This window comes from Coturnix japonica, chromosome 12 (assembly GCF_054131305.1).
Source record: "Coturnix japonica strain WE chromosome 12, WE-NBRP24, whole genome shotgun sequence".
Classification (NCBI taxonomy): domain Eukaryota; kingdom Metazoa; phylum Chordata; class Aves; order Galliformes; family Phasianidae; genus Coturnix; species Coturnix japonica.
The window spans coordinates 16,562,003-16,634,091 of NC_140674.1; the positions used below are offsets into that span (position 1 = coordinate 16,562,003).

Below are 72,089 nucleotides of genomic sequence, written 5' to 3' on the forward strand. Positions count from 1 at the left end.
TATGCTGTTTATCATCAATTTCCTGGTAGATTATTGGACTTTTAGGTGTAACAGCAATAAAATTATAAAGGGGAATACACCCACAGCAATATGAGCATCAAACTTGCTATAATTAAATAATTATTTGTAGAATTTAGTGGAACATCAGAGGGTAGGAATACAAAAAGCATTCCAAGGTGGTTCGAGCTTTTCATCCAGTCTCCATCAGGAGAAGAAACAGTGGAGCTGAGCAGCAACACCCAGTTAGAGGGATGCTGTTGGTTACATTTTCCGAACATCAGTTTCTCATTAGTAAAACCTGGAATGTTCTGAGAGTGATAAAATGTAGCCTGACTTCAGAAGTGATGTATCACTACTTGTGCGTCCTATTTCACATCCGTTGTTATTCTTTCTGTAGTGGGAAAAGGCCCAAAGGAAATACGCATCTCATCTTTCCCAACTTTGATCTCCAAAAACTTGAACGGGACGGCTATCTGGGCTTCACACAAACGCAATGAAGCTTCGATTTCTGTATTTTGTGATGCTGCTGCCATCTAGAGTGTGACAGTAATACTGTGTCAAGCCATATCAGCAGTTTCTAAGTAATAGATTTTATATTATCAGTGAGCAAGTATAATCACAACCATACATTTTTCTCTATTTTGTTCCACTGCTGCCATCTAGAGTTATAAAAAAGTACATTTTACTTTTCTTTTTTTTATTTTTTTATTTTTTATTTTTATTTTTTAACCTCAACTATTTAATTAGCAGCTATTTACATTTGTGGGCAATATCTTACTTTTTCATGTTTTTGTCATTGCTTTGGCTTGTTTCCTTGTTCTGAACATCAGCATAACCCAAACAATCCATCTGATGCTCCTTTTTAAAGAATTAACAAAGTGGTCAGGCCAAATACTTAATTTGTTTTGATTTTTGGCTTTTAAAGGGAATCTTCAAGTAAGCCTATTTATATAGAAAATATCTTAGGTAAACCTGACATTTTCCCTGGTCACAGGATACCATTCATCATGAAAACTGGACTTAACATTCTCACAAGAAGCCCTGATCAGAATTAAAAAGGGAAAAAATAGGCTGCCATTGTCATAACTGACAGTCACCATTACTCCTATAACAAAGAACAAGATTTTACAGAACCTTTTTTTTTTCTTTCTTTCTTTTTCCCGTGATAAAGAGAGCAACACACATGCCTTGGGGACTGTAAAACAATCAGCAAAAGAAAATAATGAATAATAGGTTACCAAATCTGCAGTCACTAGTGCATGTGACCTCCTTGTATATTTGAAGGTTCAAAAGAAGTACCCTTTGATGCCTAGTAGGCAACTACAGAAATTCCTGGAAGAAATCCTAGGCATTCTTGTTCTTTTAGCCTATTTAATTTTTAGACAGCTTTGGATGACTGCACTGGAGGTAACAGCAACCCTCCAAGATCAAACATCCACCAACGCTTTACCTGGATTGTTCCTTCCTCTTTGCTGATGTAATCACTTTCATTATCCCTCTTCAGGTGGCCTCGACAGCTTACTTTGTTGGGAATCCTTAGCTTGTCATGTCTAGTGGAAACAGTAGCACTTTCTATATCTTTGTTTGACAGCTCTATTACAGTGCCTCAAAACTAAGGAATTTAATACATAGGCCTCCTCAATATCTATAATGTCAAATTTTATGGGGAAAAAAAACCCACACCTTTTCTTGAGCACTGATCACAGACCTTTCTCCAGCTGGTTGTTCTTGGTTCCTAGCTCGTCTGGTTGTGCCCCTTGCCTTCTTTCACCTACCTATGAAGTAAAGCTGATGTCCTGGTTTTGTCTTTTCAAACTATCTTTATGAAAACTAGTCATAGCTCTTGTCACAATGGCTTCACCTTAATAGCAACATGAAAGTCACACATGCTTCTGTACACTCTCCAAATAGCTCACCCCAGGAAGGCTACTGCAGATACTGTTGGTAGTCAAATGAAGGAAGGTTTTGTTCTCAGGTTGGTGTCATTTGTCTCTTTGGTCATATCACGGAAACTTTAGGATAATACATCCAATCAGTTCCACAATATCTCAAAGAATGCCCTAGGCATAAATGCATAGCTATTTACAGATTTAAGAGGAATCAAATGGAAAAGAAAGCTAAACAGGGAATATAGGAAACTCCAGATATAGAGCTGGCAGAACCAGAAACTTCAATATGCTCTGTAATTTTCTACAGATCAAAGCTATTAACAGCATGCATTGTAACAACTAAATATCTCATCTCCGCTTGTCTTCTTATTGAAGAAATAAGTAATAATGGAGTGAAAGGCAGGTCTGGAGGAAAGAGCCACAGGAGCCCAGTATGTGTAAAGGATGAAGAGCAAATAGTGTGGGGAGGAAAAGAGCCCCTATGAGGCTGGAAGACAGGACACAGACCTGGTGATACCCATGCACTGGGAGGGCACATTCAGTCTCACACTGTGAAGAGAGAAAAGCTTCAGGGCATTCCTGAAGATAGAATAGCAAAGTGGAGGATAGGACCTTAGCAAGCTAGACAGACAAATATAAAAATTGCTTTGTGTAAGAAATGAGAGTGGCTGAAAAAGCATTTTCTGAAGTATTCATCACTGTAAATAGTTATTACCATGAGATTATATGAGAAGAGCAAGGCTAGAAATAGCCTTTGTATTAAAGGTATGAAGAAAGTGTTGGCAATAGGTTGTTGTTATCTTCTAGCCTCACTCGCCTCAGCTGTATCTGACTAACAGTAAGAAAACAAGTTGTGTAAACTACATAATCCTTACTTCTGGTAGCTGTTATCACCTCTTGGCCACCCTGAATTTTATCTAAGCAGTTTCTGTCCTTCCTAAAATTGATCCGGGGTAAATGGTAATACATGACTTCTGTAAGAATGGACCATCCATTGCCTTCCTGAGTTAGCAATCACTATTCAGAATTGAACTTCTTTATGTTTTTCCCCAGTTTGAAGTAGGGATCACTTGCCATCATGTTTCATTTGGCATTGACAACATATTTCTTCTTCAACCTCTAGGTCTTATAGCCAATAATTTTAATAAATGTTATTCTCTGCTTAAGAAAAAGGTACTACACTGTTGATACTTTGGGTTTTTTTGCTTTAAAATAAATCATCGTCTCAGGTATTTATGTTGCTTTTTCTTCTACTATTTGTTACCATTATATATAAAATATGAATGAGAATTGATCAGATGACTGCACCGCTGGGTGATCATCCAGCAGAAAGATTCATTCCACATAAGCTTTTTGAAGGCATTTTTATTCTGTTAGAATTAAAAATAATCAATAATTTGCTCTGCAACTTCAGTAATTTCTTCCCCCATGCCAGTCCATTAGACTGTCCTCAAGCTTTGGCCTGAGCAGAGGATGGTACTGGTTGCCGCCCAGGTGCTTGAGCATCTACTTGTTCTTTCCAAAGGCTCACCCTGCTTTATGCAACTGCCCATTCCTTTTGGTGTGCTGATGAATTTGCCATGAATACATCTTTTATGCAGTTAATTTAATTAATCCTTTTCTGACATTTGGTCTCTTTCATGTATAGCACAATTTGTCTCTCAAAGTATAGGACAAACTAGTTTTATTTCAAATAAGCAGCCCAGAGATAATCACTCTTTTTCTAGAACTCCTAACTGTTGGGACTGGTTTATGGTTAAAGCAGAAATTTGGAAAGAGGAATTTACCCAGAATAGAGGTAACAATTCTGAGCATCCTTTGCTATGTTGGCCCTACTCAAATGAATACCTTTAGTTTTTACACAATACTCATCATATCTGCCACTGTGTTTGGATCTCTAACTTTTGTTCTCATCTCTTTTTTTTCCCCCTCAACAGGGAAGTTATAATTACCTTAGTAGATGTCTTAATGTACTCAATACCTACTATTTATCCACCGAACTTTCTTTCAGTGTTAATTGTTCATCACAGTGAAATTCATATCAATGTGTTATCTTTTATTTATAGCATATAAGGAACTTAACAAAGTTCTTAAGAGATTTAGAAAAGCATTTGCATCCTGTTCAGCAGACAGTGTGCACCCAGTACTCACAGATGATAGTTTGATTCTGCAGCTTCCTCCTCAATCCAAATCCACATAGGATCCCTGTTGTATTGCTTCAAGTGTTATTTTCATCTGCTTGTAATGTAATTCAAAATGGTTCAGACATAAGAGTTCCCACTCTGTTTACATTATTAAACAAGCACAGCCTTTGCTTTTGACAGTAAATGGTCAGGCTCACAATGCCCCAAGTAATTATCTTTCACTGAATACCAATATTTATATTGAAATTTACATTCAGGAACTAATCAGTTAGAAAATCCTGCTTTGAAAATGTATTAACAGAGAACAGAGAATTGTTCCCTTGTGAACACAGCTTTGTCCTCAAGCTGTTTGTTCATATAGGTGTGTTTGCTCTTATACATTAACAATTTTTCCTGAGTGGTGCATGTTTGCATTATATAAGCAAGGCAGAGAAAGGCAGTACAATTTATCAGACCAAATGCTATAGAGGGGAAAAAGCCATGATTTCCTGTTGCAAACTCCTGTCTTTAGGTTTGAAACAGATACAGCAAAATGTAAAGTAAGGTTTAACGTGATTAGCATGTTAGGTAAGAGCAATATTGCATCCTTTTCCACAGAGCAGATTTGAAACATTTTACAGTTGAAATATTTCATAGTTGTCCTATGTTTATGGAAAACAATTTATTCTTGTAAGCTGTTGGTCTGTTTTCTGTAGTTGTGCTAAGGTATATATTTCTAATGAATGCATTTCAAGTCTGTAACTGCTATCACTAACATTTGGAAAGTCAGTATATATCACAACACAGGAATAGTCAATTTGCTGCAAGAACTGCTTTGGACTATTTATTATTTCGGCAACAAACAGTTGGTCAGATCAGCTTCATGTAGATTTGTTAGCAAATCATGATCCTAATTACCTATGACCTTACAATAACAAAAGTATTTTTGCCAAGTAATATCATTGATCAAAAGACTGTTGAAATGCATTCCCTTTGAAAACTATTGTACAGCCAAAACTGTGTTCTAACTCTCATCTCTGGGACTACTTTGATACTCCACCCCATGACTGACCATTGGAAAACATCGAGTCCTAGCAACAATGGCTTGAAAAGGAACTGCTGAACCAAGGAATCACAACCACCCATCCTTCCTCTGGCTCTGCAAATGTCTAAACCACAACAGCCTCCACTGGCCCAGGTACTTCACTTCTCTAACATGTCATGCAGCAGCATGGATGGGCATTTAGGATATACCCATCTCCAACATTAGGTGGAAACCACATGCTGCATCTGAGGAAATTTTGATAATTCAGACCCATTCTGAAAACAATGAATAGATTATAAACCCCATCAAGGAGAGTTCATCTAATGACAGTTTGTACCATGAATTGTATCAGAACTGCAGAATTTATTTTTTCTAGGCAGCAGAAAATAACGTCAATTCCCCTTCCAAGCAATTTAAATTCTTTAAATCACACACAGCTCTACTCTAAAGCACCAGATGCAGCACAGTATCATCAAGTTTGTCTCCTTAAATGGTTCTGCCAAAAAGAATTTTGTACAACACATCCAGCAAGTTTATACTTAAACCTCCTGGTTCAGAACTGAAATACAGAGCCCATGAAATGCATGTATTTATCAAACAGCATCAAAGCTTAGGTTTGGTGATTGGCAACTACACTACTTCTAAAGCAGCCTGCGAGAAATTCGTGTTTTTCCAAGCTGGACTATACATTCCTGGAATAGCCAGGAATTCAAAGTAACAGTCTGGAAAGCAAACCAGCATCTAGAAAACAAGGATTGCTACATGTGCAATCCTGTAGTTTCTTCCTACAGCACATTAAAGAGATGGTGCTGCTCCAGAGAGGAAAAAAAACTTGATGCACCTGTTTAAAAAGTCCAGACTCTGAAGTGTTGAAATGGGATCCATCAGATAGCTACCATTTAGCTAGCGCAGAAGATTTTCTGTTGCTGGGTATTTTATTCTATAATAATAATAATAATAATAATAATAATAATAATAATAATAATAATAATATTCCAAAAGAATTGCTGTTATTCCAAAACAAAGAATTTATTTCAGAATGAAGTCACTTGTAATGTAAAAGAAAGTACTGACACTTGAGGTGGTTGGTAGAGATAGCAGCAAAAGAGCAGAAAGTGCATTAAGTTCTACATTTGGATGGCTACTTCCCACATTATTAGCTATTTCTACAACATCATCATCATCACTGTATTGTTACTTAGTTGCACTACTAGAAGTCTGGAGACTTGAATCAGGCTACTCTGCCAGTCAATGCTCAGGCAGACTTGATGTGGCATTCTATTCCCAGCAGAATTAGATAAAGCAGATAAGCAACCACAGAGCAGCAGTAACTTCAGAAGGTGCTTACATGGCAATTACCCAATAAAATCCCAGGACTTATGCATGAATTTAGAATCAAATTGCCCGTTTGTTCTTAAGCACAGGCCTTTTCCCTATTGCACGTTTCATTTCTTTTCTATCTGATTTCACTGTGAAGGCATAAAACCGAACTTGCAAAATCACAGCCATTTCCATGGCAACAACTTGTGATGTTTTGAGGTCCACTGTTGCAGCAAACAAAAGAAGTGACCGAGCTGTTGGGATAAGGAAGCAGTGAAGGTATATATTTTTTAACCATAAAGATTCATTTCCAAAATCATTTCTGGTTAATATCATATTTACTTTGCAGACATCCCCTACCACCTTTCCTTAAGACCACAGTCTCTTACATAAGTTCAAATGAAGAGTTATAGGGTTGATCTAATAAACAGTAAGGTCAATGGAAAGTCTGCCGTTCTTCTGGGAAACATGGTACAGGAGAACATGCCACAATGAATATGATCTAGATAAGTAGCATTATTCCTGTATAAAGGGGATGTAAAATAACTCAATTCTTTGTGATTTATCTAGAATCATATACAAGATATCTGAAAGATCTATCATGGGACTGGAAGATTACATAATTCCTGCACTATTTTTAATACATCACAATCTGGCTTTAAGATTCCATCAACTCTTCAGGTTTGTACCTGTCCAACAAGGTGAATTCTACCTGGAAACAGTGAGTCTCCATTTTCTTTAGGAGAGACAATCATTCTCAGCATTATGAGTTCAATTAAAAGTTGATTTAAAGTTCAAGGTTAACATTTAAGTTCAAGGAGTATGTTTGTATTTCCACAAACTCCATAGAAATTAGGATTTAAAAACAAGTAGGAGAAGAAAAATGGATTCCGCTTTCTTACATTTATAATACAATTAAATACAACAATCTGTAGAAATATAAATGTTAACTTTAAAACTATGGAGCTCAGTTCTGCTGCCATTGAAGCCAATGGAGATTTTGTTTCAATCATCCCCACTGTCAGTTATAGTTAAAAATATATATATATATATATGCATATATATATATATAAAAGAGATATATATTATAAAAGTGCCCCTTTGATGAACGGCAGCAGCAGAATGGAATCTCTGAATAAGCTCTTTGAAGCCTGCAGTTTTATGAGCACGGTGCCTTCTGAAGCTTCTAAAGTAGTTATAGACAAACGGAGACAGCTAAGGCTTTGCACGCTTACTTCAGACATAGGTGAGTGCCTAACTTAGAATGGCCATAAAAACTTCAAAGGTGAAGCCTGACCTGATTATTACTTGTCATAGCACAGAATTTATTAGTGAATGGATCTGATCAACTATTGTTTTAATTAGAGTTCTCTCCACAAAATGCCAAGTTCACAGCTTAGACAAATTGTATCTTGGACCTTCAAGCACGTTGTAGTTATTTGGACAAATTACATGCATGCATAAAGCTGGATGGAACCCCAAAGTTACCTCTTACTAGTCTTCCAGAGAGACAGGAAAGTGTGGGAATGCTCGTTACTTTTCTGGAAGATTATGATTTTGATAGAGCAGTTACAGGGTGCTTGGAAATGATCAAGCAAAGCATACAGCAGCTACTAACGGTGGTGACATTTGGTAAAGAACACTGAGAATTGCTGCCACAGCCAAAACTAATTTCTCCAGAATCCACAAATCTTACATTTTTAAGTGTTTTATTAGAAAATGATCCATGACTGCATATAATGTAGAAAAGAAATATGTTAAGAAACTGAGAATACCAGTCATTTAAGTGGTCTGAAGTGGAATTTAAGGCTCTCTGCTGCAAATTTTTGTTCCATTACTAGAGGAAGTTCTCACAGTTTAGAAAATAAACTATCTTTAGAATAAAAGAGGATCCTTTTCTCTTCAAATGAGTTTTCAGCCCCTCCCGTTAGCTGTAAGAAGCCTTTCTGCTTGTCAGAGTATCTACAGGTATGTCAAGTCACCAATTTTCCAGCTACCAGCAATGATAAACGGACACATTTCAGTTAGCGTTTTAGCAACGAAGATTCCATATCATTAAGAGAATCTGAACATTGGTGCAATGGCATGAGTTTCTAAAACTGATGAAGAATAGGGAAAAGAAGTTTAGAAAACACCTAAAATGCCAACATTTTCAACTGTATGTGGCTCACACTGGAGAGATGAGTTTGAGAAGATGTAACACAGAGTGAGCATTAACAAATTTAAGCTCCAAATTCTATGAGACAAAAGCAACAACAGGCAGCTCAGAGAGCCAGCTACAAGTAATGTTTGAGAAATACTTTTGTGAGGCAAAGTAGAATGAAGTCAGCCTCAGAGGCTAAATTGTCTCAAGAGTTCCTAAGTGAGAATTGGGAAGAGAGTCTTGATCATGGAGAATTTCCCCTCTTTGTAACGATTACCCTGGGCCTAATTCTCAATACAGGAACCCAAGAAGAGGAGCAGTACCACATTTTATTGGACATCTGTTTTTGAGAAATAATTTTTGATCTCATGAACATAATATATGTTCAAGTTAATGAATTACTAGATCATTTGGAGTCAGTTATCCGTTTCAAGCTGTGTTGCTTTAATGACGATTATCAGAACCACATTTTCAAAAGCAAGTAAATGTGTTATTTCAGCCATTCATCACTCAATGCAACTGTTTATCTCCTTCTCATGCCTGAAGAACAACTACCTCAAAATCTTCATAATTCAAGGAATTCCCTGTAGAGATTCATACTTTCCAGATACTCAAAGACCTAGCTTAGTTTCTTTCCTGCAATGCCCTTTCAAACATTCCTGCCTTAATTTAACAAAAAGCTGTGTGTATATGGGTGTTGTTATATTTAGATGTGTGTGTACATCTATACAGACACGCAGATTTATAATTATGTCAATATACGTGCATACATACAAAGATGCAGGGATTGCTTGAGATGCTCGCTCGGGCCATGCACAGTAGCTTGGTGTTGATGTATAATGAAGCACCACTAGACAGAACAGTCACTTGTGGCAGGTAGCTAAGAAATTTCAATAAAGTAAACTCTCAGTATTATCAAAATTATACATTTGGGGCTGTTAGCATGGCCTAGAAAAAGATGAGGACAGGCTCATCTCATTAAATGAGAAGAAATAGTGGAATTAGCTTGAATCTAATTACAAGCCACACTATCTAATGTAAAAACATGACTGTTTTTTCACTCCCATTCATTTTGGCTAGTAATTAGTTTTGGCCTCTAAAATGCCACCCTTTAATCATCCAAACACAGATGTGATTTGCTGTGCAATTTAATCTTGCTTTAATGAAGAACTAATGGACGCATCGCAAATTACTTTCCCTGTTGGAGAAAAATTCTATTTCCTGCTTTTCAAAAGATCAAGAGTATCTTGTGATAATAGCCCAAGCGGCCCTGGCAGCCTCGTCGCACAGAGCAAACAAGCTCTTTTACTCAACTCCCAATTCAATGGAGAAAAAGAGGCTACAATTAGCAACAAAGCAGGGGAAACGCGGCATTACTGCCGAATCACTTTCTGCAGCTCAACCCCCAGCAACCACTGCCTTGTTAGAGCCAGGTCTAAAGTGTCAGGAGCGAACAATGTGCTGTGATAAATTACTCTCTTCAAACAGCTGCACTGCTAATTTTCAATTATACACACAAATGGCTCTCAGATTGGAAGAAAATGGAGTGCATGGGGAGAACAGTAGTAGATTTCTATGTTTGTTTGGTGGTGAGTGTGGAGGCGGGAGAGTGACATCCTGAAAAGAAAGCTGAGGCGTGTGGAGTTGGTATTTCAACACCAGATGATGAGCCCTCCCAAATCTTACAGAACCTGGTGGCTTCCTTTTCACATCTATGCTGGGCTAACAGAGAACAAGAAACAGAACCAGTTATATCCACTTTTAGAGTAAGAAACTTTGATCGCTGGCTACGTAGATAGGCAGCCTTAGCAGCAGATGCAAGACATCTGACCAAACTGGAGACAGAGGTTCCAGTCCTGACAGAGCTGACTCCTTCCCTTTCTCAGGTTTTCAACAGAAGAACAGAGGATTCCACATGTTATAAGTGGGAGAAACACTGAAGTATGTGAACTTGTGATTCTATGCAGACAGTGATAAAATGAAGTCTTTTGTAAGAGCACAAATTTGCCCATAATCAAGGTCATACTTCACCATACAATCACCTGCTGCATCATATCCTGATGCTGTGGGATTCACATGACAAATTCTGCAGAACTTGTTTGGGTAAAACATGATATTGAAAGTAAGAGTTTTATTTAAGTTACAATTCCTGCTTTTCAATATTTAGGATGAAAAAGCCAATATGAAAGTCCACTTAAGATTACCGTGATCAAGATGTGTCTCAGCTTCAATAAACCACGAAGAATCTACACTCATTTTTCTCTTGCCTTAAAAAACATCACAGTCCCACTGAAGACGAGTAGATTTGAATTTGGCTCATCATAGTGAAGTTTCGATTACGGCTTGATAATGATTTGTTTTCTGAGAGATGGGAAGCAAATATTAGAACTGCAAAATCGAGCAGCTTGCACTGAGGTAGAATAATCAGATCATAGAATCATTCAGGTTAGAGAAGACCTCTAAGATTATCAAGTCCAACTATATTGACCCATCCCCACCATGGCCACTGACCACATCCCTCAGTGCCAGATCTCCATGGTTCTTGAACACCTCCAGGGACAGTGACCACCACTTCCCTGGGCAGCCTGCTCCAGTGCACGTACAAGTTTCACCAAAATCAGGAAAAAACACGTCTGTTTTGCTAGCACTGTTTTGCTTAACTTTAATTTTGGTGAATAACAGCTTTCTTCCTATTATTCTACTGGGGGGAGGACAGGGAGGAAACAAATTTGGTTATATGACAAAATTGAGACAAACTTCAAAATCAGATTTCTTAAAGGTTTGATATTCAGACACTGAGATTCGACTGTGGATATCAAATCTGAACTCCAGAAAGTAAACACTTCATATTGTTTTTCCATTTTCATAAGAGCAAGGAGAGGAAAAGCCATTTTGGCTAATGGGAGTAGTGAGTCCAGTTTGGAAATGGCAATGCTGCCTGAGCCAATGGCAAGATTCCTAAAATCCTTTACTTTCAGTCTAAGATTGGACTTTTGCCAAAGATGGCTATTTAGCAAAGCTCTCAAAAGGCAAAGGAAAGAAAATAACCCAGCATATAAAAGGTAAAAATGCAAAGCCAGATTCTCAACAAATGTAAGCTATTGTAGTTCCTTTGGTTTCAGTACGAAACAACAGCACTGTGATTTACATCCTCTAATGTTCTGAGTCATAATGCTTTCTCTTTGCACACCTTCATTAACATCATACTGACTCTAAGTTCAGAGTGAGTTTTGAAACAGATTTTATGGTAATTGCAGTCCGTAGTATCCCTGAGACAGTCAAATACGACACAAAGCTGTTAAAATGTTTATGGAAAGGGTTGGCAAAGTCATCAGATTTGTTTTATAAATAGCTATCATTTCAAATGAAATGGGCAAATAAAATCTAGTTGATTTTAATACTTTTCAGCCTCGCCTTTTTTTTTTTTTTCCTTCCAATAAATGCTAACATTGTGTCTCCTAATTATAAAGCACATTACCATACAAAAAGGATTATTTTTAAATTTAAAAATGCCAGTCACAATTTAAAATTACTTTTCTCCAATATGGCTCCTCAGAGAAGCGAAGGAGAGAAGAGAAAGTGAGGGGGGTGGAGTGAGAGGGGGAGAGGGAGAGGATGCAATATTGAATTGTAACAAGACACTTTTATTTTTTTGCTGAAGTGGGATTTCACTCCCTCTAGTTTATAATCGTTACAGAAATTTAAACCTCAAACCATTTCAGTCCAAGCTTATACTAAGCTTGTTAGTGGTTTCTGATGCTGCATATGATAGTGCTACAGCATTACCATAAATCAGCAGAATTAACTATGATCTTCAGAAGCATGCCTGAAAGTGGGTGACAGAAGTCTGCAATTTGGCGCTCTGAATATTATGATAACATTCTATATTAAATGTTTATAATCTACTTAGAGCTGAGCTTCGAGTATATTTTATATTTGTGCTTTACCCAATATTAGAAATCATGGGCTATTATGGCCTTCCATGCCTATGTTGTCTGCAATATCCAAAATTAAAGAAAATACAAAAACACAAGGCAAGCGAGAGTTTGTTTTCTTACCAATGCAATGTTATAAATATTAAGAAGTAAAAGTTCACATACAGGTTAGCAAATTTAAATGCACCCTGGAATAAATATACCTTACCCCTTTCCATTCATAAATAAAATAATCTACAGCACTGACCGGATTTTAGAAACTCCATCCTAATACAATTTAGAAACTCTCTGCTGGTGTTGGAGATACAGACTCAATTTTCCTTTCAGTCTTCGTAAAAGTAACATATCTAAATTATTCATCTAAGAGTAAATAACGACGATGATTTGCAGAGAGTGAAATCACAAACTCGACAGTTTTGCCAGCCAGTATAAAAATCAAGGTTGCTACGTGACATAAAGACACATTCTGATCCTAAGCAGGCATGATCCACGTTTTTTTTAAATACAGCCTTGTCTGTACTGGGCAGAGGATCCCAGCGCTGTTCTCTCAACATACAAACACAGAAAATTGGAAGAGCCAGTATTTTCTTACATACGTACATAATGACAACTGGCTGCAGGGCAGTAGGAGTATAAGCTTTTTTATCAGACAACTGATGGATACGATAGTCTTGCTGCATAAACAGGCTTGAGAGACAAGAAACTACATCCTCACTATTATAAATCAATACATCTCTGTGCTTTCCAGTAAAAGTAGGTCGACTTTACACCAGCTGATAAGCTAAATACTGACTTTTCAAACAATTCTGAGCAAGAGCCAGAAAACAATGCTGTCTTCAGAGTTGAAAAGTATCAGAGCAGCTCACTTCAGATGTAAACTACCCGAAGTATGAACTAAGCAGTAAGCCTGCATTTTGTTTTCTGAAAGGAACAATATATACAAACATCAGCTGTCTGACCTTGCTGTGTTGCTACCAGACAGGGCAGGCAAAACATCTTGTTGTGCCATTAGATCAATTAATCCTGATTTCAGAAAAACAGAAACAAGACTGTTGCTGTTTTCTACACCATTGTTAGGCTCCAACCTGCCCACCATCTACAGCAACAAACAGCAAACAAACCAAAACACAACCAAGATAGTCTATGAGGCCTGTGCTCCTGTGCATGCCCAGGTTATCAGCTCCCTGCCCAGCACATTGCTCACAAGGAAGGTGAAGAGAGCATAGGAGACAAGAGGACTGTGTTGTGTTTGGGGCTGTTCTAAAGCTTGTTCTTCCAGAGCAGCAGCCAGGGTTCTTGGTGACAAACTCTTTCTATAAGTAAGCACATTCTCTTAGCTCACACCAATTCTTTACAATAGACCCAGGGCATCTTATGATCCCAGGTATGACTTTATCTTGCTGCTGCAAAGATCTGAAGAACTGAAAACAACACACAACTAAACCACATTGAGTTCTCTGTAGTTTAACTCGGTTAATTAACAAATTACCTTGAAAGTTCACCTTTGAGATTCTTGTCAGTGAACTGCACCAATGGGAATACAGCTATGCACAATAATATATAGCAGAGAAGCAAACACCACCTGTTCCTTCATTACTTTAGTTTCCACTGTAGACTATTTTGAAGGATCTTATTCCAAATAACCTGAATGGTGGATGAAACCTCCAGCGAGCTGGTTTGCTCTAAGTTTTATTAGAGCTTTTAAGTTTCTTTAAGCTGAAGCATTTTCCAAAGTGAAGACTGAGAGCAGGGATTTACCCTCACGACATCTACTGAAATACACTTTTCGTACTAGAATGAAGACTATGAATTAGCATATTGTGGCGTTCCTGAAATTAGAAGCCCCATGAACTAACCACTTTATGATATTTATGCTTTGCTTCATAATGCATTCTCCACAGATGAATCAAAGGGCCAAATGCAATTGCTGTTGTGAGATAATAAAGCATGAAGTGGTGTGCTTGGAATTAAATTTACATAAGACGAAAGATGGTGGGAACATTTATGATGATAGTAACAATTGGTGAGCATACACCGTGGTTCTGGCTTCTCAGAAATGGCTCAAAGTACCGCATCACGAGCGTGAATAATTAAAGCAGTATCTGGGGATTCGATCAATTCAAAAAGGAAGAAGGAAAGTTTTCCTCTATTTTCTTGGCTTTTATGATCAGAGCTGTCTAGGACACGTATCAGAGTTATTTCCCCAAAATGGTATCATACCATTGTGTAGTTTGCTGTTCCTGTGTTTGCTTCTCTCACAAAGGTGTGTTTTATAGTTAGCAGAAGGACTGTTGGATAAAGCTGGGCAGAATCCCCCACAGAACACACAGATTCAGGGCAATCCACATTTTCAGCCTTTCATTTTCCACCTGTCCACTCCATGAGTGAAACAGCCTTGTGTCCTCAACCCCTCTTTGCTGCTCTGGAAAGTCACTGTAAGGAGGCAGCCACCCTGTCACCCTGCAGTCATTGATTGTGTCATAGTGTGGTGAGGGGTCTTCTGCCTGTCCCACTGCTCAGTGCTTTAGAAGTCCTTAGAATGGAAAAAAAACCACAGTAAAAACTAATAGTGTTTACATATTCAAAGTGTCTCATAGATACTAGCACTTGAGTAACCTTCTTACCCTCACATCATCCTGGATGTACCTGGGGGAATCTGAGGCATGGAGAAATTAAAATATTTCAAAACTAGCTTTTTCTTTCTGGAACATGAGGCCTCTGACTTCAAAGACTTCATAAGTCTGCAGCTTTAAGGTGGAGTTCTGTTCAAGGTATGGAAATGCTTGGGCCTTTTAAAGGAACACCTAAATGTGCACAAAAAAATCAGACATCCTCTCAAAGAACAAGTAGCTCCCAGCTTTGTGTCACCTTGGTTGAACAAATAGGACTGGAATTCATAGAATCATAGAACTGCTCAGATTGGAAAAGACTTTAAACATCATCAGACCCAACCGCAACCTGACCATACTACCCTAACTCATGACTTCTCAACTCTTAAATCTCTTCAGCCATAAGACCTACTTAAAATAGTTATTAACACCATTCCTGATCCCGTAATGTCCATTTGCCAAAATGGAAGCACCCACAAGTCCCCAATAGGACACAGTCACATAGAGAAAGCCACGTTTGCACAGTGGCAGCATGAGGCCAAGCTGAGAGGCTGGTGACTTCATTAGACATCATACAAAACTGAAAAGTTAGACTTCTGTTAAGTTCCAAATAATATCTGTTGAAACTTGCTTGGTTTTTCTCAAGGGAGCAGTGGTAAAATCCTCTAGAGCATGGAAGCAAGTGCAAGCAACCGCCAGCAGTACACTAGCACTGCTCTCCTCGTCTCTGTGAACCCAACCCTTGCTGTCTAAGGGTGCAGATGCAGCCAGCAGAAGGGGGCTGAAAGGAACACATACTTCTTAGAAGTTTGAAAAAGCTCTGCTACATTGAAATCACATCAGTGCAGTTGTGAGAGATTTTTGGCCTGTTATAAATCACAGCCCATTGGATAGCGTCACTGAAGGACTGGTACCATGAAAGCTCATCAAGGCAAAGTTTTAACTGAATACTTTGAGGTTGCAAAAAGAGAAAAGTTTCCTTTGGCTGATGAGAACAAAGGCAGATTTCTTTGGGTTTCTACCCTATGATCAGTTATACAACCTCAAGGACAATGACAAATGCACACATCTCATTCATTAAGACCTCACTGAGTTTCAGAACACTCTGAAGTTGGGAAATATCTTCAAATGTATGTTTCGTAAAGAGATTAGAAAGCAGAACTCTAGTCAGCTTTTGTCTGTCTGTTTTGCTGAGGGTGTTATTCTAAGAGCATGCAGGAGATGAATGATCAACACTGAAAACCTTGACGCTTCTGTAAATGTCTTATGTTCATTTTTTAAGAAATATGACAGCAAGAATTAGTACTGGCTCTTCTATTTCAATAATGGCAGTCATGTTGAAATGACAACAAACATCATTACATTTACATGCACATTTATGCAGACAAAAATTGTCATTACTTATTTCAGTGGAACATTTTATAATTTGCCCTATAAACAAATAAAATCTGTTTAAGCTGTTTTTAGCCCTCAGCAGTATGTCAACACAAGCAACTTAGAGTTAGACTTACTGACACTGGAAAGTATCTCCTTCTGTTTTTAAAACGCTTAAGATTAAAAGTATATTATTTATTTTTCAGTTTTTAAGAATATAGCAAAAATACTTTTTGATTGTTGGCTGCAAATTTAAATAAAAAGGGGGGTGGAGGGGAATGAAGATGTATCCATGTGCCTGCTTTGACTTTGATGTTCTAAGTAGGTAATAAAATATGGCAAAACAAAAAACAAGTTTATAAAAAAGTACACCTGCCTTTAGTCCATTTGCAATGAAAACCTATTCTAATGCTCTTCCACTCATTATCTGCTTCATCTGATCTCACCTCTGTCCTTTGTCTACACTCTTATCGCTGTTATACTTGACATAGATACTTTATACAGAAATCTTATGGTTAAGGTGAAGCGCTTGGTACACACATCTACTAAGCATCAGCATAAACTGAAATATTATATAGGGAAAAGCATTTCCTAGCATTTAAGGACCTGAACTGGCTTTTTCTAAATGGTTCTTGTTAAAATGTATGACTGGATAATGCCAGAAGATTCGAGGAGTATCCAGGCAGGTTATGGAAGAGCAGGACAGAGTTCCAGGTCCTCTATGCAGATCTTCCATGACTAACATCAAATTTAAAACAATGAAAACAAAAGAAGGTATTTGTCTAATTAAGATTAAAAAGATGTCAGATGATGAAAATTGCTGTTAAATTTGATTTGCCATGAACATTTCTCATGTAAAGAGGACTTGGATCAGCTTTCCAATAGAGAAAGTTGGAGCAGAGAATCTCACCTTAAGGGTGAAGTTTGAGACGTGATCAGAATCAATTGTGACTGCAATAAACAGATTTAGCAGTCTAAGATATTGTCTTGTCCTGAGTTTCTATACAAGCTGTTAGCATCCTATAAAAGTTAGCACCAGTCAGGTCTTCTTATACAGAGGTAGGTACAAGATGGCAAAAAAGGAAGAACTGATCTGGAATGAGAAGCTGTCTGTCCTTTATTGCCATTGAGTTCTCTCATGCAAGAAGGAGTCAGAATTCAGCAGATGTGGCTGCAAAATGTCTGTGTGCTTCAGTACTGAAGTTTCAGACTTTTCACATGTATCTTCAGTTACCTCTTCTCTCTCCTTTACACACTGCAACAGGGGAGGACTTCCTGAAACAGTGTGTACAGAGTCCTACAATCAACATGACTGGATGCAACCGTCTCTATTCTAGTCCTTACTATTTCATGCACAAGCTGAGTGCTTGTCACAACAGCCAGTTTATGCTGAGCAAAGTCTGAAGGAAACTGATGGACTTCAGCAGAACAGCTCTGAATACGCCTCAGAATGGCTGAGATCAGCATCCTCAACTGAGGAGACAACTTACAGCTCTCTTTAGTATCAGGGCTGTTTTCAATATCGCATGTATTGGACCAAACTCTGCTTTTTAAGTTGAGCATTATACACCCAGATTAGCTTCACTGAAGTAAACACAGTCATTCTACATTTATGCCCATACAGTTTACCCAAGGATGTTATTTTCCTATTTCCTAGGGCATCTGTAGTACAGATAGCTGAATATGGAGGACAATACAAACTTTGCTATCAGAAAGAAGCATGAAGAAAGTCACTTAATATAAAAAAGTCATGTAAGTGTGACATACATGAGTGCTGATAGAAGCAACTGAATAAACAGCTGAAGAACAGCTGGAAGCAATCACCTGACCTGAGTTAGGGTTACAAAGGGACACTATCTCTGTCATATGACTTAGGTCAGTATTATTGGTTCCAACAACAAGCCACATCTTTCCTCTTTTTTGAAATTCAAATGTGAACAAAATGTATTGCCAACTACAAAGAGTCAGTACAAACTAATAGAACCCAGCAAAGAGGTGCTTACTGGTAAGTCCTGGCTGCGACTACTATTGCTTTTTGAAATAAAAAATGAAAGAAAATGGAAAGTTACACTTTGACACAAGCTTCCTGACTGTTTCCTCATCCTCACCGTAATGCCTAAGCTAAATGCACACCTTGGATGATACTGTACAGAGATTTAGTCCTTCTTGCCTCAGAGAAAAATACTATGTGGCCAATACCATTTATTGTTAACAAACAGTGAAACAGACCCTTAAGAAGGATGTGCTATTAGTTATCATAACTAAAAGAAAAACTCACAAGTTCTATGAGTAAGGAAAAGCAGGGCTCTAACAGATACAGTCAAATGGCTGTAGTGTATCTGATATCTGATGCTGTTTGAATGATAAGCTATGGATTGTGGATGTATTTGTTAATGAATGGTGAGACTAGAGCAAGTAGAGAAATATGCTTCTATGCCTTCATTTATATTGGAAATATGTGGTTTGCTTCTATGCCTTCATTTATATTGGAATAACAGACTACATTTATGTAGTTTCAGCATTGTTTTCTTCATGAAGATCTCGCCTCCAGCTGATAAAGTTGGTGTATACAACAGATTCAGTATCAGTAGGTGAGATAGTAAGAGGAGCAATTTCTGTACAAGCTTTTCTAAATACTGAGGAAGGGAAACCTAAAACTAAAACATATTCTCATGAGGAGAAAAAAAAATATATCATTTAAATGCTTGTCATAAATGAAAACAATTTACTTGTGCCGGTGTCCTTAAGTGCCACAAACTCTTCTGCCTCTGCTGCTACATTCTCTAATGATATTACTGCATATAGCACATCTCATCTAATCTGTTAGTAAAATCCTAAAGTCACTTATGTCAGTCTCTAATGCAAGCCAAATGAGTCTTCCCAGTAATAAGAAGCTTCGCAGAATTAGTTTTCGTTTTGCAGAAAATTGCCATTGGGGCTGGCACTTTTATCTAAAAATTTCACTCGTGCATAAGCAAAAAACTCATATATTATTTGGTTACATTCCATCAGTATGAGAAATAACATTGTGAGAATTCTATGCATGCTAATGATATATAGAAATCCACCTGCTTTCAGATAAAATGAGTTTAATTTTCTGTTGCCCACTGCCTGGTTGGCCTTTCATAAATTACTTATGCACAGCTATTATTAAAATAGAGGGAAAGCAAATTAGAAAGTCCTCATATCTCTCCACTGGATTTAACCAAGGCAGGGCTGTGACAGCCAGAGTCAGCGTTTTTGAAAAAATTCTGCTCTCTTGAAAAATTTTGCATCTCTATACAATTCTATGCCACTGTTGTAAACGTTCTGACCTGCCTTCTTACCAAATTAACCTAAATCCTTTCTATTTTTCAACATTAATGGAATCCTCTAGAGTCTTGCTGATATATATTAAAATATATTTATTGGTTAATTTGAATTCCAGCATTTTGTACCTCATTTCCCAGTACTTCTGTTATATCTGAACAGCTTGGAGCTTTAGCATTAGAAACTTACAAATTAAGATAAATACATCTGACAATTATCAGATCAAAACAACTTAACTTTCATTGGAATATATGATTGCAAATTTCCTTTCCTGATGAAAGAGAAAATGAGGACTGTCTGCTTGAAACAGTTAATTGGATTTGAAAGTACTGTACAGTTCAGCAATCGGTGCAGCTTTTGGTTGGTCAATGACTACTTGACCTCCTGATTTTCCAACAGACAATTGGTTTTCATTTCTTGAGGGTCTTTTAAGTCCACAGTTCATGGTGACTTTAAGTTTAATTTTCTGTTAATGATATTATTTTGCTCTCTTAGGATAAAACTTTCTTGTGATGTGCTGAGCAGCATTGGCAATCCCATTACCGCCTGAGGAAGGACACCTCAAACCGCATCCATCGGTATTGTCTACGTTCTGTTCTAAATGTTATTTTAACATTTCTGCTTTGTAATTCTTGTGCATTTAAACTACTCGCTATTCTTCTCCTTGAAAAATAAAAATTAAAACATTAAAAAAAATAAAACAAAAATGGCCACAAAGCCTTTGTTGTCACCCGCCCAAAGCTCCCCTTTAAGTAACTGGTTCCTGATTCTAATCAGCTACTAGTTTAATACCTTCCACTTCTGTACTGACTGCTGATTAGTGGTGGTGTGGGTTTGTTTGGGCCAAGGACGTGCCCTACAGGTTTCAGGCTCAATCTCTCCATTTTCAAGCCCATTAAATTTGCATCCATACCATATAATAGTGCATTAAGCCCATCCACACAGCAGGCAATTTTCTAATGCTAACAACAATTTTGTCCATAGCTGACATCCACAGCACTTTGCTAAGCCCAGCCAATCAATGCTGGCACTGCTAAGAAGTCTCTGCAGTTCCTCTACTAAAGCAGTTTTTCTGATGCTGAAGCAATTATTTCTGAGGAGTTTTTGACTACATATATGTAAAATGCATATTTCTTTGTTATCTGCTATAGGCATTGTTTTATTTCATATCACATTCTCAGCAATGATGACAGCCATACAGATTCACCCTGAGGCTGCTCCTTCCCACCTGAGCCGTGCAGATCCGACAGCCACCTGCCACACTCAAGCCAAGGGAAACCATCCCAACTGACGTGTAAGCTGTATATGGAGTAACAACAAAACTGGGCTCTGAACTACTAAAATTAATCCATAATCTATGCACTTCAGTGACGATGACAAAATAGATACATGTGAATCTTTTATTTCACCAAGGAAAACATTTAAAGCCCAGCTGCCAACTGGCATTACCACTGTTGCTCACTTGACTTTGAATGGAATGACAACTGCTGCCAAGTGAACCTGGTATAAAGGGACTCTAAGAGGCAAAGCATGCAATTCAAGCAAAGAGTGACAAGGAACCATTTCTGGGGTCTGTTCCTCACTTTGCCATTTTCTCACTTCAGTAAAACCAATGCAAGCTACAAAGCATTACAGAACGCTGCAGGGACGCAGTGCTCCCCAACACCTGGACTTTCCTTTCAGTTTCCTGTCCCTCCTGACAACTCAATGTGAGTCACACTTAAAGCCTGAGCAGTTAAACTTCACACTGAGGTCTTCACACACACAAATGCAAAGGTTTTATACAAAGTGATACAACTAATCTGTGATGAACTACTTTAATGTAACATATATACTATGGGAGGGCACAGGGATCCTTGTGTTACCACAACAGATGGCAGACAAACAGAAAAGAATGCCATCCTTCCTGCAGAAAGCCTGCAATCTAGACAGCAGTTGTAGATATATCACTGAGTACGATCATGGACTATATAAGTAGCTTATGAGAATTCCATAGACTGAAATACATTTTCCTAAGCCAATGACAGGTATTTTTGAGCAATAACAAGGAATTGTTTGTTTTTGAGTTGGTCTGTTGGCAGCTGTTGAACAGTTCAACTTCACTTGGTGTAACTTAACCAGATGTAGCAGAAAAAATGAGTAAAAGCCTTTCATGAATTTAAAAAAACCACAACTTAAAACACATAAGGAACACCAAAAAACTGTGATTTTTTTCTGTACCCTCTCAAGTACAGAGTGTCCTGTGCAATAGTAGAGGACATTTTATACTATAAGACCGTTGAAATGCTATAATTAAAGGTCTGTCAGACTTTCCATTAAATCCCTGATTTTCAGGGTTTAATTAATAATAACAGTGAAAATTAATGTGAGTAGAATTAAAACCACTGTCACAGCCCTGCTGCATATTAATTCCTGATTTTAAGTCTCTACAACATGTGGGACTGATGCAACTCCTTTAGGCAGAGCTCCCATCACAGGGAAAACCTCTTTGAAGGTAAAACTGCTCTTTGGAGATGGTGGATGTTTGAGCACAGACAGTGCGACTGGGTTCTGAAACACCTACGGCATTTGATGGTAAGTCAGGTGAATGTTTCAGAAACTTTGGAGTTACAGAATTGAGTAAAGGAAGAAAATTCCCTGAGAATCAGTGTGTTATTCATACACCAAAACCCACAAACATTCAAAATCCATCAGTTAAATCCTTCTTACTGACCAACTCAGTAAGCTTTGCATTTACTTAAAAACTATTTGCATTCTCGATTACTGCTAGTTTTTCCTAAGCAAGAACCAAGGGATTTGTCCCATAGTGGGAGACATAGACTGCATGTAAATACTCAGAAATGGGCTTTCCCTGGAAGTATGAGAGTAAAACCAACGTTCTGGTACTGAAACAAAACTACTGCCGCTTCAGCAGTTTGGAACACAGAACGGAAGACAATTCCCTGAAAATAAGGGCCAGCAGCTTCCCATACAACAAGAGGAAATTAAATCTTGGGCATAAAAAGATCAAATAAAACTATATCAGTGTGGAAGTGTGGAGAGGGACCTGGCAGAATACTAGAGGATATTCAGCTCCCCGAGAAATAAATGGTATTACAGCTCAAAAATGGGAAAGCATGAAATTTTCTCAACATTGCTGTGAGAAACAGATCCAGAAAGATCAGGGATATGCAAAACATGGCAGTGAAGGGTGGGGACAGAACATTCAGGAATTGCTGAAAACGTTACAATATTTTGTTTCAGACAAAAGCACCTATTATAAGACTGGTCCAGATTCCGAACAAATAGCTGCCATCAGTTTCTCTTACATTAAAAATATACGTTGTAAAGTAAATCTCTGCCTCATACTGTAATGGTCAACAGACAGAAAAGGGTTCAAAACTATTTGCTGTTAAGTAGGTCAGGGAAGTTCACAAGTAAAATCTCCATCTCATAAAGAAAAGTTGATGTTTGAAATATAACATAATATAATGGAACCTACTGCGTCTCAGACCAAAGCACTATCAAAAAGTCCACCTACATAAAGATGGAAATCAAGCTGTAAGCAGCAGCAGAAACATGATCTGTGTTCATTAAAGTTGGACACATCTGCAGCACAACGCAAACACTGTGACAGAATGTATGCAATCAAAACATGCTTTAGCTACTCTAATGCATCTACATTTTTGGCTTCACTTCTTCCTGCAGCTGGAGCATTTTGTTCCAACAGCTCTATGCTGTTTTGCAAGCAAAGCTGGCAAAATATCACAAATTTATCAGAAACTTTGAAAGGGTTTGTATTAAAGACTTCTACTTTCCAATCAGCACAGCCTGAACTAATAACACTGCTACTAAACGTAAACAGGGACATTGTACAAACATAAAACCCAGGAAAATCTAAGTCTTTTCTGTGCAGTTTGAGATAACACCTTGCTCTGTCCAACCAGGATTCAAAAAGGGAATGGAGAAAAGATAAAGATGCAGCTGGAGGAGTGAACATGCATTCAGGCATCTGAAATACTGGCTAATTCTGCAATAAGGTTTTGATTCCATCAGAAATAATAAATGGGAAGAGATCACAAAGCACATTTACAGTGTAAAAGGAGGAGAGGAATTTCTAGTATGTTGCATTTTCATAGTCTGGACTTTTTTGGCTCGCCATGTTTCACAGCATCTCATCCCTACTACTAATAAATAAAAGACAAACAGTATTTTCTGTTGCGACTCAAGTGATACTTCAACATGCCCGTAAAACCAGACGTCCTACTCCCATAAGCCCATCTTCAGGCCTGTGTAAATAGGCTTTGAGAATTCTAACTGCATTGTATTATATATCTCTATATTATAGAGATGTAAGATATTCTAACTTTTGCCCGTTGAAGCAGTAGAAATTCCAGCAGTACTACATAGAAAATTGCTTGGGTTCTGCCCTTATGATAGAAGGGATGTACCAGATTATGACCATTTCTAGCACTCCAGCAATGATGTTTCCCATGCTGAATTCATGCAGATCACTGTCCACAGCAGACACAATTTAACATAGTTCTGTTGGTTCAGATGAGACACTGAGGATGTTTGACTGTTTTTACAAGTTTGTCCAGAGTGAGAAACAAAATCTCCTTGTAAAAAGTATTAATAAGAACCCAGTTGGTAGTTTAGACCCAAAGAAGTCCTTCTTCTGGAGTACTGAATAGTATCAAAAACATTAATCAGAAGGTTCCAATTGCTAAAAGTTCTATGTACTAAAGAAAGCCAAGCTCACTTTCTGCCCCAACACACTAAAAACATGTGATTTATGCCAATATTTTCTATGGATATGTACACGAGAACAAAGTGAAGAGAAGATCATCTTGGGCCTATAAATTTATACCTGAGACAATATTAGAATGTTTTTGTCTGAAGCATGAGCTCCATTTCATTATGTTGCACTGTATGTAACTTATCATCCCTAATGCATAAATTGATACCATTTGAAGAAAAGGGACCACACACGTTTATATGATGAACAACAAAAGACCTCAGTACTCTGGAGGATGTTCCTGCCACTTTTCCTTCTGCTGTTCTCCATCAAAAGCTGTTGCCTTGACAACTGTGGGGCATTTTCTGGCTCTGTGTGTGCTGGTGGGAAGAAGGCCAATTTCTTCCCACACAAAAAAAAAACCAAAAAAAACCACAAAAACACACCACTAAACCAAACAAAACTGATAAGAAATAAACAAGTAATAACTTCCAGTTCCCTCAATACTACCAAAATGAGAAAGAAAGGGAAGAATTTTATTCGATGTAGAATTTTAAGTCAGAAGAAGAAATATTCAAGTACTCATAGATGAAAGTGGGGAACTGAAGGAATAGCAATTACTTGAGACTATAGCAGCGCTAGGAGCAGCTGTGGGTAAGGTCAGGGCTCACTTCTTCTCTTTGACCAGATTCCTGCAGCTGTAATGCCACCAGCCTTCCATGGCATTGCCCTGGCTTTATCTTTACTCAATTCATAAAAAAAGGTGCTACTAAACATATATATGAAAAGGATCTGTTTGTAATTTCAAGTACTTCGCATACAACCTTTGAGAATACTAAGTACAATTAACTTTATCTTGAATTTTGTGCCTCATTTTTCCTTTTTGAGGGCAAGTGTTCTTCAGTTAATACATCTCCAGAGCAAAAAAAAAGAGTAATCAGATGACAGTGTGTGCATTTCATGAGAAAGAACAGGAGATGGACACCATTTATTTGTAGCACAGAAACAGCAGTGAGCGCGCTGCCTCAAAGCTCTGGCCTTTTCAGTTTCCTTTAACTGACGTAGAGATTTTCAGCTTGGGAATATTCATTTGTGTAGCTGTTCTGTACCAAAAAATTCAATGTATCCACGAGGAAAAAATCACATGCCTTGAAAGACAAAGCTTCTACAAAGAAACACAGATATGCTGTCATAATCTTTAAATTCTTAATTACTTTAATCATGTAACGTGGCTTTTGCCATTTCTCTTGAGTTATCAAACCTGAACCTCCTTTAAGGGTTAGTTAAAACACGAGCTACCTCTATCTTACCAGTTGATATTTAACAATTATGTTACATGCATTCTTTCCCAAGATTAAATTATTTTAGAAAGTGCTCATTAGTAATTAGAGCTCAATTTTCAGTCAAAAGAAGCTAAAATTGCCCATAATAAAAAGCAATGTACTCTGTATTGCAAAGAAACTGCAGTATATAAATAGGCAAATCTGCCAAACGTACCTAACATCACCGAAGTTTTAGCCTAAGTTTATTCACTGCATTTTATTCAATGAAAGGAAAGACAAAGGCTGCTGCAGTAACACTTCTGTTAGCAGTGTAAATTCAGCATGCAAACAACTACAGTCAGGCTTCACAATACACCAGCCCACTAGTCAAACTAATCACATTATTATTTTTTTCTAAGTTAAACGGAAGGGGATGAGGGCAAGAAAACTCCCTTTATTGACCACTGACCACATGACATTGTTTATCACATAAAAGGTAATTGCTCAGTGAAGATTCCCTCTGCTTTTGCTGCAGAAAACGTCTTAGTTTGCCATTAACCCTTCTCCCCTTACAGGGTAGCCACATATGTACCACTGCTCACAGAAGCATAGACAGCCTTCTGCATGATTGAGGGCAAGAACTTTGTAATGCACTACCTTTATCTGTCATATTTTGGTCTACAGCAGTAAATTTTGTATGCTTCTACAGAATACTGCCCAGAAATACGGTAAAGATGTGGCCTTTTATACAAAGATAAGGGACACAAATGATACCCAGAGAAAATATGGTAATAGAAAATAACAGGCTCAAACAACAATGGACAGCTCAGTCAAATCCAAAAGCATTAGGAGATTTCAGGCTGTGTGGTAGAGTACAAATCCATCTTGGATCAAATTATTCACCCATTTACTGTGGTCCCTTGCTTGGCCTGGCAATTAGTTCAACTGTGGAATGGTACTTATGGATACATCCACAATCCCTACATATTCTCTACAGCACAAATGGACTTTAGAATGGAAGAACTGGATACAGGCTATCCCATGTAAACAGAATAGCAATTATTTTCATATAGGATGCTATATTTGTGTCGGAAAATAAAGCAAGTATAAAATAATTCCCATCTCCTACTTGGTGTTGCAGGCAATCTGAAGCATGTTAGTTAATCTCTTTGTGCCTCTGTTTCTCCATCTTTATATCAATTATCATACTACTGCCTTTGTGAGATTCACTGTTTCTGGCTCATAACTTTCCTGTTATGTATAACATACATATATAATGGATTTTTGCAATTCTACATGCTACTGTAAAACAATGCTCTCTTGTCAGGCCATCTTAACATAGAGAAAACTTCTACTAAGCAATAAGTTACGTTAGCAAAACTCACTCAGGCAAAACAAGATCCAAACCTGATCTTTCACACATTCTTGAGAAACTCACTTGGGCAGACTGAAGGTAGAAATGAAAGTTGCTAGACAGGCCTGATCTGCAGAAATGGTCTTTTTCCATTCGGTTTAAGAAACAAAGACAAAGAAATGCTATTTTTGGAATTACCAGTTCTGATTTACCATTGCACGACACCATTTCTACAACAGTTTGCAGTGAAATGTTGCAATTAGTCTAATCCTGCAGTGATGTAAGCTACTTTGTGAATGTGTAAATAAAACTGCTTTATGTTAAGCAGCAAAGCCTCAGACTCTTCCCCAAACCGTCCAAAGTACTTTTGGTTATAATTAGTAACCCCTCCAAATGTAATTATTCTGACAGACAATTCTGCAGTAAAGCTTCCCTTCCCGTCAGATGGGTTTTAATCAGAAAGGTCACTTTGGCTAATAATTTCTATGACCTTTTCTCCACATCCTCCATAAAGTTGAAAGCTCGAGTTAACATATGATGTCTTTAGGGGAAAGGAACATCCTGTCTTCTATGGACTGAGAAGCAAATCGTAACTCTGACCTACAGGAATAACTTCTGGGAGAAAAAGTAAAACGTAGTCTCCTAAAGTAAGTCTTCAGCTTTACTCCCAAACTCCTGAGCAGGCTGCACTAATCACAGCATCAAACAAAAGGATGGGGTTTCTCATAAGTTTTGTGCTTATCTAAAGCAGAGTGCTGCTTATTCTTTGACATTTGCTGTTTAAGCAGTTCCTGAGCTGCCTTTCAGCTGACTGGTGTCAACAATAACAACATTTTTTATTTTCTCAACACTTGAATCTAAATGCAAGTTGGAACTGCACATGTATGCATGCACACACAAATGTAAGTAATATCTGAACGTTTCCAAAGGGCAACAAGTCCTTTTGGAACAGTAATGAATAGAGAAATCATCTTGTGCCCTGCATGAGATAGGTGCATTTCAAGATTTTCCTATATAGCTTCCATGAAAATTGGCCCCTAAGCAAGGGTGTGAGTCATTGATGAATACAGCTCTGAGGCTTCATGCTGTGCAGCAAGAGCTGTAAAAGGCATTAGAGGAACACAGGGGAGGAGGAGGAGAGAGAGAGAGAGAGGGTTAGGAGGTTATTAAATAAAACCTAGTAATGGTTTTACATGAACATTTTCTGAACTGTGTTTTGAAAACGTTATGTCCTAAAGCACCGAGCACTGAGTAGAACACTGGCTGCAGCGCCCTCTGTTGGCTGGTGCTCCAGAAGCGCCGCACATACCCTTCACTGCCATAAAACAAGCATTAGTCAATGCTCGGAAGGATTTGTTGTCCCAGCTAAACCAGTAGCGCCTCCCAGTTGAAATCTCCCTCGTACCCCATCCCACTGGGGCTCATAGTGATTCTTCAGAGGAGAAATCCTTGTGCTGGGATACTGACTACTTCTCAGCACCCATATCCACAATATGAAAGCCCATGACCACAGCACTGTAACAGCAAAGTCACACTCTTTACCAGCATAACTGTGCAAAAAGTATGGAACAGGTCAAAGGGAATCTATTGGTAACAAAGTTAAACTTCAGATTTCAGAAGTACTTAGCTTACACTTGCCTCTTTTTTTCTTAAGATCAACAAATTAAAGCTGCTGTCAATTCATATTGCTCACAGGTCAGCAATGGACTACACATAACTGAGAACACATCTGTCTTGAATTACAAGCAATTCAGCTTTTCATGTATCTGTGTTTCTCCTATCCAAGTTAGAAGACCCAACTGTCAGTGCAGCAATACAGACAAAACATTTGTAGCCAACACGTAAGCCACTGTCACGCCAGACTTTCCACCCTTCGTGCTTCCAGCACATTCTGCCTCTTACTCACCACTGCTGCTTCCTCAGACTCTTCCCATTTCTGTTTCTTCCACTGCATTGCCAGTCTTGGTATATACACATCTAAAAGAAGAGATCCAATATATCCCATTAAACACTCCTCAAGATGAAAGGACTTCAATATAAAAGTTACTATAAACACTGATTAAATGGCAGTCACTGGCAGTGTTGGTTTAACTTTAGATAATCCAACAGACCTTTAAATATGTCCTTTTTTTTTTCTAGGAGACCTCAGCCTCCAGGCCTTCCTGTATTTTAGGTAACAAAGACTTGCTAGAAAACAAACCATAAAAATGGGGGAATTAATAAAAAACAACTTGGGAAGAAACAAAAAATGAAACTTTTTCTCTCTCCATAAGAGGTAAAAGAGGAACAAAGTATTTTAAATGCAGCAAAGCAGTGACTTGCCATTTATGTCTTTTGAACAGACAGGCATAGTGGGCTGCAGCACTGCACACTCATTCCCAAAGGAATGATGCAACAGGGAATAGTTTGCCACATTGCAATTACTTTTGTTTTTCCTAACACCCTTAAAAATAACACCTGTACATCTCACAAGAAAAACCTGGGGGTTCTTATTGATGCTTCTTCCGAACAGAATTACATTTCCCTTTTTGACTAAGGAGTTTGATAACTGTTACTAAAAACCAAACCCCAAACCAAACACAAAACCATCGCCCTGACATACACAGACGTGCAGCACCATCTGCTGGATCAGCATCCCTGCCAAAAATTTCTGCACTTCGCACAAGTTAATTCCACAGGCTAAGAAGAAAAAAGCCATACAAACTAAAGCCTATCACAGACATCTATTCAGCCAGCAACCTGCAAGCAAAGGGAAGGAGCACAGAATTCCCATGAAAATGCAGAATAACACTCCACTCATAAGGTGCTTTCTGCACCTCAGGCTTCTTAATTATACACTTTACATGATTATAAATTAACTTTTTTCTGCTGAATGTTTGTGAATGGAACTGCTCACCTAATGATAAAACAGCTATCCAGTAATTCTCTTTTTTGTTTTCTCTCAGCGCTGTAAAGAATTTGACTGACTTTTCTCTGGGGTGAATCTGGCGTTATCAGTAACAGGTGAGCTGTGCACCTGGACTGACCCCAGCTGTGACTGAGCGTGGTTGGGTTGAGGGCATTGAACCAGGTGGGATTCTGATGCGCTGTTAGCAGCCTGTCAGCTGGAGGCATTTCAGCCTGAGGAGAGCAAGCTCAGTGAGGTTACAAGCAGTTACAGGTAATGTTGCCTTCAAATAACTCTACTACAAAAGGCCTTGCTTGTGCCTTGATGCAAGCTCTTAGAACCTTCTGGATCTTCTACCAGTGGACAGCAAGCTTCTCCTTTACCTTCCTACCAACCAAGGAAGGACTCACATTGCAGCCCTCACTTTTCCCACATCACAGACATACAAGCTCAGACCAGAACACAAACGTTTGCTCTCCATCTACGCTCACTCCACCCCATTGCTGCTAAGGGGGTGCTGTGGCCACAGCCTTCTGATGCCCAGAAGGGTATGAATAAAGGGCACCAGGAGCCAGAGCAGGGTGTAAAAGGGGACAAATGAGGGAGGTACAGCCTGAAAATGCTTGTGGTATCAGAGCTCATGGAAATAGCGAACTGCAGCGTTAAGAGGCACACAGATCCTTGCTGACCAACTTAACAAGCTGAACAGCTCTCTTCCTCTCCTCTGAGGAGCCGGGCTGCCCGTGGTACAACAAGAACCCCTGGTGAACAACCCGCATCCCTCTGCTCAGTAAACAGCAGAACCAAGGAGGCAGAGAGAATCCAAAAATAAATAAATGTGGAACTGAAAAAGCCCTGCCGTGTGTTTGAGCTCTCGTTACACTGAAAACCAGCTTCGGGGCCGGACGAGCCGCTCCGCTCTGTGAGACGCGACCGCTGAGGCGCGAGCAGCGCCGCGAGACCGGCCGCTGTCCCCGCGGGGCGGTTCGGGCTGGAGGCGGCTCCTGGCTCCGCAGTTCCCGTTCGGTTACCGGGCCCACGGTTGCCAAGGAGCTCGGCCGCCGTCCCGCCGTACCTGCGGCCATGGAGAACACCGGCAACAGCTCCACCGCCTCGGTGCTGGCCGAGCTCCAGTGGGACGATGGCTACGCCGTGCCCGTGGCTAATGCGGAGAACAGGGCGCTGGAGGAAGACGTGAGCTGGGGCTGTGGGTGTGGAGCAGAGCCGAGTTCACACACGGTGGTGGGCGATCCTGGTCACGTTGATCAGTTCTTAATGGCTCCATTGCTTTTGCTGCTTGTTAAAGATCTTTAAACCTTTCGCTTGGTTTCTTTGAACAAGAAGTTGCAGGTAAGGAGCGCTCCCCTCAAACTGTTTGTTGATGGCTCTAACTCTTTAAACAGCTGCAGAAGATGGAGAAGGAAAAAATGAACCTGCAGAATCAGCTGACCGACTTCAAAGAGCGTATGGAAGCGATGACATCTCATCTGAAAAACGTGAGGCAGGAGTTCAGCTTCACACAGGTAAACTGCTACAGGTTATCGCTGTACACCGAAAAGCCAAAAAGGACAGTTTAGATTTCTTTATCATAGATTATCGTAGATTGGCTAAAATGGGCTGCTCAGCTTTCTAAAGAGTTCCAAGTCAAAGCTGTGCACCTCTGCAGTTGAGAAACTTTCCTGCAGGGGAAGAGCTTCTTTCCTGTCTCTGTGCTCGTTGCACGTTTCAACTGACCCATGAGGAAAGAGGCAGCACATTGAATGCAAGAGAAGCCTCTAGAAACTGATAGATTTATAGGGGAAAAATCCTGTCAGATCACTGTGTCAGAAAGATTAGTCAATACATTGACCACACAGCCTGGTGGTCTGTCTCAGCACACAATAAAAGCATTTCATCCCCTGTACTGTCTGTATCTTAATCTGTGAGATTAAGACTGTTATTCTAAGAGACTGAGACCTTGGAAGATCAATATCCTGAATTTTGGGTGAAATATTGGGTTCCTGGGGCTTGTGATGAACATGGTTATCTGGGGTTATCTGATACAACGTGCGTATAAATGTATAATGACTTACGAATGTATTTACATGACAAAATCATGTCATCTCTTTTGGTTCCTTGGTGATGAGGGCCTGTTGTCTGTTGTAAACTGCTGAATTCTGTTATTCTCTAGTCTCTTTACAAAGCCAGAGAGAATGAAATTGAAACTGAACACCACTTTAAAGCCCTTGCTGAAAGAGAACACGGACGTCTTAAAAGTGAGATCAAACGTCTGGAAGATGAGTCTGTTTCCTTAAGAGAAAAGAAAAGCAGTCAAGAAGTAAGTTTCAGAACTTGTGTAAAAGAACTTCTGCATTGCAGTTAAATTTTATTACGTTTGTCCTCAGTTGAAGTTAAAGAAGTAAAATTAGAAGTCAAGACAGCTCAACCGTAATAAGGTAAACAGAATGACACCGAGGTTCTCCTTGCACAGACTGGTTCAAATATTAACTAGATGTTGAAAGATTTCAATTCTTGATGCCAGACACACAACCACACATCCATGTCCCTTTCTTGGTAACTCTGGAAGTTATTTTCTTTATGATTTACAGATTCAATTGTTGGTGGCAAGTCTTCTTTTCCCCATACAATAAATTCAGGGTATGATTTTGAAATGCAAAGGGTGCTTTTTGTTAAAAAAAGAATAAAATTGAAGCTGTGTAACTACAGTATCTTCATATTTTATGGAACGGTCTCTTATTTTTCTACAAAACATTTAATTTTTATTTTTCATGTTCTCTTTCTTCTCATTACATCAGTTTGTGCTCTCCACTCTCTCCGACAGGGCAGCAGAATGAAGATATCTTTGCTATCCAGATACTATCATATTTATATCAGGGAGTCTCTTCACAGTCATGCGGGACCATTTGTAAATTCAGACACAGGATAAGGATCTAAGAACTTGGTGCTAATGCGTGAGGGAGAAACCTCCCTGTGTTGCCTTAGATCAGTTTATTATGTGGAACAAATATCTTGCAGATGGGTATCACTTGCCAGGAATTGACATTTCTGGTTGAAATTATTTGCATTTTAGGTTTCTTTAGGACATATATTAGTACATCTCAGTTATTGGGCACAATGAACAAAAAACCCCAAACCAACTCAAACCTACTTATAGGTTCTGTTGACAAGATGTGTGAACTTGCTACAGTGCTTGAAGCAGTTGTTTCAATTACTAGTCAAACAAAGTATTGGCTATTTAATATTAATCCTTACTTTTATTTCACATTTTATTAGAATACTATAAATAAAACCATAAAGAAGCTGGAAAGCTTAAAACAACAGATGAACTGCGATGAGGAAGTTCTGGAGAGTTGGATAAAGGAATCAAATCGCAAAGATAATGATATTATGACAATCCAGAAGTATGCACAACAAGATGAAGGGAAACTGGGAGTAAGTAAAATCAACTGCAATTTTCAGAAACAAAACCAAAAAGCCACGTGTTTTTAGCATCTAAAGACTTTTCTATGTTGTCAGATCAGGTAAGACAGAGATTTTGTACACTTTAAACTCATGATTCCTAATTAGCACAAGCCTCGTTTTAGCTTTCAAATACAGTGGGGAGAAAATTGATTTTTACTCATTAAATATGTAACCACAAAACTTTAATTTAGACAAGTAACATCTCCAGTAACAAGTCATGTGGTATGCTAGGAAGAGTTGAGTGAAACAACTGGCGCTGAGGAGACCACAAACACATTCTGTATGTGGCAAAAAGGTTCCTTAGGCCTAGCTCCAGTCTGGACCTAAGGGCCATAAGGTTATGGTCTCTTGTATAAAGAAAAACTGTGGAGGCTAGATTCTAGATTCTTAGTTCTTTGTTCTCTAAAATACAATAAAATGGATGCCTCAATAACTCCATCCTTAGTTGCTGCAGAGCTTTAGAGATTTAAGATATTTTAATATATTTACTTCTAAATACAGCCTATTTTCATATCATTTCATTTCAGGCACTAATCCTTCAAGTAGAAAAGTTGACCATGCAAGCAAATCAGAAACGCAGAGCTCTTGATAATGAGCTTACAGAAACCATAACTGCTCAGGTTTGTACGTGAGGTAATTGAAGTATGATTTTATATCCAATTTTTTTAGAACAAGAAATCATAGGGATGCTTTCTATTAAGCAGATGGAGCTCGATAAGACAGCTGAAGATTTTCGCAGAGTTCATCAGGAAAGGCAAGAAGTCATCAGGCAGTGGGAGAACGCAATACAACAGATGCAAAAAAGAGATCAACAGATTGATCGTTGTGCTTTGGTAAAACTGCTCTGCCTGATTTATATCACTACATCAGCCTACTTTTCTATCTGTGAGATTAGGAGAAATTTCGCCACTTAGTTTTTTGAGATGCTCATTGTATTTTCTGTGTTGACCTCTGTATTTTATTAAGGTGCTTTCAAAGTCCATATATTTCTGAAAGGTAGTCAGAATTTATTTTGAAAGCATTCTCTCAGTGTAAATGATAGTGTTCTGCTTGATGCTGCATCAGGTTTAATTTTCAGTCTGAAAATGCAAAGCATGCCAGTTTCAGAACTGCTCTTTTTTATGACCTAAGAATCTGAGCAGCAACAAGATGGAGTGTTATTTATTTCTCAGAGTGCAAAGACCGTCAGCAGCAGTGAGGGGATTATGTCTGGGTTGTGGTATAAAGGAAAGAAAATAGTGAGCATTTAGAAGTGGAAGGAGTGAGCATTCCTACATCCATGAACAAATGTATGAGAAGTCTTAACAGTAATCTGCCTTTTGGTTTTGCTCTAATCTAACACAACTAACATAATGCAAGAAAACCTAAAGTGTTTTTCTCCCCATAGCTACTAGCAGAATTAAAACAGGAGATGCGAAAGAAAGAAATGGTGCTGAAAGAGAAGGCTTCCTTCTTAGTGAATGAAACTATTAATAATATGGAATATGAAAAGAAAATTGCTGCTGCTGAGCGGGAAGCGACCAGTCTCCGGAATGAGTATCAAACTCAGGATACTTACAGAGTTCAGATGGAGAGTGAGGTGAGGATTTCCAGTCCATTCAGAAAACCAGATTGAAGCTGTAATTTCTTTGATTAGGTGAAAGAAATATGTGAATAGCATTTGCTTTTCTGCTCACATATTATGCTCGTCAATAGTTCAACAAAACATCTGTTCTTCCCAGTTTACTCTTGACTGTTTGGATCATAAGCCTGAACTTAAACCCTTCAATGACAGCACTGAAGAAAAACAAGCATACGGCCATTGAGCTGAGCTTGTATTCTCTGTGGCGTTGCAATTAAATGATATAACACTATTAGATGCTTTAGATGTGTCTGGCCATTACTGCACCTAGACTCCAGTACTGTATAAAGGGAAGAGAAATTTCTTCCCAACAATTCCTGTCCTACCACAAATGAGCGTTGATTGCCCGTGCAGTCAGCTTAAAATTCTTGAAAAACATTTTCTCAAAGCTTTCTAATCAAAGCCAACAGAATAAAGCTGCCCTGTGAACAGGAAATGTTTGATGCTGTTTAAACTTATATTTAATCTGCATTTAGAGCTAGAAATGAGCCACATCACTTAAATACCTGTAGTAGTTGTTCCAGGAGGTAGTCCAAGTCTCACGAATCTATGCAGAAGGAATACAATCAGATTACTGCAGTAAGTTTTCTCTTAACAAGAAAATAGCATTACGGGGCTACTCAGCAAGCTTGGCAATTTAAAAGATTAATAATTTTAAAATGTAATATAATACCGTTGAATTAACTTTGGATGGCTTTTCTATAGCAGGTGGTTCATGTTCTGATTTCCTAATTAATTTATTAGCTGGACATTTTGAAATCCAGTGTGGACAAAACTACCTCCCATCTAGAGTCTTTAAGAGTACAGATAACTAATATGAAGAAAGAAATTGAGAAAAAAAAAGCCAGGTAAGAAATAAACTTTTAAAAACACAGTTTGTAAGAATTACAGATATAATCAGATACTTCTAGCAAAGAACCTTAAATAACATTAATTATTAAAGCCTCCAACCCTCCGGTTATTTCATGTCTATTTTACTACTGTGTACAGTAATTTCTTAGTTAGAAAATACTCCTGGTAACACTGTTTTGAAAGGGAGTGAAACATCCAGCTAGGGGCTCAGCTATCACAGGTTCCAGTTCAGTCTGTGTTTTTGGGCAGCTGCTCAGTAAGATACTTAATGATACTTGACTTTAGCAGTGTTCTAAGTGCAACATACTTGCAACTTGTATAATCATCTATTTTTCTTTAGACTCAACTTTCTTAATGAAAGAAATGAAGGTCTTTCCAATAAGTTGAAGCTTGTAACTGAGAAGACACTCAGTGCAGAAGACAATGCTTTGAGGATGGAAGAAATGCTAAGGGAAGAAGAGAGAATTGTCAAGGTAAAATGTTTATATGGTTTTTACAAATGAGGATTCATTTGAATTTGCAAGCTCTTTCTAGAACAAACACTTAAGTTGAAATAATAAAACACTCCATTAAAATGAAAAACCTACTTGCTTCTACTTAAGACTATTACCAGGGTGGCTAAACCATTAGCAGGGTTTCTCTACTCGCGTCTGTGGCGGATAACCCAAGATGACACTGAGCTTGGCAGCTCTGGAGCTTCAGGGTAGTATTTTAACTTGGATGTGCTATTCTTGAACAGTATTTGCAATGTATTAGTCAGAAAGATGCTTTCCATCAACATTAGCTACACATGACTTTTTGTGGCATCTATTAATTTACTGTGAAGAGATACTTACAGGAACAATGTGGATGAAATCTCACCATTTTACGCTTTAGTTCTCTTATACTTCTTCTTCTATCTCTGCCAATACACTGCTGTGCCGTGAAGCTTACTGAATATCCTTGTGCTATTGACAACCACATTTAAAGACTGGGGAAAAAAAATTCTAATAATTTAGATATGCAAGAGAGACTATGAAAATAAGGTCAAATCTTGATCCAATTTCAGTTGATGAATCTGTAATTATTTTCACTTGGTTCAGAAATACACCTCAAAATTGGATACAGGAAATTTAGAAGTTTACTTCTAAAATTAACTTCCTCTGCCTGAGTACGATCCAGGGCCTAATGCTGAACAGATTCAATACGAAACTTACCTTTGCTTTTTCCCTCCTGAGATTTGGATTAGGAACTGCATTTGCTGTCAAGTTCAACTACAAAAAATTCTGATGGGTGAATTTGATTATGAACTCCTAAAGGATTTAACTCATCTTACAATGTTACTAAAGCCAGCAAGATCATTCACAAGCAAAATTCACAATGTACACTTATAAAATCAAGAATAAGTGCACTTTTAATCAATTTGAAGAGTGAATTGCATAGTGTTTTGCTTTATTAATCAGAATGCCCATATTCAGACTCTGTACTGGAGCTGTACTAAAGGCAATTGAGTCTTTCAGAACAGGACTCTAATGCAGCAGAATGCGATGCCACTTACCTCATTTTTGCCGTGTATCTTATAAGAAACAAGTATATTGATCTGCCTGAGCTTTGGAAGGTCTTTTGTCATTTGGGGTGGTGGGGGAGAGGTAGAAGAAGGAAGGGAAGGAAGAGAGCTGTCTTCTTGTTAGGGTTATTAAAAACAACACTCCAATCCTGCTGTTTCTGGTTACCTGAAATGGTCAGCAGAGTCTTTGCTGTAACAGACCCTCCTCAGACCTCATTTATTGCACTGATTGATGTGTCAGTGGTAACTTAACTCTGGATAAGGAAGTGATTTAAAAATGTGTATTTCAGGTTATGTTATAGCAGGGTAGGATCAAAGTTAAGCCAACAAACCCTTTCTCTCGAAGTAAAAAGTCTTTCTTGACAGCCATTTTGAAGACCTGTGAAATTCCATGTTCTCATTAATGGATACAGTATTGAAATCTTTTGTCTCCCTCCATATGATTAATAAATCTTCACAATTTACTGATTAATTTGTCACTAGGAAAAAGAAGCAGAACTGAAAAACCTAAAAGAAGTATTTTTCAAGAGAACTCAAGAGCTCAAGGTGCAGAAGGATAAGGAGAAGTGTGTTGTGGCAGAAATCGAGGGCAGTCAAGCATCACTTAAAAATCTTAATAGCCGTCTGCGCAGACTTGATGCTGATGCATTAAAACAACAGGAATTGATATATAACCAGGTACAATGTCAACACACTCTTCTATTCTGATTGTTCCCAGGGTGTAATGAGAGTAAGTTGCTCAAGTTCTGTAATCCCTGTCCGTCTCGTAACATTCTACAATGCTGTACAGTACTAATCTGGTCTGCACTTCTTTCTCTAGAAGCATCAGTAAAATTGGAATACGTGAAACTTGTCATGTATCACCTGTGTTATGTGTGTGTATCTTGTTACTTTTTGGATCTGATACTTTTCCCACTAATTTCTCAAATCAGTTCTTTTCTTTGATCCCTCTGAACCATGGACACCTCAGGGTACATTTTTAAAGCAATACAAGAGGTACATGCCAAAATCCTTTTATTTACTAATTGGATTTTGTGCAAATTTTCCTATGCACCACTTTGAAAATGTGCTCTTTTATATTGGCATCCACTGGTAACAGCAAGATGGCAACTATGCAGTAAGCCTCCCTTAGAGCAGACTGCTGAGCGTGCTTTGTTATTCTTCTAGCAGATTACTTCTGAGCCATCTTTGCACATCAGTCACCTAAGAATATTCTGCTAGTGTTTTACATTTATGAAGTCTATAAGCCATAAATTATTATGAAACAATAGCTTAATTAGGTGACTATCCTAAAGCAACATTTAGATCCAGCATTCTAGCTTTATGGGAAGGCTATAATTGCTTATCTCAGACTATGAATTTGCCTTTAAATATTTTAACAGGATTTTTATATTCAGCAAGTACAGAGACGTCTGTCACGGTTAGAAGGGGAGGTTAATGCAGATGAAAAACAAGTTTTGGAAGAAAAAATTGCTGAACTTAAGAAAGCCTTAGAAGAAAAGAAAAGTGCATATGATTCTTTAAATGCACAGCACAAGAAACTTCAGGTAACTTCCTTAGAACAGTAGGTCGATTCTGTTATATGCTTATAGCCTGGAGTATTATTGGAGTCAGGTAGTTTAATGAAGAACTAAGAATACCAAAATCATGGCCTGACATGACTGCAGATGTTTTTATTTTTTTATAGACCAAAATACATGATTATATTAGTATTGCCTTGCTGGTTGAAATACGCACATTGTGTAAATAAGAATTAAGTATGAGACTCCCAATGAAGCTATACAGCAGAACTGCAGCAGTACTCCATTAGGACTGCAGTGCTCTTGGCACTGTGGATGTGACAGAATACAGATATATGGACAAAAGATGATTATGGTGCCTGGCTCCAGCACTTAATTCTTTTCATTTAAATAAACAAGTAGTTTTTTGTGCAACTTTCATTAACAGAAATAAATTAAATATAACTTAATTAAATATAACTTTAAAATTGAATTAAACAGAACGATGTCCATTTCATCAAGAGAGCAATGGATAAGACAGGAGAAGAAGCAAATGGTTTGAAGATGAAGATAGAGGAACTAAATCTTTTCAATGAGAAATCAGATCAAGAGTTAAAAAAAGCTAAAGCCATTAAGCAGGTACAGTTTTATTTTGTATTTTTTTCTAATAAAAGGTACCATTTTCCCCCCTCATATACATAAATTCATGTTTCACTTGAAGGTTGTTTGTTTCTTCTGGTACTACATTCTAACGTGTCCCTACTTTATTGCATTATGCCTTCCAAGTTTTTATTTGAAGTCATTTTCATCACTGTTATCTTACCTAAAAATGATACTTTCTTATTTTGAGATCTTTCTGGCATTTGATAGGAGATGATGATTGAAGATAATCTCCTAAAACTAGAATCGAAGCGTCTTCAAGATGCGCTCTGTCATAAGGCAGAGAAGGTTCTAACACTGGAAAAACAAAAGTTGGAATTGAAGAAAGCCATAGCAGAAAGAACTGAGGAAATTAAGGTCCATAAGGCAATGCTGGATTCCCAGATCAGACTCGTGGATCAGGATCGGCAACGCATAAGGTAATGATTATTTACAAAATCTCTAGTGCAGCAACTCAAAAACAACACTACGATTTACAACATACTGAGTATCCCTGAAAATCCCAATCATCCTTCAGCTCCTTCATCTGCAAAGTAATTAAAAAGATTTTATCAAGTACCTTTTACGTGTGAGCTTGCTTAAAAAGAAAGGCATTTTAACCCATTTTACCACTTGGAGGAAGTGAGAGTAAAGTAAATCTTACTGCAAGTCATATATGGAGACAGGAATATACATCTCAGTGATAAACTGAGATAGAAAAACAACTTTTCCCTTCTACGATAATCATTATGAAGTATTTGGAACAGGCTTTAACTCTTAAATACCAGTATCTGTACCTAGTAAAAAAATAATAAATAAAAATCAATGCTTCAGCAGCTGAACTGCTGAAATCTGGCAGGGTTTTTAGTCACTGCTCTGCTAACCACACCCCACACAATGGGAAATTAGAAGAATTTAGTGTGACTAAAGCTTAACTGCTCAACAAGAGTGCAGAATGGGTGTTTTTTTCCCTCTGATAATTACACAGCTAATTGATACTTCCATGTAATTTGATTTGGGGTTATTGCTTGCTGTTGCTTACTCTCATCTCAGAGTGGCAATATTAAGATAGAATCAGCAGGGGGCAGCTTGTGCAGCTGCAGGATTTAAATGCCAAACCTTTAAACATTTTCAGGGAGGACTGTGGCACAGCCTTTCATAATGCTATGATCTGAAATGTAAAAATAAATTTGACTCATTTTAGAACTGAGAGATAACAGTAAATAACGAGGAAAACAGGTGACTGTGGCTGAGAGAGCACAGAAAGGCAGCACAATTGCTAAATTGCCCGCATCCTAGTAGAGGGGCAGGCTGCAGGACTAACGATAAACTGCTGCAGCAAGAACTGCACACAGTGCTGCTAGACAAACATTTGCTCATCTCATTTATTTTTTCCCCCAAATATTTCAGTGCTGAATTTCAAGATCGCCTAAATAAAATTGATAAACTGAGATGCAGATACGAGATTCTTACCATTATCATGATGCCACCTGAAGGAGAAGAAGTGAAGAGTCAGACCTACTATGTAATAAAGGTATTTTATTGTGTTTGTGTTCAACTTAGAATCACAGAATTGCCAAGGCTGGAAAAGACCTCCAAGATCATCCACTCTAACTGCCCACCTGTTACCAATATCTCCCACTGAACCACGTTCCCTCAGTACAACATCATTGCATTTCATGATTTCCCAGCTGAATCCAAGAAGACTTTATCTACTAGCCTCTCTTGGTGAACTAGATAAGTGACCTTGTCACAAAAGGAAATTATGTTAGTTAAGCAGGACTTTTCCTTTGTCAGCCTGTGTTGGCCATAGCCAATGGCAATGTTGTTTTTGATGTGTGTTTCAGTAACTCCCAGAATAGTCTCCATAATTTTACCAGGCAGCCAAGTGAGATGGTCAGGCCTGTAGTTACCAGGATCTTCTTTCTTTTCTTAAAAATCAAGATTCTCCCATCAGCTGCGACCTCTCCAGATTCCCAAGACTGTTGAAAAATAATTAGAAGAGGTCTCACAAAAACATCAACCCTTCTTTCAGTAACCAGGAACGATTCCCATTGGGTCCCACTGACTTATATGCATCTAGCTTCTAGTACTGTAAATACCTACTGCTTCCACTAAGTCAAATCTCAGTCCAATCCTGACATAGATAACCTCAGAATTCACCTAGGATTTTAACCCCCTGAATATTGAGTGTATTCTTCTCTGTATAATTGTCCTAATGTTTTTAGTATGCATTCAGTCACCTAAAATAACAGTTTTATTTTCAGGCTGCACAGGAGAAGGAAGCACTTCAGCGTGAAGGTGATGATTTAGATGCAAAGATCAGGAAAGCTGAAAATGAAATTGTAGCTCTTGAAAACACTCTGCAAATACTTAATAACTGCAACAGCAATTACCGAAACTCTTTCAAGGAAGTCACTGAGACAAGTATGTAAAATGTAAATTACTGTTTGCTGTGTGAGTTATAGATGATGCAGTACAGTGGGGAAATTCAGTGGCACAAAAGAATGAATCACAGCCAGAGACTGAACTTGTGGTAGCAAAAGGGAGTGCAATTCTCACACTATTATTAGTTCAGCAAGGCTGAGCAGAGTAACCACAGAAGACATTCACATTCTTCCATCTGATTTATGTAAACATCCTCTAAGCCTATATGAATACTGCAAAGGAACATTTAGAGGAAGCAGAGCATAAAGATAATTACTGGGAAAGTCATTACTGGGAGAAAGGAATGACTAGTGAAGTATGTAGCTAGAGTTGCACAGTACAAAAAGCACCGCTCTCCCTGCAGTGCTGCATCTCATACTGCAACCAGCTCAAATTGCAGAAACAAAACAAACTATGCCACTGATCTTCTGGAGTCAACTGAACTGGCTGGGTCACAAAATACCCAGAGCCACTGGACTGCAACTGTAGCTCGGTTACAGCCAGCTAAGGTACATGCACTCGAGAGGAACGCATCTTCACCTGTTGTTTCTGTCATAAACTTGTGGATTTTGTATTGTTGTTGTTTTTCAGTGGAACTTCCTTTAGTTAGCTTACAAAAAGCATCACTATAAGCAATTGTATAAATTTAATCCTAGAAGATATTTAACTTATGTGTCTTCTGCTGGCTCTGGAAACAATGGATTTTAAATCATCATCTTCCATAAAGCCAGTGACTTGGAACCAGCAAGGGAGTGTCACAGATACCTCGAGGTTTAAGTTCCAATAAGGGAATGTCACAGATACCTTGAGCTTTAAGATATTTTTGTAATGCTTCAACACTAAGTAATATTATGCAGTACAATTACATTCAAGTACAACTTAGTTTGAAATGAAAACTGCATTGTGTACGTTAGTTGTTCAGCACCAACTCTGCCCCATTGTTTGGGATTACAGGTGAGGAGTATGAGGAAAAACTGAAACTAGAAGAAGAGAAAAGGGTTGCTGAGGAAAAATACAGATACAAACGCAGACGAGTCAGGGAACTTCAGGAATATCTCCAGGTAAAACACAAGCAGAAGTTCCTGTCAGAAATGGCTGCAGCATGTAGCTCCATCCATACAAACCATCTCATCGAAAGAGTAGGAAATTCTGTAATAACTTTTGTCTCATTCTCTTTCACAACTTATACTTTGTAGCAATATATGCAACTTTTTGATGGGAGGCTCTACACATCCTTTCAAAAATTAATTGCTTCTCTGCATTTCTCTGAGCAGCAACTGAACTGACAAAAACTGAAAGGATATCAGAACTGCTTCATAAATTAAAACTGCTGTTCAAATGCATTTGCAGAGCATGGAAAAAAACCTGGATTCTCTCCTGAAGCAGGAGGCCACCTTCCACGAGCAAAATAAGGAAAAACAAGCTGTTATATTGCAGCTGAACAAAGACATAGAAGAACAGAAGCCAAAACTAGAAAGGGTTATAAAACAGGTCTGTATGTTGATTAATGACAACTTGTAACTTTAGTGGTCAGCAGCTGTGCTGAGTTAAAACCACAGCACTTGACCTCAGCAGGTTTCTGCAAGGAAACTGCATCTTCATCACAGCGTGTTTTAATCTTGATTATGTTAAGTGTTCCAGACTCTCCAAAGAGATTCAATCCCTAAAGAAAACTAAAACAGAAACACAGGAAGAGAAAGACATTGATCTCCGTGCATTGAAGACCTTCAGCAAAACCATCAACAAATTGCTGGCTGATATTCTAAGTGCAAATCCTGACTTAACTGCATCCTTTCAAAAGTACTTTGACCAGGTGAGCTTTCCAGCTACTGCCACTAAAATCCTGATTCATAGCAAGGCCTACTGATAAGGTGCCTTTCAAGGGCAGCTGCCTTATTCAGCAATGAAGTATACTTACAGTACAACAGCAAAAATGTGTTCATCAGCTTTCAACATACGTTTAAATACAAAGCATTATAAACTGTCCTGCTGTGCTGCATCCCATTACACAACTATTCTTTTCCCCCTCCAATTTTCCTAGTTCAATCTAGAGCTGCCGACAGTTGCTTCTGCTGGGAGTAGTCAAAGTTCTCGATCGCCATCCACACAAAGCTCACTGTCTAGCAGGTAAGTGCCGGCAGTGTTCTTATGTGGGGATGTGCTCATTCATTTTAAACTGAAAGTTAGAACAGCAAAGTTATTCCCTACACGATAAAATTCCTTACTCTTGCAGGTTTTCTCAGTCTTGCCTCTGCTTACTGAACACCCTGTGAAAAGTTTCTCCCTCCTTTCAGTCTACCATATTATTTTTAGCACACACAGTTTAAAATAAGCTCTTCTGCAGTTATTGTTCTGTTTTTCCAATTGCACTGTCGCTAAAAAGTGGATTCACGAGCCAAGTGGTCTCACAAGCACAAATCTGAGCTCCAACCAGACTTGGCACTGAAGTTTATAAACTGCCTCTCATAATTAATCAGGAAAGACAGGCCTAAACTATTTTATTGATACCTTTCTCCTCTCTCCAAAAACACATTTGATCAACAAAACAGGAAACATACTGAATCAGTTGTGACCTAACAGCATTTCCACAGGTTACTTGAGCCATTACTGCCAATGTCTACAAAGATTCTTGCAGTGCATTTCCTTAAAGCAGACACTGATTTTTTATGCTGACGAGTAAATCTCTGTTTTTCAGATCCTCCAGAAGCACAAGCTCAGGCTCTAGTCAGACTTCGTTGCTCAAAGTCGTGGACTTGAACTTATCTGCTGACATTCCCACAGAAGCAGCTGCCGGTTCATCACCATCCAGCAGAACCAGCACCTCTGACAGTTAAAATCACAACTCTCAAATAAGCTTTTGAAGGCCACAGAGAAGCCTTCTAAATTGTTTAAGTTTCAGCTTAATTTATACATGTCTACTGGCAATTAGACCACTATTTCTTTCTATTTCTTTAAAGTAAGCAATGTATTATTTACCACAATGGGTGTTTTGCATAAGTCGACCTTAAATATCTTTCTGATTGTGCTGCTGAAGAACAAAAAACCTGCAAAACCCTTTAGAAACCAGTAATTTCCATTGTAAACGAAAATAGCTTTAACGTAACTAACATTAATTTTAGTTAACTGGTATCTCACAATTACTGCAGTCTCAACGCACAACGTAGAACTCCAGGTCGTCGGCTGACAGTATTGTGCCTATTCTGTGCCTGCAAAAGCTGCAGCGGGGGAAATAAATCTGTAAAGAAGGATCAAGCTTAATCTTAACTACAAAGATGTCATGTTTTCCTGTAACTGTATTTCTGACCTTAACAGCAATACAGAACATTTGCAACAACCCAGGCAACATTATTTGGACATTGTTTCCAGGTCACTCTTGACTTCTAAACAGTCATCTCGGATCTCACTGTAATCCAAAGATGGTGACACCACACAGCAGTGCAATTGCAGTTGGTAGAACACTACTGCTTTGCAAAACTACGTGGTACCTTCTTGGCAGCTGACATATTAAGAATTACTTTGCAAAGGTGCAGTTGAAATGAAATACAACTGGTATTACACATCATTAGCCAGATGTTAGCTATTTCTAAAGTACTAATAAATAGTAATAAATTTCTTCGTACAAAGACATAAGAGAATGTGTTTGATGTACTTAAAGAGCACAATCCATTTGTCTTCTCCCACACACTGGAGGGTTCAGTTCACTAGAGCTGCACACAAAATAACCACTGCACCTGCATCAAACAGCCCAGCGACATTAACAAGAACCAGGACACAAAATTAAGAAAATTTATTGACCAAATGAGTTATATATGTTGATGGCAAATGAATTTCATTTAGTTTTCCACCTTCAATGGCGGGAAGTTAAAGCTTAATGCAAATAGTCGGTTGTATCCCAGGGGAAGAAAAACAAAAACAAATTCCTGCTGTTCAAGTGTGTATTTGGTGGACGTTCCACAGCTGCAGTCCAAGAGAATCAAATAATTTCATTCCATCACACCAAGCATATCGAACAAGAACATCTTGAGAGCGTAAGAAAATCTGATTTTAAAGGATCATAGATATCTTATGTAGGGTATCATTGCATCTCTTTCACCATACAAATCTTTACCTTAAGAACTCTTTGACATTCTGCAAGACAAGAAATTCCGCTCGTCATTTTTCACGTGCATGTTTCCTTAAGAGATACCCAGATAGAAATTCATAACTACATCCAACTGAAAGCATTCTCTTACGTACTTTGCTGTTTCTTCTGCTTACTTCCTTTTTCCCGCTCAAACTCAGCAATTTGATTGAATATGTTAACTAAGTTCTGGGGCAAGTTTCTCTTAGTGCCGCTTTCTGTTTGTCCTGTATCATTTAAAGTAGATTCCCCGTCTGGTTCCTTTGTTTTATTGGTCTCCTCGTAACTTCTTTCCCTATTCTTACCCCTGCTTTCATTTACATGCTGAGTTAACTCACACCTATCATTGTCATAACGTTTATCACCTTCATGTAAAGGAGTGCTAGAATATGATCTGTACTTTCCCATTGACTTGCCAGAATAGTCAGACCCTGCTGGCGATGTGTAATACCTGTCCTGACCCCAGCCATGCTTTTTATAGTGTTCTCTTCTCCCTTCTGCATCCCAATCCGATCTCCTAAAGTAATGCATCCTGCTTTTATCGCCCGACTTATAATATGAACCTGAATATCCCCTTCTACTGGAGAAAAATCTGTCTGTTTTATGGTATCTTTCAGTTTTGCTAGTACTTGCCTGAGTTCTGGAACTAAAAGAATCTCTCAAATCTTCAGACCTACCTCCAAAAGTGTCTTCATCATCACCTGACGTCCTCGACAGAGAACAGCGTCTGTCTTTCTCTCTTACCTCTGTTTTTGGACATACTAAGCTGTCCTGCCCCTCCAGCAGTTTTTCCATTTCCAGATTTTGGTTAAGGAAGGAGGCGGAGGTATCGGCTGGAGGTGAATAACACTCCTCCTTCCTAAGCTGATCTTTATAATGTGAGGACGCTCTGGAAGAGCGTTTTTTGGAGCTACGGGATGACTCTGACCTATTCCGATGCTTTTTCTTCCGTTTCTTGTGATCAGAGGAAGAGGAGGAAGAAACTGATGTAGCTGATGAAGAATCAGTTGAGGATGAAGAAGAGGATGAAGAGGAGGAGGAAGAAGTTGATCGTTTCCTTTTCTTCTTCAACCTAAAAATATAATTAACCTGTGAGGTAATCTTCAGCATTAGGCAAACATTTTATCTAGAAAACATCTACACTCCCCATAGTCTGGCTGAGATTCGATGGTAAGGCATGAACAGAAACAGGGCCTGACCTAGTAAGACACTTTAAAATGGCATTTCTTTACCAGAAGAATGCAGATTAAATCCACTGAGCACTGCAATATGGAGTGTCCTTCCTGTTCGATATGGCACCGTGCATCACAAATACTGTACCATGTACGCAAAGTATTTGTAAACATCCTTCCACACAACCTCTATAAAAAGCTGCAATACCAGCAAATGATACCATCAGACAGTTCATTGGAAAATTGGTTGTATGTGGCCTTATCTGCACCTGCTGCCCTTCTCTTTTTAAAATCACAAGGCCTAAACAATGGCCAATGTTGAAATAATAACAGTTAGGATGCAGATAATGGCTTAATTAGGAAATTTCCTGACTGCTCGTGTCAAAGCTTGTTTTTCATCAGCCTTTGCTAAAAGCACATGGTTGGGTTGGGACACAACCCTGGAACTGGGGTGCTTTATGCACTGTGATTTTTCTCCACTTAATTTGTGCTTTAGCTGTCAGAAACTCACGTATTTACAACAGGCCCCTTAATGGTTTGTAACTCGCTGGTTTGGGGTGCTTTCTCTAATTGGAAAAAAAAAAAGCTCACATTCTGGCTTAATATGCTCAACAATCAGTACTGAATATAACAAGGTTACCTTTTTTCCTCTTTTAAAAGCTTACGCAATTTTTCTGCACTTGTTTCTACTTGCTTTTCCTTCTCTCTCTCTTCTTTTGCAGCTTGTTTCTCCCTCATTTCCAAAGATTTCTTTTTTGAACCCAAACATCATAAAAAAAAAATTCATTCAAAGTGTTAACACAGGTATTATTCCCCACGACCCCAACCCCATTGAAATATGTAGTTACAGCAGGGATGTTTTACCAGGATTCCCAAATGGACAGTTAATAAGAAGTTTGGCATTGGCCATTGTTATGATCAGGTTTTTGTTAATGACCACGTCGCAGTTTTTTTATCCATTAGAAATGTATTTGACCAACCATTGCAGTGGACCCGTGATCCAGCACACCACGAAACACACAGCCCGAAGGGTAAAGGGAGCAGATGCAAGAAAAACACAGTGTTAGCAACGCGGAGAAAAAGAGCAGGAGGATTTAACAAACAAAAAAACAAAAACAAAAAATAAGTTTGAGGGGAAATATTGTTATTGGAGTTTACAAGTGAAGTGTGGCAGAGCCCATGGTAAAAACGTGTTCAAGTTGGCCATGTGTGCATACAAACCATTTTGTATCAATTTCACAGACCAGTTTGATGCATAGTTTACGTAAGAAATCATGTTCCAAGGGTTTGTTGGTGATGAGCAGCACCAGGTGTCAGATACAGCAACAACGGTCCAATTCAGAAGAAAATGCATTGAAGAAAAACACATAATCAGTATTACAGGAAAACACATGTGGGTGTTGTTTCAGCCATTCTAACACAACAGTGATAGCATCAGAACTACATACTCAAATGCGTATAAATGCAAGATTGTGATTATCAGATGAATAAGACAAGCCCATTAGAATCTAGTAAGGATCAGACTTCTGCAGCCTACACCCCTAAAGAACAGCTCTGTTCAGAAACAGCAGCAAGGCTGGTGAATTTCAAAACTTAGCAACAGTCATAACAGATACAATAAAGGAAACCCTTAATAGAAGATAAGGCTACGTGAACAATAGCCAGCATTGCATTCACCTGCTGCATCAATCACTGTAATACCAGAAAAATGCTAAAAGAAAATGAAGTATTTCCTACTTGCTACAAATATTCTTCACTTTAACCAACACTCCGAGATCTTTCTACTGCAAATATCTACTGATATTTGAGCACTGTTTATCTACAGCGCAGTTCAGTTTTATTAAAAGCTTGTCATAGCTCCTCTTCCCCTTCTCTCAGCACGACCTGTCAGCATTATGGCTTCACCAACTGTAGAAGTGTCAACTAAGGCCATCTGCCTTCATCTCTACTTCATTATATGCAGAAGCATACTAACACACCAAGCCTGTTCCTTAGTGCTATACTTTACTCTGATCCTCTCTGGAAGACAACACAAGTAGAGGAGATAAATAAAAAGAAAATGGGGAAGGAAAAAAACAACAAAACCAAACAAAAAAAACAAACAGCCAAAAGATCAACCAGGGCTCACCTGGGAAACACGTTGTGTGCGAGGGAAGGAAGGAAAAAGATACGAGAAAAGAAAGCTGCCATTTTCAAAATCATCTGTCCATCCTCCCAGCCTGCTCTTTTCCTTTCAATCACCTACAGATCTGTCCCCTTGCCATCTTCCTGCAAGCCAGCTCTGACTGCTTTTAGCTAACGTTAAGGGTTTTATCCTCTTTTCCCGTCTCCACTGTTTGGCATTTCTTTCCTATTCCATGCAAAACAGTGGAGTCATCAAGAGGTGGTAGGTACAGCCATAATGCTCACTATAAAAGATTTACTATGGAGAAGGGAAGCAGAAATTAAGACAAACTATCCATTTCAAGCCTCTCTGTTCAACAGATTTAAAAGGATTTTTTATATTTATTGTCATTTAATTATATGAAGAGAAAGTAAAGAATCACCTGTATACGCTTACGGACTTTTGTTAAGGCCTCTCCTGCTTCTTGAAAAGTCTCATCCAAACTCAGGGCTTTTTTATAGTAACTCTCAGCGTTCATTAGTTTGTCTTCCTCTTCCAACCTAACATTTAAATCATGAAGCACACACAGCTCAGAACTGTATACACACACATACACAAGAACTTGACAGTTTTATGTTGGCTGTTTCTTTTTGGACAGCCTTTCTTACTTGCACAGTAGCAGTGCCACTCCCTACCACCCATCATCCCATGTCAGTACAAAAATAAAACAGTAATTGACACATTATCTCTTCACTTTCTGATCATCATTAGAAATAATACTCTGTATAATTTCAATTCCAGCTTCAAAAATAACGTGTCTATTCTTAATGCAGATGCTAACAAATCCATTCCCTGAGCACTCAGAAGTTAATTTCTCTGTTGCAGAGGCTAACAAATATTTCACAGAACCTGAACAAAACATGATCTTGGTACAAATACTTTCTTAAAAATATATATAGACATATGAGAATGTATATATTCCTACATACACAGGAGCAGTCAACATTCCTATGTATATGGGAATATCTTCAGCCATTTCACAACATGTTAATCAAGCTTGGTACCCTGCCTGTGAAAAGATATTGAGGATTAAATCTTGACTATTTTGCAAAGATTTTAACTAGGACAGAGCAGAAAAATGCAAACCCACAGGCAGGTGTATTTCCAACATATAAACACCCAAGAAGGTCAGGTGGCAAACTGTGCCCTAAGCAGGGCCATATTAAAAAATACTGTAAGAAAAACTGTTCACAGCAAACAGAAATACAGTGCTAATGACACTTACTGCTCGCCTCTCTCCACGAGCGTCTGACAAAGGTATTTTCTTGCATTCCTATGTGTAGGACAGTTTTTTAGAGCAATTTCAAAATCACTTATGGCTTTGTTCAGACTTCCTTTTGTAGCGTACCTACAACAACACAAAAGTTGCACAGGTTTTAATGAAGTTTTTCTTCCACAAAGTAGAAAATTCAATGAAACAAGCAGACTTACAGAGCTCCACGAGCTACCAAAGCTTCAACGTTCTGTGGATCTATTTCCAAAGCCTTGTTGTACTCATTCATGGCTTCCACGTGGCGCCCGTCCTTAAAACAATCAACCCCTGCCTTCACACTAAGATAAACATATTTATAAAAACATGGTTATGGTCAGCCTACAGATTTGCTACTGCCAATAGCTCAGAAATTAGTGTTCCATGCAAGCAATTAATTTATTAGAAGGTAAATTACACATTAAATTTTAGAACTTTCTTTAGACACTATTATTCATGATTTAAGATTTATCATTGTAAGTGATCTTTCATGTATTTAACTGCAGTTGCTAAACACTACTGTACTAAGAAAAGCACTGCTTTTGATAGCATAGCATCCAGAAATAATAAGTACTCATCCCCATTTTTTCCCCCCCAGCACATAGTAAATTCAAAAGAAGCATTTCAACCAAAAAACTGAAGTGTTACTGTGGAAAAATTGGTCCAATGCGTAATTTCCTTCAGGAAATATAAGCTGTAGCTCTGTAGCCTATCCTAGTCTTAAAGTAACCTCTGAAAAGAAAACAGTAAACAGTCAGTGCGTACCAATTCAGGGCCCAAGATTCAGATTGCTTTTTCCTCAGTGCAGGGGCAAAATCTTCTTCATCAATGTTTTTCCTTTAAAAATAATAAAAATATGAAAAAAAAGAACACACTTAGAGTTGCCCTTTAACTCTATAACACGGACATGATGACACATAATGCATTTCAAATGAGCTTAAATATTACTTCTACAACACATTACTTCCCTCCCTCAGTCAGGAACTGTTCTCTTTCTGGATCTACTTAAACTGTTCTAAGATTGCAGCATGGCTACGGCACAGATAAAAGTATAGATATCATGTTCATCATGTTCACATCTACCTTGGGGTGTACAATATCAAAACATACATACACATACATGTGGAAGACTCACATTACATTTATTGTACTTATTAATAGCTGAAGTATCAGTGATCTACGACTTACACTCAAGACTATGCTGAGATTAGAATAACAAAGCTACAGGATAGGAACGGTGTAAAAATCACTTACATTTGAAGACTTCTCATCAAAGACGGTGGATTTGATTCACTTATTCCAAGTTTTTCTGTTAAATATTCAATTAATGATGGATTTGCAAATCCCGGGGAACGATGCAAAACCTCTTCAAATGTCTCCCCTGTTTTTGCAACTTCCAAGCTTCGCCTTAAAAAAGCACCAGTGTACACAAAACACAGATGGATACTGCATTAAATATTAGCTTCATAAGATGTGTGCCCATACTGACACTAATACTGCTTACAAGCCACTTATTTCTACAGGCATAAGTTTTGCTACCATTTAGCTATACTGAAACTGGCAGAGACAGCTACAACCTTCCCACCAAAGTATATTTTAAAGAGTTTACTATTTCAGTCCCAAAGTCATTATAACAATAATAAGCCTGATAGAAAATAGAAATAGAAAGTAGAAAGCCTGGACAATATACTCTTACCTATAATGTAAGGGCAAGTCCTCAGAGGCAATCACTCCTAGTTTTGTACTAGAAAGATTGGGTGGAAGAGCAGAGCTGTAGAGTGATAATGTGACCTTCTCGTGGTATCGATCGACATCCTTAACAGCCGCTACAAAAACAATACGAGTTAGGATAAAGCAGAAAGGAGGGCTCCAAAGTGAAACAGATTCCTGATTACACTTGCAGCTACTTGCCTCGAATAATATCTCCAGCTTGATAATAAGACAAAGGATCTCCATGGTTGGTTTGAGAAGGCACATCTCTCAGTGGACAAAGAGCCTACAATATAGGAAAGCAGGAATAACACAAAACAGAGGTTTAATTATAGAGCTAAGTTGGCTGCAGTACAGAATTATCCATATTATTGCCATCAACCCACAACTTTATCTGCTCTAATATCTCTCAGCACATACATACAAAGTAACAACACTCTGCGAGTATATGAACTTTTTAAAAATGGGAGCTCTTTTCTCCCTGAAGCAAAACGTAGCTAACAATAACCAAGCCAGTACAGACACACACATAAAAGCATTTGAACAAAACCAGAAAGGTTTTTTTGCTCCAGAAAATTAAGGCAGACAAATATAAGTTTCATCTTCACGCACATGAAAGTCATAATAATTAAATGCATGGCTTGGTTCAAATTACAATTTACAAATCCATAAACAATGAACTTTTTCACTCTCAAGTAACACATTCTGAGCACAGAGCATGATGAAAGTGCTTGCTGACTCAGCAAAGCATCATAAAGTCAAGAGTTGTCCACTAATTCAATTACCAGCTCAGCTTCGCCTTTACTTGCACCACTGCATTATGAGACACAAGACACAATGCACGCCCGTAAAACAATCAGTCAAATCTTACACTGATCTGTAAATCATCAATCTGCCGTATGAAACCACTTCCCAGACACATCAACACCATGAAAAAGCCGAATTCACGGATGGAAGTAATCCTCCCAATCACGATGTCTCCACGTTCGATGTCTCGAAAAAATAATTCTCTCCTGATTTCCCCAGGAACCTCCATGAACTGCTCCAGGGGAGGCATCACAGCGTAATACTCTGCAACACAGGAGACATTCACAGATCCAAAATGACCAAATTACAGCCTGAAAGCATGAAGTACTTCAAAATAGCAAGATGTTTGAAAACCTGATTCATTTGCTGTAGCAGAAGTTTATGCATGGACTAGAAAATGTAAAAGCAAAGAATTTAACTGGGTTTTTAAATATACCTGGAGCACTGTGATCAGTCTGGGGCACCACAATACAAGAAGGGCATAAATCTATTACAGAAAGATAAGGGGGGACTAAAGAATCACTGAATCACAGAATTATCAAGGTTGGAAAAGACCTAGAAGATCATCCAGTCCAACCATTACCAATACAAATACCAATACAACCAATACCAATACAAAACCATTACCAATACAAAGACTACAAAGAGAAAGAAGGGCCTAGAGAACAAGATATATAAAGAATGACCGAGGTCCCTTGGTTTTTTGAGCCCAGAGTGGATGAAAGGGCCTCAATGCAGCCCACAGCTCCTGAAAGGGAGTGGAGAAATAGTGCTGAGCTCTGCTCTCAGGTGACAGCAATAGAACCCAAGGGAACAGCAAGGAGCCGTGTGAGGGGAGGGTCGGGGAGGTTGGGAACAAGGGAAAGGTTCCTAGAGGGCGGTGGGCATGGAACAGAGTGCCAGGGCAGCGGGCACAGCCCTGAGCTAATGGAGTTCATCAAGTGTTTGGATAATGCTCACACACATAACGTTCGGGCGGTGCTTTGTGGAGCCGGGAACTGGCCCTTACCTTCATTTTCCTCGATGTTCTCAGCAATAGGCCCGTTGGGTTTCCACGACTGAGCAAACAGCAGGTCCGCCTTCTTGGCGATGAAGCGCTGTATCTCGGTGTCCAGCTCCGCATCTTCCTCGGCCCTGAGGGAGGACAACGAGCTCACAACGGCCCCGCTCCCCTCCAGGCCCTGCAGGCCGCCCCCAACCGCCCCTGTGAGGCCTCACCAGGCGGACGGCGAGCGGGCGGCACCGCGGGGCTGTTCAAAGACGGTTCCCGGGGGCGGCAGCAGCCCGCGGAAGTCGGGGTTGTCGTGCTGCTCGGAGCGGAGCAGGGCGAGCAGCGACGGGCCGTGGAAACTCAGCACCTGGCGCAGCAAGTCCCGCTCCATGCCGCCACCTCCGGCTGCACCGGAAGCGGAAGGGTGAGAACAGGGCAATGAGCGTGTGTAGAGATGGGCAGGAGAGAACGGGGACAGCGCCCCCTGGCGGGCGGGAGGACTGTGAGGGCCGCCCTGAGGCGGAGCGGTGCTGCGGGATGGGAGCGATGAGGGGACAGGGACGGAAAAGGGAAAAAACAGAGAAAAAACGGGCCGCCAGGGGCCGCTGCAGGGCCGGGGGTCGGTGTGTGCTCATTAGCAAGGACGAAGAGCTCCAATAAGAACCGCCTGCAGCACAAACTTTGCTCGCGTGCTACCCTGCCATTGCACAGGGACATCTGCCTTAGAGATGCTGTGTCAACAAAACAACAACAACCAGCCCAATGATACAATGGGCTGTACTAGATGTTACCTGGGCACAACAAATATCACCTTAATCAAATGGTCAGAACACACACCATGTAATTCCAGCTGCAGAAATAGCTTTGCCATTGCAGGCTATAGGAGCATGAACTCATTTCCTTCCCTCATTTTCAGATTCTAGGAATGAAATCCAAAGCAAAGCATGGCTACCGAGAACCTCCTGTGCACAGTTCCGTCACACTCAGGACGCACACAAGCCTGTGCCATCCTTTCTTGTCGTGGACCACTGTCTGGATATTTGCTGTGCTATTAAAAATCTCTGTATGTTCTTAGTGATGGGTCTTATTCCCTCTGCATTTCGCTTGTTTTTCTTCATAAATGCAGTGTAAGAGACTCCAGGGCCCAGGGCTGGGGCACACTCCATGCAGTCCTCAGTTCTATTGACTTATAGAACTGCCTGAATAAGTGCTTCCTCTCCTACTGAACAAAGGCAGAGGGTGTGCAGGACATCCCCTGCTCCAGCAGGAGCAAGTCAGGGACACTGACACATCACTGCACTCATAGAGCAGCATTCCAGGCACTCTGAAGCCAGCCCTGGCCAAAGGAGTTAATGTAAACGTTCTGACAGAGTAGCTCACTGCATGATAAAAGGCTGCTTCTAAGATCATGTACCCTGCGGCTCTCTCAGCACAAAGCTTATACTTTCACACCAGGCTACCTTTGAACCTGGGGTCCTGCTTACAGCGAACAACCCAAAACCTGATCAGCATGAAAGAATTTTAAAGCGGATATGTGAAACACTAAGCAGATTTTCATCAAACTCCAGTAAGCACAGCTTGAAAGCAACAAGGTCAAGCTGCTTTTTCCATGTTCCCAGGTATACATTATCAGTGGCAAAGCTTACAAGAAAATTGCATAGAAGAAAAGATTTTGTGTCAAGAACCACATTTTATCACTGACAAAAAGACTAGATCTTCCAAGATCACGCTTTTCAAAGGGTTATTTTCTGCAAAGTTTGAGCAGATTTGAGGTAAATTTTAGCCTTCTCCAAATGCGAGTGGAATGTTCAACTAAATTTATTCTCTCAGCTAAGAAAGATGAAACTGATGGTATCGATGAGAACTAACATGAAGAACTATGCCCCCAGTTCTGTTGGAGTTGTTTCTGGGAGGCTCTACCTGAAGTAGTCCTGCTGCCCAACCTTTCTGATCATTTATGAGGCAGCAAAGGGTTTGTTCAGAGCTGAAGTGATAGCATAGGCACTATTTTAGTTCAAGAATGGGGGAGGGATGTTCAGTGCAAAATAATTGCTAGCCAGCTAGCAGCTCTCCTTTGTGAGAAACACCATGTCTGCAGACAGAACCACCAAACTATGATGGAGGCGGTGTGAAAACAACACCACACTGAGTGGCTGTACAACCCAGGCTGGGCACATTCAAGCGTTTCCCTTTTTAATATGTTCATCCTAAGCCCAACTTTGGCATGGTCAGTGAGAAGGAGTAAGGTTTCACGGCAGACTCACGGAGATACACCTGGCACCTGGCTGTGCTGCCCTGGACTTTGCACTTCTCAGATGTGTGTAATTGTGCAGACAAAGAACACTTGGTTGCAGGTAGCAATTATGCAGAGATGGACTGTGGAAACTGCCCGGGCTCTGAATGAGCAATTAGACACTGCTGGAGTACAGAAGAAATAATAGTTAAGAAATGTCAACTGAGCACCCCCTGCGACTTTCAGCAATTTCTGTCAAACTCTGCAGGCAGAGGCACTGCTGAGCCTTTGTGTGGCTGCAGGGATTACTGCTCGTGCTGTTGGTGCAGCACCGTGTCTGCAGATTAGTGACGAGCGCTGGAAGGGTTCAGGTGAAACTGAAAACGTTGCTGAAGGTAACACTGACTGATATTGTTTCGCTTGCATGTGGAAAAGCAGGCTGTCGTGTGTGAAGATTTACTTATTGAACAGGAACCTCAGTCAGGCAGTTTAGTGATAACCATGACACAGACAATATGTGCACACCCACCTGTGCAGTGTATCTGGAAATACTTCCTACAGAGCAAATTCCCTTGGTACATGAGGGACTCAGCAGACGGTAAACTAAGCAGACAGATCTCTGTGCTTCCTATGAACTCCCCAGCCTCTCACAGTCCGTAGGCTGGTGGTATCTGCTGCTTTGTAGCAAGGGAGTCATTGTGGCTTCAGAGCCTTGGAGGAAATCATTACATCACTGCAGCTTTCCACTCAGCAGAGTAGATCACTCCTTACAACCCGAAACTTTAGTTCCAGCACATAAAATACAGTGACAATATTTGATCTCCAGTCTGCAATGACTACAAGACTTTTAACTTCAAGCATACAACTCATCCACAGAAAGCCAGAGATGCTATAATTCCAAAAATAACAGCCATGAACAGCGACTCTCATGTGTAGCAAAGACATCCATTGGTCTTCTGACAGAAGGTCTGGTGATCCCTGGGAAAGGCTGACACCAAACCCACAACACAGGAGATCAAAATAGCAAACTGATGTATGTATGTGATGTTTGTTTCTTTGAACACTTGGCAAATCCCTCACAGCATTAATCCAGAAAGCTGAACTGATTTGCAAGTAAATTCACATTCCATTAAAAAAATATATGCATATCTGCTCTGAAAGTTATAAATATCATTTGGTTTGTAACTTAAGTAGAGGTTTCCAATTTGTATCAACACACACTTTTAATAGCAGGCAGCAAATGAAATCTGTTGTCTTTTTGCTCATGGGAGAATTTAGAAAGGCTGTGACAGCCACAACTGCCACTGATTTTAATGGGAAGTTTTGTGCCTCTGATGGATTTTGGATGAAGATTTTGAGGGCTGGCTTTAACTTCAGCAGGCTTCAGGTCAGCCACGGAAGTCAGAAATCTATCATTAAAATTTCTGTGCTTGCATTGCTGTCTACAATTAGGAAAGCATTAATCACAGCACATCAGTGCAATTGAGTGTCAGCGCGCAGGCACTTTGGCTGGAGCTGCCGAAATGTAAATAACATACATCTGTTGATTTTCTCTGGCTATGTGTCTTATTAAGGCAGTTCAACTCAAATACAGATTCACAGAAAATGGAAAGTCTTCAACAAATGAAATCCAATGGAGAAGCAAGGAAACAGCAACAACAAAAAACCAACAACAATATAAAGACAGAAAGCTGTCTGCACATGCAGGTAAAATCACTGAAATGAGAGACCTGTGTTGAAGTACAGCAAGAGGCTGAATTCCTCTTTATTTTTTTTATATAATATATATTTCAAATCTAATGCAGAGAAGACTGAAGTGAAAATTACGTGTTCTGTTCATCTTTTTTTCCTCCTATTTGTTTTCAAGGTATTTGGCAGCTCAAGGCACAGGGTGGTGCCAAGCACTGCTTCCAAAAACAAATAAGTAGGTTAAGCTTGTAAATACCTTTGAAAATTCTGCCCTAAGAAAGAATGATAATTTACAAAGTTCCTACATATGTAAATGGCATTGTTTGCTGTCACATCTAATTACAGATGTAACTCTGTGCTTAGTTGATTGTGAGTGCAGAATAAACACACAAATGTAAAACACCGGGGTTTGAAACTCCCCTTCTGTACTTGTGGTGATGTGATCCTCCTGTTACTGACAGCTCTATACGTGAGGGACTGTGGGTACGTGTGTAGGAGAACAGTAAGTGGGAGAAAGGAATCTAAATTTCCCATCTGCACAAAATGTCAACACAGTCTCTATAAAAAGCCATCACCAAAATCCTGATAAGCAGAATTCAGTCTGGTCAAGTTCTAATTTGCATCTTCGCTAACAGCGAGACTTAATGAGAACTTCAACACAACGTTTCATTTAATAGAAGATTTAGAAGAAAATGATGCTCTCAAAAAGTGCTACAGGACTTGGTTTCTACTGGACAGCACAACTACAACTATAGCTTAAACAAAAGCTCAATAATCCAGGAGCTGGATGGCCCTGTAAACATTGCATGCCAACATGGTTGAATTGCCATGTCAGCTCTCAAAGACACGAGGAACTTTTTTTTTCTACAGAACCAACAAATTTCAATGCAGTTCTGCATCCAGACAGCCTTTGGGATGCCTGCAACTCAGAACAGGTTTGGACATTTCAAAGTGTGAGAAAGGTTTCTCCTGATACTTCAGGGGTCCTTTAGACATTGGGCTCCAATAAGAAGGGGAGAGTCTTGCTGTGCTGAAGTTAACAGTGCCTGCTTGTGAGCAATGGGCTGCACAGAAACAGTCACAGCATCACATGGTCAGAAACAGTCTGAGAAACTATGTGTAATGAAGTGCTGTCCAAGATAACAACAAGATAAACCAAGCCAAAAAACAAATAAGGGTAGGATAAAGAACAAGGAAAAAAAGAGGTTAAGATACATAGTGTCTACAGTCGGGACAAATGGAAGTATTAAAATATAACAAGGTATTAAAATATAACAAGTTACTAAAATAAAACAAGAGGGCTATAATGAATAGTCTAAGATAGTCTGTAATTGCAGACTCAGAGCAGTACTGTGTTCCTGTTAGTAGCTAAAATGGTCCATAACCCTCTCTATTCTGCTTCAGAAATTGAGTCTCACACAGCTGAGAGATGAAATGGACATTTGGTCTCTTTAGGGGCTATGTTAGAAGCCACAAAAAGCGGGAAATAGTGGCAGCTTGGATACTGCCATTCACAAATCCATCTTATTGCCTTCATACTTTAAAGTAATGATCAGAAAGGGGGAAAACATTAATACAGCAAGATAAGAGTACAAGAGTTACTTATCTTCACTGACAGCAGGACTGCAGTGCAGACACTTCTTTGTTATTTAGCTTGAGAAAAGGAAAGCCATCGCTGGAGAAAATCTTAAGATAGAGAAATATACAGCATGAATATTTTACATTTACAGAGGGGAGCATCCTTCGGTACATCAAGCCCTCATGCAGCTCAGCAGCATGACACATCTCAGTGATTAAATGCCAGCTCCGTGGCAAAACCCAAAGAAACAAAACAAACAATTTTTCAGCGCAGAAAGCCACTGTTCTCTAATCCTGCACCTTGGCTCTCACAGCTGAAAAGCACGGTGGCAGGATGGTAGAAATGAAACGCTATCAGCAGGTGAACTGCAATCTGAACTTCACAGTCTGCCTCTATCAATCTTCAGTCTCACGTGGCTCCGTGAAAAGACCTGGTTCAAAGTAGCACCAAAGGAACAGGAGGGGCAGAACTTCCCCATCTGAAAAGTCACCTTAGGTTTATTCCAAATGGTACAAATCAGTAACATGTTTCAGTGTCTTGGTAGTGTTTATTCACCTTTGTTTTCCTCACAATGTTTTTAGCTCACAGCATTCACTTTTGGCAGCTGACCATGAAAGATATTCTCCATAGATCAGAGACAGCTCCTGGGACTTAAGCATGGGTGCTGCAGTCAGATGGGGGCTGATGAAGCGCCTGCACTGACACTTGACAGGATGGTGATTATCCCATAGTTTAATAATAACATGTTAATCATCTTAGAGTCATTATTCACTCTCAGGCACACTGTACTCCCATATTGACATTAACAAAGAATACACTAGAGAGAAACAACAAACAGAGGACATTTCCACAGCGTGAAACACACTGGAAATCTAGAAGGATCCTGTCAGTGCAGATCATCTCCTCACCTACCCTAGGACACAAAACCCACAGAAAGGTGGTGTAACTTTGTGCTACCTCCTGGTAATCACCTCAGATGATTTGGTCTGTAATTACATAGGATTAGGGTGCTCGCATGAAGAAGATTCCTATCAGAGAAGAAAGTAACTCTGGAAAGAAAGTTACACTCTGCAAATGCACAAACAGCAAAGGATGACAGACTATCTTTGTGCTCATTTTGAGTTGGCTATTGATAAAGTGAGTTGACTTAGTTTATATTCTAATTTGAGCTGATCTATGAGTTTAAAGGACTTGGGATACTCACAATGCCTGTGAAGGTTGGGCTGGTATGAGGTCCTGTCATGGGTCTGAACGGCAGTTGTTTGGGGTTTGCCTTGTGCCACGCCAGGCAGTCACAGCCAACCCAGTCCCTGCTGTTGCTTCATAAGACACATACAAAACTAATGGGAGTTTGTGTGAAGGTCATGTCCTGATGCTAATAGAAATAAATTATTCGCTGAAATGCATTTAATCAAGACACTGTCCAAGTCTTCAAACAAAAAAGCTTAAATAGTTCCCTGAAAGAATTTTACACCATCTAGTTCATTTCAGTATCAGAGTTTTAATCTTTGAATTCAGAATATTTTCATCTCTTCCTTTCAGCACTCATCTGCCCCAGGACATCCCAAATAATTCTTCTTCCTTGTTGCTTATTCCACCAATAGACTTTCACCAAGCTATAAATATCAGTCCACTCCAATCTTTCCCTCTATGTCTATTCAAAAATCCCTCAATATTCTTTCTTCTCCACACTGAATGACCTTCAACTTGTTTGTTGTAATGTTCTCCCTGGAAAAGCACACGTTCTCCTATCAGTCGTACAGAGATTAACAATTACCTCCTGACTGATGCTGCATGAGCACAGGCAATTCAACCATTTCTCTGTCCTTCACGTTACTGCTCTACAGATTTGTCCCTCACAAAAGTGAATATGTAAATCTTGTCTGTTATTTTCTTTTAGGTAGAATGTCTGGCATTTTCCCCAGTTGAATTCAGTTTTTTCTTGTATTTCATCAATTTTTTAAAATCTCCAGGAAACAGATTGATTCCCAGTTGCTTGCTTTCCTTTTTTTGTCACAGCTCATCCAGAGTACAACCAAAGCATAGTCAGAAGGTTTCATTAACATGTGAGTTACTTCTTTCCCTGGACTATCAGGGAACATATTTTGTGGGGAGCTACCAGTGATCCCTACAATCAGTCACATTACTCCAAGCCAACATCTGCCCATTTATAAACCTGGATCTAGATTTCGCTCTTGATTCAGCACAAGCTTTAGGAAACAAACAACTGCCTGGCTTATTTAAAAGTTCTCATACCAGTTGGGAGTATTCCAGAAATGTAGTCATCTGTGATTTCGGTGTACATATGCACAGACACACATGAAAATCACTATAATTCATTGTGAAGATAACAATTTTATATTTCATACTCAAAATCATTTCATTCTGTTTCTACTAATACAGCAGGTCCTGCAGCCGTTGCTGCCAGCAGCAATAGCTCATGCAAGTTTGCAGCCTTGAATATTGTTGTAATTCGCAGCCATAATATAAACTACCCTGGACAGTGAACCAAGAACCTTCTGCAAATGTCTAATAACACTATTTGTTTTAGCAGTCATAGAATTCCTTCTGCTTAATACCTACCTACAAAAGAAGCTTGAAAGCCCGTTTGAGGGAGTTATTTTTAGATCAGTTGTCTGCTGATAAGAAATTCTTTCCTTCTGCATCCCAGCCAGAGCATGTGAGAAGGCACTGAGCGTTTGGAAGCTCAGCCACCTGCATCTCTCTGGCCTCAGACCGAGTCAATGTTTTGATTCCGACAAATGAGACATCATGCAGCAAAATCCCACTGTTTGGGCTTGCAGCACCTGCTAACAACATCTGGTTATAGTTATTTAACTGGAGCTCAGATTCTTTTCTTTTCTGCCTCATGTGTTTCCCCAAGCTTGTCCTCATAAAAGGTCACGGAGCAGAATGAAGCCATCACTTTTTGTGACCCCTGTATAATCCTATTGATTTGTCGGTTGTTCAGCCCGGTTAATTTCAATTTGCCTTCCTATGACTAGTTTCTCTCAGAGTTTATAAGCCTAATGCTTGCCATTTTAGTTCCAGCTTTTATTTATTTGTGCCAAACCACAGGGGGGAATAACAAAAGATGAACTCTGGTGCCATGCCTCAGGGATGCAGCACAGAATTCCCAGCCCATGGCACAGCATGCCCAGATGGCTTCAGCAGTGCTGGAGGCAGCTGCGATGGTGCTGGAGGACTGTGCAGCTGCTCCCAGGATGTGAGCACAGTGGCTGACACCAGTGGTGGGTTCCTGCTGTTTTGTACCTTTGGGAACACCTGCCTTGCCTTAGGGCTTAATAGGGGATTCAGCTGATGTTTGACGAGCCCTCTGGGCTGTGACATAATTCAGAATCTATGCATCAGTGCACAGCCTGATCTGTGATGTGTCTCTCACTGCTGAAACGCCTTTTACACGTAAATCCTGCGGGCAGCTTGGCATGACAGCATGGGGAGAATCCATCAGCAGTGCTGACCAGCAGCAGCACATTCACATTCTGAGCAGTGCTGCGGCCCTGACAGCAGCGTGGCTGCTCTGGTGTGGTGCCAAGGCTGAAGTCATCACGCAGCTTCATGGGGAGACGCATTAGTTCAGGAACATTGCATTAAAGAAGTTACACTGCTCTCAATTTCATTGTGTGGGGGAGACGTGCCCTTCACAGCACCAAGCATGGGAAGGGCTCTGCTGCCTGGCACCCTCTGCTGCTATCAAGCCTCTGTTGGCTGAAACAGAACTGACAGATCGCATCAGGTATGCAACAAAAGGAGAGATCGGAATGTGTGATGGTATAATCACAAGCTTCCAGGACAAATATATATTTACATGATATCTTAACAGAGCTGTACCATTAATGAATGGCTCCTCATTCTCTTGTGACCATCCTCTGCATATATTTTGTCACGTTGTGGGGCTTCTGAAAACATGGTGAAAGCCCCACAAATTCTGAACCTCTGTCCCTCCCTACAGATTTTTTTGTAATACTGATACAGGAAGGTCAGAATTCTGTGATAGCTGTCAGAACACTCACAGAATCAGCAATTCAGTCCAAATTTAGTCCACAATTATATTTTTTCAAAACTTTTTCAGAAAACTGTTTCCACGTCCAAGAAAAATTATTCAGTGTTTCTTTCTGTAGAACCTGAATGTTCTCTCTACAATCCGGTTCCAGTGGATATCTCTATCAGCTGTAACACTTTGTTGTTAGCAGCTCTTTCAGTTCATCTCTGGATCTGAGACCTGGAGCTTAGAGCAAAAGAAACACGTGCAAAATGGCAGTCTTGGAAGCACAGTGTTAGATGGCAGAGCAGGACTGAGATCTATCACTCTGTGGCCTACACTTTACCCCCATTTCAGTGAGGGCAAACATTTTTCCAAGAAAAACAAATACTTAACAATAGATCCTATACCAGCCTTGCTTTCATTAGATCAGTAGCAAAGAGAAAACACAAAATGTAATCGCTGACTGACTCAAAAGTAGCTCCAGCTACAAAAGACACAGGATAGAGCAAGGCACAGTGCCTGGAGATTTCACCAGGCAGCAGATCAAAGAGCCAAACTCCTGACAGCTTCTGCAGCTCTCCTTCACCTGCTGCCTCCCAGAACAGCAGAATCACAGGCCATTTGTGAGTCACTGGTCAGTTCATCTTCACAAACCATTAATGTCACATCTGAACTACTTTCAAATGTCACAATGGAAACAACCATCATGAAAAGAAAAGAAAAGAGAAGTGAAGGGAAAAAGAGAAGAAAGAGGAGAGGAGAGGAGAGGAGAGGAGAGGAGAGGAGAGGAGAGGAGAGGAGAGGAGAGGAGAGGAGAGGAGAGGAGAGGAGAGGAGAGGAGAGGAGAGGAGAGGAGAGGAGAGGAGAGGAGAGGAGAGGAGAGGAGAGGAGAGGAGAGGAGAGGAGAGGAGAGTGTTTCATTGTATTTTTTGGAAAGGTTTCAGGAAAATGTCTTTCAGTGATTGACAGGCCTACATGTGGAACAAGTTTGAGTGAAAATAATTTATATAAAAGCCCTCACAATGTTCTTGTACAGTTATTCTGCCACTGACTAAACATTTTTGTTATGATTAAGCATCAAATGTAATGTGCCATTTTTCTCTATGCTTGTTTTAAATGCCTTCCACAAAGAAAATCAGCCCAGCAGTTGTAATTTCCCTCAGCTCTTTGGGGAACTAATGCATGTTACTCCAAAGAGAAGCATATAGACCTAAAACCCTACAGACGTATTTTTTGTACAATTTTACTCACTGACTTTGTGCCTCAAGGAATGGAGTGCACAACAACCTGTGTGACACAATAATGAAGAAGCTGACCAGTGACTGCTCTAAAGGTACTACTAATTGCACATGCCTGGCTGTCTGAGCTGTAATGCTTTGAATCATGCATCTAATGGGGCAAAAGCTAAAGCATGCAGAGCTGAGAAGGAGTAGGGAATCATCATATAGGGATGAAGGGCCAGACCCTCTCCTGGCTGCCAGCCCTCTGTGCTCTGCTGGTTGATCTGCACAGCCCTGGGCTCAGAAGTGTTCCCAGCAGCGCTGCGGTGCTGTTTTCTCCCCAGGTGTCACCAGGGCACTATAAATCTCCAGGACAGCCTTGTTAGTGCTGGCTCCCCAGCTGAGAAATGCAAGCAAGGATGCAACAACAAGAGCTTACCTCTCTTGCTCACGAACAAACCCTAACAGGAACTCAGCTCCTCAGATCTAATTATAGCCAAAAGTTCCCTCTCTGCTGACTGTGAAGAGGGATGAAGTAAATCTTACCTGACTCAGAGCTACATCTGGACTGAAATGCCTGCTGGAGACATACAGTAACGTTTTTCTTAAGATACTTTAATCTCTATTTTCATTTTTTGGTGTCTTGTTTGTTTGTTTGTTTTTTGTTCGTCTGCAGCTTTTAAAATGTTAAAAACACCATTAATGCTCTGAAATGATTAAAAACAGTCTACTAAGAAAATCACTGGAAGTTTCTCAGGGCAACACACAGTCTGACCTATTGCAGATTGCAATAATTTATAGTCAAGGGCACTGAGAACTTTACAAGAAGATTTTGTATACAATAAATCCCAAAAGAAATGTATACGTTCATATGGGAGATCATAGAATCACAGAATCATTAAGTTTGGAAAAGACCTCTAAGATGATCAAGTCCAACCCCAACCCATCCCCACTATGGCCACTGACCATGTCCCCTCCCCCAGTGCCACTGTGACTCCACCACTCCCTGAGTAGCCGGTGCCAATGCATTACCACCATTTCTGATAAGAAATTTTCCCTAATATCCAACCTGAACCTCCCCTGGAACAACTAAAAGCCATTACATCTCATTCTATTGATAAAATAATTAAATACAGGAAAGAATGAATCTCGTATACCCACCAACTGCCCTAGGTTTTGTCTAAAACTTTGCTTATCACTTTGAATTCAAACCAAACTTTCCTCATTGTTAAGATGGATGCAGTGCACAAAGCAAAATACTGATAAAAGCTATACTGTTCTCTTGCACTTGCTATCTGTAGATCTCAAAGTACTTTATTAAAAAGAACAGTGTGGTTATCCGTAATTTCTGGATGGGGAAATTGAGGCATATAGAGGTGAGGTCACTTGCCTAGAATCCTCCTGTGGGTCTGAAGTCTCTGTGTTGAAAGCAGATCTCAAAGCTTTTGCAATAGCTTTATGTGTAAAGAATTCCAGAGGGAAGACCTTCAGGTCAATTAATAGCCAAGAAGTTAAAGGTTCTTGAAGTTCCGAAGTACTCAAAACAAGCACCTGATGTTCTGACTGCATGTTTTCCTCCTGAACTAGGTAAAGGAACCTTCTGTGCTAGGTATGTTATACAAAATCAGTAAGAATTAGTATCTGCCTCGAGGAGCTGAAATTATAGTCCTTTTGGTTATCAAAACTCTCTGTTACAAGTTAAGAGTTTCACAGTTTTGGCTCTCTTGCTGTTAATTACGTATCTCTTTCTTCAAGTTTTCAAGGAACAGCTGCCTCGGAGATCAAAGCTGATCAACCTAACAGGGGGTGCAGGGAAGGAGTTGTATTCGCCTTAATACATTCATGGGGGTTTGATCAAAGTCGGAAGAGAATCACATTAAGAAGAGACTGAATTCAGTGGGATGCATCTATATTCAGCTGACAAATGGAAAAATAATCTCTTCTAGTTTATTGGATACAGAAGTCTGTGTTTATGCTTTCTGTCTCTCATCATTTTTTCCCACATAGCATTCATTATATATGTGTGAACCGAATGGATTCAGTGGTGTTCAAGACAGAGTCTAGGGTCACAACTGCCTGCACTTAATCTTCTCCGTTATGTTCTCAATTGCCAAACTCTGCCACCAACAAGGCAGAGCTGGAACAGCACAGTAATGAGTTGCATCAAAGGTCCTTAGCAAATACTGGATAGTGATTGTTAATTCAGATAGCCCCAGGCTTTGCTTTTGTGAGCAGCAATATTGCCCAAACCCACCGATCCACAGCTTTGTAGGCAGAATGCAATGCTACAGATGTCTTGTTTTGCTTAGGAAAGGGTCCAGAAGGCCAATGTTGTGTATATATGAGACAGGAAAAAACAGCCTTTGTATACCTACAGAAGCAAAGAAATCTTTACGAATGTTTAAATTATTTGGTACACATAGGAACTTTGTATGAGAAAGTAGCATTCATTTAATTGAAGTCAGATTCCCAATCAGTGTAATTGCACTGACACAAAAGATTTTCCATATCCTATTATTTTAGTGATTGTTGCCAACTAGAGTAAGAAGTTTCTAAAAACAGAATAAGTTGTTTCTAAAAATGTCATCTAAAATGGAAAGAAAAAATCACTCAAGTTGAAATAAAAGAAACCTATTTTTTTTTTCTGCACTAGCTCAGACATCTTAGATAAAACTCAGACTTCAAATTATACCAGTGTAGTTCTGATGTGAAGGTACGGATGTACATAAGTGTGCTCATTAAAGACACAGCAAATTGAAAGGAATAACAATGACGTGGAACATGTGGTCAAGATTTTCCTGTGCATCTATCAGGCTTCATAAAACCCCTGATCTATTCCTATAGAAAACACACACATGGTAAAGGTCCCTGACATTTTTGTTAAATTCTGTTGAGCTCTTATTAAGTGCCCAGACCGCAATGCCTGCACAGCCAAGCAGCATTCTTCTCATATCATTTTGTCTGAGCACCTAAATTCTCCCTTTTCCATTTGGGATCTCCTCTTCCTATCCTGAACTCTGATGTGACAGTTATTACTCAACACTGCAGAGCTCTATTGCCAAGTGGTAGATTATTTTTCATTTGCAGACAGAGAGCTGCTCACTTATAAAGGGCCTCATTCTGCTTTTATATTCCCCGTTAACTGCATGAAACTGTATAGAAAATATATAACTGGTGAACAAATGGGAAGGAAGATAAGGTCATAACCGAGCTGATGAGGTTCTTAAGAACAAAAAGGACTTACATAAATAGCAGCTTCTATTTTCTCATTAATAAGAGTGTTTCTTCATCTTCTCCCTGGGGTCATCATTCTCCTGTTCCGGTCCTTGAGAACTTTTGTTTGCAGTGCCTAACTGAGGTGTTTCTCACCAAGTTTTAATAAACAGCAGGGATTGCGACTCATTCACTGGTAGGTGGAGCGCCCCGGTGAATTCAGTGGGCCAGGGCCAAACCCAGATCTCAGGCTGAAGAGCTTTTTGCTGAAGAATGCTTCCATCTTAATGACCAGCGGCCAAATTCTGACCACAGATTCCTCCCACATAAATCAAAAGCAGCAACCAAAACTCGGTAAAATCCCAATAAACGAGATGAAAACAAAGCCTTGGTGGGGGGAGCTGTTAAGAAAGAGGACGACATAATATTGAGCAACTATTCCCAAGGAAGCACTTGGGCACAGTTATGTTTAATTAGGCTATGGCTCATTTTGTTCAAGCCCCAAATCTCTTCTCCTCTCACATGCACCAACGAGTACCACAGCAAGGAAATACAGCTGTTAGGAGCAAATGCAACTGCAGGAAGAAACCTTGTGAAAGTGCACAAGGCTTAGGAAGAGGTTCAATTTGCTGAGAGATTTTTTCAATTATTTTTAATTTATTTGGGTTAAATTTTAATCAGAAAAATGAGAGTCTAAAAGCTGTCTCAGTTAACTATATTCTGCCTTTTCTATATTCGCCCACAATTTTCTTTAGTGTAGTATTCTTGACATGCTGTATTTGTGACAACAAAGTGCTGGAATGACTCAATTTCATATATAATTTAATGAAAATTTTTAATCTGTCCATTTTTCGAGTCATTTTCATGTATAATTGAGTTTAGCTTGCTTTTGGTTTATTCTAAATGATGAAATCTTGTACTGGATTAGGTGGTGTATCAATAAGAAGCCAACTCTAAGTTCTTACTAGTTTTTGAAAGGTTCCTGCATTTCATTAAAATGAAACTGAATTACAGTGGTTTAAAAATCTAAATTTGGTGTTAGAATATGTGGTTTTTAGCCATGTTTTCCCTGTCTCTTGATTTAGAAAGTTCTCCCCCTAAACTTTCTAATAATATAGTTTGGTTTTGGAGTATTTGTGCTGGTCTTAAAGAAACAACAAAAAAAATGGTGAAGTAGTAAAAGCAAGAAAAGGCTGAAATGTAACCCTAATCCTATTAGATGCTCTGAAGTGTTTGCTGAAGAATTCCATCTGGATGCTTAGAGATTCTACAATCCATAACACTGCGTATGTACAGATAGCACCTTCTTTTATAGCCTTGCAAGGGCAGCTGGTCTTGCCCAAAATGGGACAGAGAGCAGAAAAATGGGTGCACTGAGGCTACTAACTTGGGATGATGTGAATTTTCCTTCCCAGTCTTACTTATCACACTAACTCTCACAGTAGTCACCAACGTATCCAAAAATAGTATTTTGCAGCCCTAACTATAGCTTTGTGAAGCAACTAGAAACCCAGAACATCCCTCCCATAGGACTTACAGTTTAGAAAGCAGATCATTTGGCACAGCACATTTCACCCAATTGCAATCAGTTACCAGAATGTTTCAAAGAACATAGAGCTCATTTCCATTATTATAATTGTAATTAATCGCAAGGTTTTTTGGTCTGATTCACACTGACGTACCAACAGAAAGCAGAGACAATGGGGAAAGGAAAAGGAGAAAAGAGGCTGCACAAGACGTGAATATTTACACCAACAAGCAATTCCAAATGTCATGTTAGTGTACGGTGGGACCTTGTACCACTGAATTGTAAACACAAGGGAAAAGAAAAATATGAATTACAAAGGCAACACTTGGGATATTTCCATTTATAAAATTTATAACAGTGCCAGAATTCCTGTAGGACATTACAGAGTTCAAATGCTGATATCCTAGATTTGCACATTTCTCTTCAATATCACTTCACTTCTTTTTCTTTCTTTTTTTTTTTTTTTTTGATGTCATGGGAGAGCTGAGAATTTGGCCCTACTTCAGCTCTAGAGAGCATTTATGTGTCTAAAGATAAAGAGAAATGTCCAGGGAGATTTATAGAAGCACCTGAACGTTGCTTGTTAGTCAATGAAAATCAAGTATCAAAGCCAGTCAGATGCTTCTGTAAATCCCACTAAATGTCCAGCTGCATATTTAAAAATAGAAAACATTTATAAATCAAGTCCTTTGATTCTATCTGGCATCTCAATATCCTGAGATGGATTGCTCTCAACCTGGATCCTAATCTAAAGATGTCCCTTATCTATATGATGGAGCAGTGAAACACAGGAGAGAGCATCATAAAAAGTCAGTGGTAACTCAGTTTCTGTAGCTTTTTAACTGATTTGCCCCAGAAGAAATATATACTGCTTACCATCATGCTCTGGAAATCCTATGAAAGTATTTCTACAAAGGGAGAAATGTACATGGGCTACAATAAGTAATATGTCATTGAAATTTCGTCAAGTGTTTTGAGATATTCTTTCCATTGAGGTTTTCTCAAGTAAAAGTGAAAGTGATTTGCTATTAATTTCTCTATAATATAGAAAATTATTTTTCCTGTCTCACTTTCAGCTTTCTCATGTGTTGTCTAATATAGCCTTGCTAGAAATATGCAGGGAGATGGCACATGTTTTGCTTGGAACAGATGCAAACTTGGATCTAAAATGAGAGGTGTGTTTTGTAAGTTGTTACTGATGACATATGGGCACAACAAATTCAGGACAGATTGTCATTTAACACCACCAAGAACTTTACCCTTCAAATCAGGCTGGATGTGACCCTGATTCCATCACTGCCTGAACTCATGCTTTTGTTTCTAGTAGGAGCTGTTTCAACTCTCTTAGCACTGTGACAAATTCACAAAATCACATATGTCATTTAAAAGAACATTTTTGCTGATCTCACTCTTTTGATGCATTTCTTTGTGGTCAGTCACACCTGCATATGTACAGCACAGAGCAGGCATGCAGCAATCAGGAAGGAGAGAGCATGAGACCCTCATCCTCTGACCTTCATCCTCAGTGTACTGACTGAAGTCATTCTGACACCGAACACCCTGATACTGACATCTCATTCCCCACTGTTTCATTTCCAATTCCATGTGATATAAAGCAAGTGAGAGCCACTCTGCTGTGGCACTGTCAAATAATGACAGGAATCCTCACGTGGGCAATGTTTTAATCAGTAATAAGTGACTTGCTATTCTGCTCCTCAGACATACAGAAGTTTAAAGAGGTGGGCATGGAACTGCATGGGTTTTCAGTTGCCAGAGGACAGAGACTTCTCGAGTGTCTGACCCTGCCTGGGATACCAGGCTCCATGCCTGCTATACCTTGCTGGAGTGTGTGACTGGGCCTAACTGATATTCTCAATTTCCATATTAATTCAAGGACTGCAGCCAAAGGTAACAGCCCAAAGTCCCCAGGGAAGGGAAACAAATCACTGGCTTGTGAAGGAAATCAATATTAGAGTCTGCATTGATTAAAGTGTGGAAGCCTGTGGATTGGTTCCAGATTCTGTGAAGAAATCCCTTAGGAATCCTAGAATAGATCTGTGTTACATTCAGCTTAGAAACCCTTCAAGCAGGAGGTGAAGTTAAGTTGGACGATTCTGCAGATAGGTTGAATTTTGGCTTAGAAACCAAAACATATTTTTGTGTAATTTACAGCAATCTGCTAAACCTGTGAACTCTGCCAGCAAACCCACTGCTCTTCCTACATCATCTCCTACCTGAGAAAACAGTGAGGGAATGAACAGATCTCCAAAGTTATTGGGTTGCAGCCCCCAGGGAAAGGTTATAAGGCAGTTGGATAGTAGAATCATAGAATCACCATAGAAACAGAGACTGTCCCAAGCTGGAAGGGACCCATAACAATCATTGAGCCCAATTC

General features: G+C 39.4%; 2 protein-coding genes across 3 annotated transcripts; one reads left to right on the forward strand and one right to left on the reverse strand.

Annotated features, from left to right (window-relative positions):
• Positions 1-31,023: 31,023 nt before the first annotated feature.
• CCDC39 (coiled-coil domain 39 molecular ruler complex subunit) lies at positions 31,024-45,638 on the forward strand. The gene is made up of 20 exons (XM_015871605.3): positions 31,024-31,161; positions 31,371-31,490; positions 32,138-32,284; positions 33,241-33,399; positions 33,957-34,049; positions 34,134-34,262; positions 34,817-35,008; positions 35,795-35,898; positions 36,243-36,375; positions 37,932-38,126; positions 38,831-38,995; positions 39,449-39,586; positions 39,818-40,026; positions 40,997-41,120; positions 41,854-42,013; positions 42,968-43,074; positions 43,364-43,504; positions 43,647-43,826; positions 44,055-44,140; positions 44,709-45,638. Exons 1-20 carry the CDS (start codon positions 31,051-31,053, stop codon positions 44,845-44,847), a joined length of 2,832 nt encoding a protein of 943 aa, XP_015727091.2. The 5' UTR covers positions 31,024-31,050; the 3' UTR covers positions 44,848-45,638.
• A 147-nt stretch (positions 45,639-45,785) lies between these two features.
• On the reverse strand, positions 45,786-54,649 carry TTC14 (tetratricopeptide repeat domain 14). 2 transcript variants are annotated; one of them, XM_015871607.3, is made up of 12 exons: positions 54,454-54,649; positions 54,245-54,369; positions 53,300-53,499; positions 52,630-52,714; positions 52,415-52,544; positions 51,973-52,125; positions 51,484-51,555; positions 50,901-51,020; positions 50,695-50,817; positions 49,852-49,969; positions 47,946-48,055; positions 45,786-47,205 (listed from the first exon to the last, which is right to left on the reverse strand). In XM_015871607.3, exons 1-12 carry the CDS (start codon positions 54,615-54,617, stop codon positions 46,242-46,244), a joined length of 2,364 nt encoding a protein of 787 aa, XP_015727093.2. In that variant the 5' UTR covers positions 54,618-54,649; the 3' UTR covers positions 45,786-46,241. The 2 variants fall into 2 exon arrangements, with proteins under 2 accessions (XP_015727093.2, XP_085369350.1); XM_085513224.1 differs by lacking the exon at positions 50,901-51,020.
• Between the last annotated feature and the right edge of the window lie 17,440 nt (positions 54,650-72,089).

Bases quoted from the DNA above. Each gene is read 5' to 3' on its own strand.
- CCDC39 (XM_015871605.3), top strand. From the start codon at position 31,051: ATGGAGAACACCGGCAACAGCTCCACCGCCTCGGTGCTGGCCGAGCTC. The intron at 39,587-39,817 runs GTACAGTTTTAT...GGCATTTGATAG, and splicing joins AAGCTAAAGCCATTAAGCAG to GAGATGATGATTGAAGATAA. The intron at 42,014-42,967 runs GTATGTAAAATG...TTGGGATTACAG, and splicing joins CAAGGAAGTCACTGAGACAA to GTGAGGAGTATGAGGAAAAA.
- TTC14 (XM_015871607.3), bottom strand. From the start codon at position 54,617: ATGGAGCGGGACTTGCTGCGCCAGGTGCTGAGTTTCCACGGCCCGTCG. The intron at 50,818-50,900 runs GTAAGTCTGCTT...GTGTTGTTGTAG, and splicing joins TTGGTAGCTCGTGGAGCTCT to GTACGCTACAAAAGGAAGTC. The intron at 48,056-49,851 runs GTGATTCTTTAC...GGTTCAAAAAAG, and splicing joins AAGTCCGTAAGCGTATACAG to AAATCTTTGGAAATGAGGGA.